The sequence below is a fragment of the Capra hircus genome (assembly GCF_001704415.2).
Source record: "Capra hircus breed San Clemente chromosome X unlocalized genomic scaffold, ASM170441v1, whole genome shotgun sequence".
NCBI classification, from domain to species: domain Eukaryota; kingdom Metazoa; phylum Chordata; class Mammalia; order Artiodactyla; family Bovidae; genus Capra; species Capra hircus.
Window position 1 is genome coordinate 24,271,928 of NW_017189516.1, and position 72,089 is coordinate 24,344,016.

The 72,089-nt window shown below is 40.3% G+C and overlaps 1 protein-coding gene across 1 annotated transcript; it reads left to right on the plus strand.

Moving 5' to 3' along the window:
* The first annotated feature begins 37,347 nt into the window (after positions 1–37,347).
* On the plus strand, positions 37,348–38,460 carry LOC102183950 (nuclease-sensitive element-binding protein 1-like). The gene has a single exon (XM_018043677.1). The coding sequence runs from the start codon at positions 37,348–37,350 to the stop codon at positions 38,458–38,460; it is 1,113 nt and encodes a 370-aa protein (XP_017899166.1).
* Positions 38,461–72,089: the final 33,629 nt, after the last annotated feature.

A 72,089-nucleotide genomic window follows, 5' to 3' on the forward strand; every position in this document is an offset into this window, starting at 1 on the left:
GTTAGCACCAACTACGTACGAAGGGCCATATAGATCTTGAGATGTATAAGCTAGATCAATGAACTATCTGAAAATGAACTGACCCCACACTGTCCACAACACCACCAGAGAAAGTCCTAGATATATTTTTACTATTATAATTATTTAAATTAAAAAAAACTTTTTAAATTTTAAATCCTTTATTACTCTTTTAATTTTCTTTTTTATAACCTACTATTAAGTAAGTAAGTGTTATTTGTTCAGTTGTGCCTGACCCTTTGTGACCCCATGGACTGTAGTCCTCTGTCCATGAGATTTTGCAAGCAAGGATACTGGAGTGGGTTGCCATTTCCTTCTCCAGGGGATCTTCCCAACCCAGGAATCGAACCCGGGTCTCCTGCACTGCAGGCAGATTCTTTACCAATAACCTACTATTACTTTGCAAAAAAAAATTTAAAAAAAACACAATTTTTCTAAAGCAAACTTCATGTTTCATATATTTTATAATTTTTGTGATTTTGTTTTTTTTTCTTTAATATTGTATTTTTGAGAATCCAACCTCTACTCTAGATTTTTAATCTTTGATTTTCGGTATTTGTTATCAACTTAGTACTTTTAAGAAGCCAATCTTCAGTAAGCATTTTTCATTGGGAGAGAGATTACTGGCTGGATTGCTCTCTCCCCCTTTAGACTCTCCTTTTTCTCCACCAGGTCGCCTATATCTCCTCCGTCCCCCTTCTCTTCTAGACCCAACTCTGTGAAACTCTTTGTGTGTTCTGGACAGTGGAGAACTCTTAGGGAAATGATTACAGGCTGGATCTGTCTCTCTCCTTTTGATTCCCCCCTTTATCCTCTTGGCCACCTCTGTCTCCTTCCTCCCTCTTCTCTTCTCTGTATAACTCTGTGAACATCTCTGAGCATTCCAGACTATGGAGAGAACATAAGGAAGTGATTCCTGGCTAGCTTGCTGTCCCTTCCTTTGCTGTCTCCTCTTTTGATTCCACCTCTTCTTCTCCTGGTCACCTGTATCATCCTTCTCCCTCTTATCTTCTCCATGTAACTCTGTGAACCTCTCTGGGTGTCCCTCACTGTGGAGACACTTTTCATCTTTAACCTAGATGTTTATAATTGGTGCTGTATAGATGGAGAAGTCTTGAGGCTACTGAAAGAATAAGACTGAAAACCAGAGGCAGGAGGCTTAAGTCCAAGTCCTGAGAATACCAGAACACTTCTGACTCCAGGGAACATTAATCAATAGGAGCTCATCAAACTCTTCCATACCTACACTGAAACCAAGCACCACACAAGGGCCAACAAGTTCCAGAGCAAGACATACCAAGCACATTCTCTAGCAACACAGGAACATAACCCTGAACTTCAATATATAGGCTGCCCAAAGTCACACCAAACCGACTGACATCTCATAACTCATTACTGTACACTTCATTGCACTCTAGAGAGGAGAAATCAAGCTCCACCTACCAGAACACCGACACAAGCTTCCCTAACCAGGAAGCCTTGACAAGCCACCTGTACAACCCAACCCACAGTGAGGAAACTCCACAAGAAAGAGAACACCATAAACTGCCAAAGTACAGAAAGGCCACCCAAAACACAGAAATATAAACAAGATGAAAAGGCAGAGAAATACCCAACAGGTAAAAGAACAGGATAAATGTCCACCAAACCAAACAAAAGAGGAAGAGATAGGGAATCGACCTGATAAAGAATTCCAAGTAATAATAGTGAAAATGATCCAAAATCTTGAAAACAAAATGGAGTTAAAGATAAATAGCCTGGAGACAAGGATTGAGATGAAGCAAGAAAGGTTTAACAAGGACTGAGAAGAAATTTAAAAAGAGTCAATCTATAAAGAATAATGCAATAAATGAGATAAAAAACACTCTGGAGGGATCCAACAGTAGAATAACTGAGGCAGAAGATAGGATAAGTGAGGTAGAAGATAGAATGGTAGAAATAAAAGAAACAGAGAGAAAAAAAATTAAAAGAAATGAGAGAAATGAGGACAATCTCAGAGACCTCTGGTACAATGTTAAATGCCACAACATTCAAATCAGAGGAGTCCCAGAAGAAGAAGAAAAAAAGAAAGACCATGAGAAAATACTTGAGGAGATAATAGTTGAAAACTTTCCTAAAATGGGGGAGGAAAAAATCACCCAAGTCCAAGAAACCCAGAGAGTCCCAAACAGTGCAAACCCAAGGTGAAACACCCCAAGACACATATTAATCAAATCAACAAAAATCAAACACAAAGAACAAATATTAAAAGCAGCAAGGGGAAAACAACAAATAACACACAAGGGGATTCCCATAAGGATAACAGCTGATCTTTCAATAGAAACTCTTCAGGCCAGGAGTGAATGGGAAGACATACTTAAAGTGATGAAAGAAAATAACCTACAGCCCAGAATACTGTACCCAGCAAGAATCTCATTCAACTATGAAGGAGAAATCAAAAGCTTTCCAGACAAGCAAAAGCTGAGACAATTCAGCACCACCAAACCAGCTCTCCAACAAATTCTAAAGGATATTATCTAAACAGGAAACAAAAAGGGTGTATAAACTCGAACCCAAAATAATAAAGTAAATGGAAATAGGATCATACTTATCAATAATTACCTTAAACATACATGGGTTGAATGCCCCAACCAAAAGACAAAGACTGGCTGAATGGATACAAAAACAAGACCCCCTATATATGTTGTCTACAAGAGACCCACCACCAAACAGGTAACACATACAGACTGAAAGTGAAGGGCTGGAAAAAGTTATTCCATGCAAATAGAGACCAAAAGAAAGCAGGAGTAGCAACACTCATATCAGATAAAATAGACTTTAAAACAAAGGCTGCGAAAAGAGACAAAGAAAGACACTACACAATGATGAAAGGATCAATCCAAGAAGAAGATATAACTATTATAAATATATATGCACCCAATATAGGAGCACCGCAATATGTAAGACAAATGCTAACAAGTATGAAAGGGGAAATTAACAATAACACAATAATAGTGAGAGACTTTAATACCCCACTCACATCTATGGACAGATGAACTGAACAGAAAATTAACAAAGAAACACAAAACTTTAAATGATACAATAGACCAGTTAGAACTAATTGATATGTATAGGACATTTCACCCCCAAACAATGAATTTCACCTTTTTCTCAAGCGCACACGGAATCTTTTCCAGGATAGATCACATCCTGGGCCATAAATCTAGCCTTGGTAAATTAAAAAAATTTGAAATCATTCCAAGCATCTTTTCTGACCACAATGCTGTAAGAGTAGATCTCAATTAGAGGAGAAACACTATTAAAAATTCCAACATATGGAGGCTGAACAACACGCTGCTGAATAACCAACAAATCACAGAATAAATCAAAAAAGAAATCAAAATATGCATAGAAAGGAATGAAAACGAAAACACAGCAACCCAAAACTGGTGAGACACTGTAAAAGCAGTGCTAAGAGGAAAGTTCATAGCAATACAGGCATACCTCAAGAAACAAGAAAAAAGTCAAATAAATAACCTAACTCTACACCTAAAGCAACTAGAAAAGGAAGAAATGGCGAACCCCTGGGTTAGTAGAAGGAAAGAAATCTTAAAAATTAGGGCAGAAATAAATGGAAAAGAAACAAAAGAGACCATAGCAAAAATCAAAAAAGCCAAAAGCTTAAAAAAAAAAAAAAGCCAAAAGCTGGTTCTTTGAAGGGATAAATAAAATTGACAAACCATTAGCCAGATTCATCAAGAAACAAAGGGAGAAAAATCAAATCAATAAAATTAGAAATGAAAATGGAGGCAGTCCTAAGATGGTGGAGGAATAGGATGGGGAGACCAATTTCTCCCTGACAAATTCATCAAAAGAACATTTCAACGCTGAGTAAATTCTACAAAACAACTTCTGAATGCTGGCAGAGAACATCAGGCACCCAGAAAAGCAGATCATCGTCTTCAAAAATAGGTAGGAAAAATATAAAAGATGAAAAAAGAGACAAAGGAGGTAGGGAGGGAGCTCCGTCCTGGGAAGGAAGTCCCATCCCGGGAAGAGAGTCTTAAAAAGAGAGGTTTCCAAACACCAGGAAACACTCTCGCTGCCGAGTCTGAGGTGAGCCTTGGAAGCACAGAGGGCAGTATAACAGGGAGGAAAAATAAATAAATAATTAAAACCAACAGATTACGAGCCCAACAGTAACTCCCCCAGTGGAGAAGCAGCACAGATGCTTGCATGCACCACTAGCAAGTGGGGGCTGGGCAAGGAGGCGCGGGCTGCAGTGCTTTTTAAGAATCGGGCTGGAATACCCTGAGTGTAACCAGAGCAAACTAACTTGGGCTAGCATACCAGACTGTGGGATAGCTACCATACGAAAAGCTCTAACATAAGACACTGCCAGGACCGCGCACAGAACAAAGGATGGAACAGAAATAGCCAGCTGCATACCATCCCCCTCCAGTGACAGGAAACCAGAGCCATAAGGGCTGGAAAGGGGCAATTGCAGCCGTGGAGAGACTTCACCTACCAAACTGCAAGCAGGCTTCTTTGCTAAGACTTCTTGGGGTCCTCAACAGTCACCATCCAGCTCACAAGGGATGCCAGTGGTACACCCAGAAAACTGAGCAGAAGGGACAGGAAAGGTAATAAGTCACAGCAACTGCATTCGCCAAACACCTGAGCTACTCGGTCCTGGGAAGGGCACAAAACGCAGGCCCAACTGAATCTGCACCTCTGAGGGCTACCTGAGAGCTGAGCCTGAGCAGCTTAGACCGGGGAGGTGCATGCAGCCTAGGGCCGGCCTCAGACGGTTTCTGGCAGAGCAACATAGAGCCTGAGTGGAGTGCGCCATGTGCAGGGGCATGCCCAGCATGGCTGAGACACCGATAGTACACGCCAGTGTTATTTATTTGCAACATCCCTCCCTCCCCACAGAGTGACTGAACAAGTGAGCCTAAAAAAAAAAAAAAAAATTGTCCACCACAGCCCACCTTGTGTCAGGGCGGAAATCAGACACTGAAGAGACCAGCATACAGAAGAAGCTAAACAGAGGGAACTGCCTTGGAAGTGACCTCACACTGCCCACAACACTAGAGAAAGTTACAGAAATATCTTTACTATTTTTACGACAATTTCCTTTTTTTGTTGTTGTTGATATTGTTGATTGTTTTTTCTTTTTTCTTCTTTTTTTTAACTTTTTTAAAATTTTAAGTCCTCTGTTTCTCCTTTAATTTTAATTTTTATAACTTACTATTACTTTTCAAAAAAAAGACCCTATTTTTAAAGCAAATGCTGTATATATATATATATATATATATATATATATATATATATAGTGTGGTTGTTGTTGTTTTCAAATAATTCTAGTGACTTTGTTTTCTTCTTCTTCTTCTTCTTCTTCTTCTTCTTCTTTTCTTTAATATTGTATTTTTGAAAATCTAACCTCTACTTTAGATTTTTAATCTTTGCTTTTTGGTATTTGTTGTCAATTTGTACATTTTAAAACCCAATCTTCAATAGCCAATTTTACCTGAGAGCAAGATTACTGGCTTGACCACTCTCTCCTCCTTTGGACTCTCCTTTTTCTCCACCAGGTTGTCTCTGCCTCCTCCCTCCCCCTTCTCTTCTCTACCCAACTCTGTGAATCTCTGTGTGTTCCAGATGGTGGAGAACACTTAGGGAACTTGTTACTGCCTGGACCTGTCTCTCTCCTTTTCATTTCCCTCTTTTATCCTCCTGGCCACCTCTGTCTACTTCCTCCCTCTCTTCTTCCCTGTATAACTCCGTGAACATCTCTGAGCGGTCCAGACTTTGGAGCACACATAAGGAAGTGATTACTGGCTAGATTGCCTTCTCCTCTTTTGATCCCACCTCATCTCATTCCAGTCACCTCTAACTACCCCCTGCCTCTTCTCTTCTCCATGTAACTCAGTGAACCTCTCTGGGTGTCACTCAATGTGGAGAAATTTTTCATCTTGAACCTAGATGTTTTATGATTGGTACTGAATAGATGGAGAAGTCTTGAGGCTACTGTAAAAATAAAACTGAAAACCAGAAGCAGGAGACTTAAGTTCAAATCCTGAGAACATCAGAGAACTCCTGATTCCAGGAAACATTAATCAATAGGAGCTCATCAAACACCTCCATACCTACACTGAAACCAAGCAACACCCAAGGGCCAACAAGTTCCAGAGCAAGACATACCATGCAAATTCTCCAGCAACACAGGAACACACCCCAGAGCTTCAATATACAGGCAGCTCAAAGTTACTCCAAAACCATAGAGATCTCATAAATCATTATTGGACACTTCATTTCACCCCAGAGAGAAGAAATCCGGCTCCACCCACCAGAACTCTGACACAAGCTTCCCTAACCAAGAAACCTTGACAAGTCACTGATACAGCCACACCCACAGTAAGGAAGCTCCATAATAAAGAGAACTCCACAAATTCCCAGAATACAGAAAGGCCACCCCAAATGCAACAATATAACCAAGATGAACAGACAGAGGAATGCCCAGCAGGTAAAGGAACAGGAGAAATGCCCACCAAACCAAACAAAAGAGGAAGAGATAGGGAATCTACCTGAGAAAGAATTCCGAATATTGATAGTGAAAAAGATCCAAAATCTTGAAATCAAAATGGAATCACAGATAAATAGCCTGGAGAAGATGCAAGAAAGGTTTAACAAGGACCTAGAAGAAATAAAAAAGAGTCAATATATAATAAGTAATGCAATAAATGAGATCAGAAACACTCTGGAGGCAACAAATAGTAGAATAACGGAGGCAGAAGATAGGATTAGTGAAACAGAAGATAGAATGTTATAATTAAATGAATCAGAGAGGAAAAAAGAAAAATGAATTAAAAGAAATGAGAACATTCTCAGAGACCTCCAGGACAATATGAAACACTCCAACATTCGAATTACAGGAGTCCCAGAAGAAGAAGACAAAAAGAAAGACCATGAGAAAATACTTGAGGAGATAACAGTTGAAATGTTCCCTAAAATGGGGAGGGAAATAATCACCCAAGCCCAAGAAACCCAGAGAGTTCCAAGCAAGATAAACCCAAGGCGAAACACCCCAAGACACATATTAATCAATTTCACAAAGATCAAATACAAAGAACAAATATTAAAAGCAGCAAGGGGAAAACAACAAATAACACACAAGGGGATTCCCATAAGGATAACAGCTGATCTTTCAATAGAAACTCTTCAGGCCAGGAGGGAATGGCAAGACATACTTAAAGTGATGAAAGACAATAACCTACAGCCCAGATGACTGTACCCAGCAAGGATCTCATTCAAATATGAAGGAGAAATCAAAAACTTTCCAGACTAGCAAAAGCTGAGAGGATTCAGCACCACCAAACCAGCTCTCCAACAAATGCTAAAGGATCTTCTCTAGACAGGAAACACAAAAAGGGCATATAAATATGAACCCAAAACAACAAAGTAAATGGCAACGGGATCACACTTATCAATAATTACCTTAAACATACATGGGTTGAATGCCCCAACCAAAAGACAAAGACTGGCTGAATGGATACAAACACAAGATACCTATATATGGTGCCTACAAGAGACCCACCTCAAAACAAGGGACACATACAGACTGAAAGTGAAGAGTGGAAAAAGATATTCCACGCAAATAGAGACCAAAAGAAAGCAGGAGTAGCAATACTCATATCAGATAAAATAGACTTTAAAACAAAAGCTGTGAAAAGAGACAAAGAAGGCCTCTACATAATGACGAAAGGATCAATCCAAGAAGATATAACAATTATAAATATATATGCACCCAACATAGGAGCACCGCAATATATAAGATAAATGCTAACTGGTATGAAAGGGGAAATTAACAATAACACAATAATAGTGGGAGACTTTAATACCCCACTCACATCTATGGACAGATGAACTAAACAGAAAATTAACAAAGAAACACAAACTTTAAATGATACAATAGACCAGTTAGACCTAATTGATATCTATAGGACATTTCACCCAAAACAATGAATTTCACCTTTTTCTCAAGTGCTCACAGAACCTTCTCTAGGATAGATCACATCCTGGGCCATAAATCTAACCTTGGTAAATTCAAAAAAATAGAAATCATTCCAAGCATCTTTTCTGATCATAATGCATTAAGATTAGATCTCAATTAGAGGAGAAAAACTATTAAAAATTCCAACATATGGAGGCTGAACAAGACACTTCTGAATAACCAACAAATCACAGAAGAAATCAAAGAAGAAATCAAAATATGCATAGAAGTGAATGAAAATGAAAACACAACAACCCCAAACCTGTGGGACACTATAAAAGCAGTGCTAAGAGGAAAGTTCATAGCAATGCAGGCATACCTCAAGAAACAAGAAAAAAGTCAAATAAATAACCTAACTCTACACCTAAAGCAACTAGAAAAGGAAGAATTGGAGAACCCCAGAGTTAGTAGAAGGAAAGAAATCTTAAAAATTAGGGCAGAAATAATTGGAAAAGAAACAAAAGAGACCATAGTAAAAATCAACAAAGCCAAAAGCTGGTTTTTTGAAAAGATTAATAAAATTGAGAAACCATTAGCCAGACTCATCAAGAAACAAAGGGAGAAAAATCAAATCAATAAATTAGAAATGAAAATGGAGAGACCACAACAGACAACAGAGAAATACAAAGGATCATAAGAGACTACTATCAGCAATTATATGCCAATAAAATGGACAATGTGGAAGAAATGGACAAATTCTTAGAAATATACAAATTCCCAAAACTGAACCAGTCAGAAATAGAAAATCTTAACAGACCCATCACAAGCATGGAAATTGAAACTGTAATCACAAATCTTCCAGCAAACCAAAACCCAGGTCCAGACAGCTTCACAGCTGAATTCTACCAAAAATTTAGAGAAGAGCTAACACCTATCCTACTTAAACTCTTCCAGAAATTTGCAGAGGAAAGTAAACTTCCAAACTCATTCTATGAGGCCACCATCACTTTAATATAAAAACCTAACAAAGATGGCACAAAAAAAAGAAAACTACAGGCCAATATCACTGATGAACATAGAGGCAAAAATACTTAACAAAATTCTAGGAATCAGAATCTAACAACACATTAAAAGATCATACACCATGACCAAGTGAGCTTTATACCAGGGATGCAAGGATTCTTCAATATCTGCAAATCAATCAGTGTAATTCACATTTACAAATTGAAAAATAAAAGCCATATGATTATCTCAATAGATGCAGAAAAGCCTTTGACAAAATTCAACATCCATTTATGATAAAAACTGTCCAGAAAGCAGGAACAGAAGGAACATACCTCAACATAATAAAAAGCTATATATGACAAACCCACAGCAAACATTATCCTCAATGGTAAAAAAATGAAAGCATTTCCCCTAAAGTCAGGAACAAGACAAGGGTGCCCACTTTCACCACTACTATTCAACATAGTTTTGGAAGTTTTGGCAACAGCAATCAAAGCAGAAAATGAAATAAAAGGAATCCAAATTGGAAAAGAAGAAGTAAAACTCTCACTGTTTGCAGATGACATGATCCTCTACATAGAAAACCCTAAAAACTCCACCAGAAAATTACTAGAGCTAATCAATGAATATAGTAAAGTTTCAGGATATAAAATCAACAGACAGAAATCTCTTGCATTCCTATACACTAATAATGAAAAAATAGAAAAAGAAATTAAGGAAACAATTCCATTCACCATTGCAACAAAAATAATAAAATACTTAGAAATATATCTACCTGAAGAAACTAAAGACCTATATATAGAAGACTAGAAAACATTGGTGAAAGAAATCAAAGAGGACACTAATAATTGGAGAAATATACCATGTTCATGGATTAGAAGAATCAATGTAGTGTAAATGAGTATACTACTCAAAGCAATCTACAGATTCAATGCAATCCCTATCAATCTACCAGGGGTATTTTTCCCAGAGCTAGAACAAATAATTTCACAATTTGTATGGAAATACAAAAAACCTCGAATAGTCAAAGCAATCTTGAGAAAGAAGAATGGAACTGGAGGAATCAATCTGCTTGACTTCAGGCTCTACAACAAAGCAACAGTCATCAAGACAGTATGGTACTGGCATAAAGACAGAAATATAGATCAATGGAACAAAATAGAAAGCCCAGAGATAAATCCACACACCTATGGACACCTTATCTTTGACAAAGGAGGCAAGAATATGCAATGGATTAAAGACAATCTCTTTAACAAGTAGTGCTGGGATACCTGGTCACCCACTTGTAAAAGAATGAAACTAGAACACTTTCTAACACCATACACAAAAATAAACTCAAAAGTGATTAAAGATCTAAATGTAAGACCAGAAACTATAAAACTCCTAGAGGAGAACATAGGCAAAACACTCTCCGACATAAATCACAGCAGGATCCTCTATATTTCACCTCCTAGAATACTGGAAAGAAAAGCAAAAATAAACAAATGGGATCTAATTAAAATTTAAAGCTTCTGCACAACAAAGGAAACTATAAGCAAGGTGAAAAGACAGCCTTCTGAGTGGGAGAAAATAATAGCAAATGAAGCAACTGACAAACAACTAATCTCAAAAATATACAAGCAACTTATGCAGCTCAATTCCAGAAAAATAAACGACCCAATCAAAAAATGGGCCAAGGAACTAAACAGACATTTCTCCAAAGAAGACATACAGATGGCTAAGAAACACATGAGAAGATGCTCAACATCACTCATCATCAGAGAAATGCAAATCAAGACCACAATGAGGTACCATTTCACACCAGTCAGAATGGCTGCGATCCAAAAGTCTACAAGCAATAAATGCTGGAGAGGGTGTGGAGAAAAGGGAACCCTCTTACACTATTTGTGGGAATGCAAATTAGTACAGCCACTATGGAGAACAGTGTGGAGATTCCTTAAAAAGCTGGAAATTGAACTGCCTTATGACCCAGCAATCCCACTGCTAGGCATACACACCGAGGAAACCAGAATTGAAAGAGACACATGTACCCCAATGTTCAACGCAGCACTGTTCATAATAGCCAGGACATGGAAGCAACCTAGATGTCCATCAGCAGACGAATGGATAAGACCGCTGTGATACATATACACAATGCAGTATTACTCAGTCATTAAAAAGAATACATTTGAATCAGTTCTAATGAGGTGGATAAAACTGGAGCCGATTATACAGAGTGAAGTAAACCAGAAAGAAAAACACCAAATAAGTATACTAACACATATATATGGAATTTAGGATGATGGTAATGATAAACCTGTATGTGAAACAGCTAAAGAGACACATATGTAGAACAGACTTTTGGACTCTGTGGGAGAGGAAGAGGTGAGATGATTTGGGAGAGTGGCATTGAAACATGTATACTATCATGTAAGAAATGAATTGCCAGTCTAGGTTCGATACAGGAAACAGGATGCTTGGGGCTGGTGCACTATGATGACCCAGAGAGATGATATGAGGAGAGAGGTGGGAGGGGGTTCGGGATTGGGAACTCATGTACACCCGTGGAGGATTCATGTCAATGTAAGGCAAAACCAATACAATATTGTAAAGTAAAATTAAAAAAAAAAAATAGGAAGTGAAAGAGGAGAGTGAAAAAGTTGTCTTAAAGCTCAACATTCGGAAAACTAAGATCATGGCATTTGGTCCCATCACTTCATGGGAAACAGATGGGGAAACAGTGTCAGACTTTTTCTTTTTGGGCTCCAAAATCACTGCAGATGGTGATTGCAGCCATTAAATTAAAGGACGCTTATTCCTTGGAAGAAAAGTTATCACCAACCTAGATAGCATATTCAAAAGCAGGGACATTACTTTGCCAACAAAGGTCCGCCTAGTCAAGCCTATGGTTTTTGCAGTAGTCATGTATGGATATGACAGTTGGACTGTGAAGAATGCTGAGTGCCAAAGTATTGATGCTTTTGAACTGTGGCATTGGAGAAGACTCTTGAGAGTCCCTTGGACTGCAAGGAGATCCAACCAGTCCATTCTAAAGGAGATCAGTCCTGGGATTTCTTTGGAAGGAATGATGCTGAAGCTGAAACTCCAGTACTTTGGCCACCTTATGCGAAGAGTTGACTCATTGGAAAAGACTCTGATGCTAGGAGGAATTGGGGGCAGGAGGAGAAGGGGAAGACAGAGGATGAGATGGCTGGATGGCATCACTGACTTGATGGATGTGAGTTTGAGTGAACTCCGGAAGTTGGTGATGGACGGGAGGCCTGGCGTGCTGCACTTCATGGGGTCACAAAGAATCGGACACAACTGAGCGACTGAACTGAAGTGAACAACACTTTGGTTATAATTTTAGTTTTCTAAAATAAAAAGGATGTTTCCAACATCTATAGGGAATTCATCTGACAGTACAGTTTCATCTAATCAGAGTAGCAACAGATATGGCAGCCAACATTCACAGAACACTCTCCCCTGACCTCTCTTCTCATGAAATGGTACAGTGTTTCCTAGGTGTGTCTTTAGAAAGCTCTGAAAATGCAGGAAAACATGTATCTGTGAACCCAGGAAATGGATCTTATATCAAAAGAAGTATTTTCTCACAGTGAAAGCTGGTTAGTTACAGGCTCAAAGTTGCCAGAAAAAAACATACTGGTTCATACTGGTTCATTAACACAACAGCTTTGGTCAAAGTTTTGGGTATTTTAAAATCAACAGGTCACTTGCCATTTCGTACTGGAAAGTCATATGATAGTAGCATCACCTAATCAGTGTAACAACCAGTATTGGTAGTCAACACTCACAGAACACTGTCTCCTGAAGTCTCTTCTTATGAATAGGTACAACATATAGTAGGAGTTTCTTTACATAACTCTGAAATTTTTGTGAACCTGGAAATTGGAGCCCGATTGCAAAAGAAGTTGTTTCCCCTGTGAAAGCTGGAGAGTTTCGGCCTCAAACCTGCCAGAAAGACACACTAGCTTATTTTTCTCTGCATTACAACATCTTTGGTTAAGTTTTTGATTATTTTGAATTCAATGGGCTGCTTGCCACTTCTTTCTGAGAAGTCATTTGACAGTACAGTTTCACCTATTCAGGGTAAAACTGTATGGTAGTCAATACTCACAGAACACTCTATGCTGACATCTTTTCTCATGGAATGGTACATGATATTGAAGAGGGAAAGTTAAAATTTTACATAACCTCCTTCTCCTGCTGCTGCTGTCACTCAGCTTGCCCCTTGCAAAGTCTAGATCACATAAGTCATACAGTCTCAGAAAGTGGGGACTTGCAATACTAGGAACTGGAGTTTATCTCACTCACCCTTGTCTTGCTCTTTGTAAACCTGCTTAATCATGCCTGTCTAAGCCAGGCACCCCCTCCCCATCTTGACTGCCGTTCCCATGTGCACAAAACCCCTTAGTTTAAACCAGCCTATTAACAGCTAGTGCTGCCTACTGTAGTCTGTCTATAAAAACTCTGTAATCCCTTTGTTCAGGGCTCAGAGCTTGGAGTGTTAACTCCTCTTGTCCTGCTGGCATAATAAACCTGAGTTCTCCAACTATTCAAGTGTAGTGCTGGGTTTCTCAAGTATTTGTTTCTGCAACAGTATTATAGGAGTATCTTTACACAGCTCTGAAACTGTAGTGAAACGTGTTTTTGAGAACTGAGGAATTGGGGCCTGATTGCAAAAAAAGTATTTTCCAACTCTGAAAGCTAGATTGTTACAGCTTCACACCTCCCAGAAAAACATACTGATTCATCATTCTTTTCATTACAACAACGACTTTGGTCACGATATTTAATTTTCTGAATAAAAGTATGTATCTGACTTCTTGTTGGGAAGTCATCTGGCAGTTTCACCTAGTCAGAATAACAACACATATGGCAGTCAACACTCACAGAACTCTCACTTGATATCTTTTCAAATGATATGGTACAGTGTGGCCTACATGCATCTTTATACAACTCTGAAACAGCCAGGAAGCATGCTTTTGTGAAGTTGGAAATTGGGCACTTATGGTAAGTTTATATTTTCCACCTGTGAAAACTGGATAATTGCAGTCTCCAACCTGCCAAAAAAACAGACTGGTTCATTTTTCTCTTAATTACAGCAGCAGCTGTTGATAGCTTATAGTGAACAAAGTCAGATTAATAATCTCTGAAGAAGAAGATTTAGCTTTGGGACCAGGGACCAGGCATGATTACCTTAGAGGTTTTGTGTAGCAGAGTTTTATTAAAGTATAAAAAGAGACAGAGAACATAGACATATGTCTATATCTTCTGACATAGACATCAGAAGGGGGACAGAGACTGCCCCCTTGCTAGTCTTTAGACGGATGTTTTATATCTGTTATAAAGCTATTAACCAGATAGAGACACATCAAAGCTGACAGTGTTTCACCAGGCCCCTCTCCCACAAATGCATTTTTGATATAGGATAGCACAAGGTGTGTCATCCCCCAGACATAAAACAATTGATATGAATACTGATTTGTTAAGCTATTATCAGCCCAAGGTTTGAGAAAAGAAAAAAAGTTAGTCTTAGGTGGAACCATTTTGAAGAAAGGCAAATTCCAAAGCAAATACATAGTTTCATTAACATAGCTTAAGTAAAACATTTCCATAAGAAAAACATATTGGTTAGCTCAAAGTTTGAGAAAATTTAAGTTCCAATGAAACCAGGTGTTGCCATGCAACACAGAATTTTAAGAGATATTTGTAGCCTATGTCCTCCATTTGGAGACCCCTGGCCTTCCTGCCTCTTACCCTCTCACTTTCGTCAATGTTTCAGTTTTCTAAAGAAACAGGTTGCTTTCCACTTCTTCCTCTTCAGAAGTCACCTGACAATACCATTTCACACAATCTGGGTAAGAACAGGCATGGCTGTCAACACTGAAAGAATACTCTTTCCTGACCTCTTTTCTCATGGAATGGTACATTGTTTCCTAGATATGTCTTTACAAAGCTCTGAAAATGCAGGGAAATTTGTTTGTGTGAACCTGGTAAGTAGGGCCTGATTGAAAAGGAAGTATTTTCCCATTGTGAATGCTGTATAGTTGCAGCCTGAAACCTACCAGAAAAAAAAAAAAAAAACACCGTGTTTCATTTTTCTCTTCATTACAACAGCAGCTTTGGCCAAGTTTTTGAGTTATCTGAAAGCAACAGGCTGCTTGCCACTTCTTCTGGGAAGTCATCTAACAGTACAATTTCACCTATTCAGAGTAACAACTGGTATAGTAGTCAACATTGACAGAACACACTCTTCTGACATGTTTTCTCATGGAATGGTTCAAATGTCCTAGGAGTGTCTTTACACAGTCTGAAACTGCAGGTAAACATATTTTTGTGAACCTGGGAATTGGGGCCTGATGGTAAAAGAAGTATTTTCCCCCGGTGAAACCTGAATACTCGCAGCATTAAACTTTCCAGAAAAACACACTGGTTCCTTTTTCTCTTCATTTCAATAACAGCTTTGGTCAAATTTCTGTGTTTTCGAAAGAAACAGGCTTCTTGTCACTTCTTACTGGGAAATCACCTGATAGTACCATTTCACCAGTTCAGAAAACAACAGTTATGGCAGTCAGCACTCAAATAACACGTACCCTAACCTCTTTTCACATTGAATTGTACTGTATTTTCTAGGTATATCTTTACAAAGCTCTGAAATTGCAGGGAAACTTGGCTTTTGTGAACCAGGAAATTGGGGCCTGATGCTAAAACAGGTATTTCCCAACTGATGTTTTTCATTACAACAGCATCTTTTGATAATCACAGCCTAAAACTTGCCAGAAAAAAAAAAGCCCTGGTTCATTTTCCTTTTCATTACAACAGCTTTGGTCACATTTTTGAGTTTTTTGAAAGAAACAGACTGCTTGCCATTTCTTCCTGGGAAGTCATCAGACAGTACATTTTTACTTAATCATGGTATCTAGAGGTATGGCAGTAAAGACTCACAGAACATTATCACCCGACTAATTTTTTCATAAAATGGTATAGTGTGTCCGAGGTGTGTCTTTACACAGCTGTGAAACTGCTGGGAAGAATGTTTTTGTGAACCTGTGAATTGGGGCCTGTTGGGAAAAAAAGTATTTCTCCCCAGTGAAACCTGAATAGTTGCAAACTAAAACTTGCCAGAAAAACACACTGGCTCATTTTTCTCTTCATTACAACAGCAGCTTTGGTAATGATTTTGAGCATTTTGAAATAAAAAGGATGTTTTTGACTTCATGCTGGGAAGCCAACTGACAGTACTGATTCACCTAATCAGTGTAAAAACAGGTATAGCAGTCAACACTCACAGAATATGCTCCTGACACTTTTCCTCATGGAATGGTATAGTGTGTTGAAGATGTGTCTTCACACATTTCTTAAACAGCCAGGAAACATGCCTTTTTGAACTTGCAAATTGGGCCCTTTTTGTAAAACCTATATTTTCCACCTGTGGAAGCTGGATAATTATAGCTTCATACTTGTAAGAAAAAAGCCACTGGTTCATTTTACTCTTCATTACCACAGCTTTGGTCAAGTTTTTGAGTTTTCTGAAAGAAACAGGCTGTTTGCCATTTCTTATTGGAAAGCCATCTGGCACTACAGTTTCACCAAATCAGGGTAACTAAAGATACGGCAGTCAACAGTCACAGAGCACTCTTCCCTGACCAGTTTTCTCATAAAATGGTACAGTGTATCCTAGGTGTGTCTTTGTACAACTCTGTGGCAGCCAGGAAACATGCTTTTGTGAACATGGGAATTGGGACCTTATGGTAAAAGCAGTATTTTCCACCTTTGGAAGCTCGATAATTGCAGCCTCAGACCTGCCAGAAAAACACACAAATTCATTTCTCTCTTCATTACAACAACAGTTTTGGTCAAGTTTTCAAGTTTTCTGAAAGAAACTGGCTGCTTGCTACTTCTTGCTGGGAAGTAATCTGAGAATACAAAATCATTTAATCAGGTAAACAACAGGTATGGCAGTCAACACTCAAAGAACACATTCTCCTGACTTCTTTTCTCATGGAATGGTACATTGTGTCCCAGGATTGTGTTTACACAGCTCTAAAACTGCACAGAAACTTGCTGGGAAATCATACAACTGTACATTTTCACCTAATTAGAGTAGCTAGAGGTATGGCAGTCAATACTCACAAAACACCCTCTCCTGATTTCTTTTCTCATTAAATGGTACAGTGTGTCCTGGGTGTGTCTTTACACAGCTGTAAACCTGCTGGGAAACATGTTTTTGTGTACCTGAGGATTGGTGCCTGATGGCAAAAAAATTATATTCTCCCAGTGAAAACTGGATAGTTGCAGCCTTAAATTTGCCAAAAGATCACACTGGTTCATTTCTCTCTGCATTACAGCAATAGCTTTGGTCTAGTTTTTGAGTGTTCTGGAAGAAACAGGCTTCTGCCACTTCTTACTGGAAAGTCATCAGATGGTACAGACTCACTTATCAAGGTAACCAGAGGGGTATCAGTCAACACTCCCAGAACAGTGTCTCCTGACATATTTTTTCATGGAATGGCACATTATGTCCAAGGAGTATCTTTACACAGCTCTGAAACTGCAGGGAAACATGGTTTTATGAACCTGGGAATTGGGGTCTCTTGTGAAAGGATGTGTTTTCCACTAGTGTAATATTTGCAGACTTACACTTGCCAGGAAAACACACTGGATCATTTCTCTCTGTATTAAAACAAATGATTTGATCATGATATTGAGTTTTCTGAAATAAAAAGTATGCATCTGACTTCAGGCTGGGAAGTCATCTGGCAGTACAACTTCACCTAATCATAGTGAAAACAGGTATGGCAGTCAGCACTCACAGAGCACTCTCCCCTGACATCTTTTCTCATGGAATGTTACAATCTATCATAGATATGTCTTTTTTAAAAGTTTATTTATTGTTTAATTAAAGGATGATTGCTTTAGAGAATTTTGTTGTTTTCTGTCAAACATCAAGATTCAGCCATAGGTAATCCCATGTCCCCTCTCTCCTGAACTTCACTCCATCTTGCTCCCCATCCCACTCTTCTAGATTGTTACAGAGCCTCTGTTTGATTTCCCTAAATCATACTGCAAAGTCTCATTGGCTATCTATTTTACATATAGTACTGTAAGCTTTCATGTTACTCTCTCCATACATTTCACTCTCCCCTGCCCCCTTTCTCCCCATGTCCATAGGCCTGTTTACTCTGTTTCACTATTGCTGCCCTGTAAATAAATTCAGTACCATCTATCTATATTCCATATATGTGTGTTAGTACATGATTTTTTGTTTTCACTTTCTGATTTCCTTCACTCTGTAAAATAGGCTCTAAATTTGTCAACCTCATTAGAACAGACTCAAGTGTGTTCCTTTTATGGCTAAATAACACTCCAGACCACCTGACATGCCTCCTGAGAAATCTGTATGCAACTCAAGAAACAACAATTAAAACCAGACATGAAAAAACAGACTGGTTCCAAATTGGAAAAGGAGTACATCAAGGCTGTATGTTGTCACTGTGGTTATTTAAATTATATGCTTATTTAACTTAAATGAGAAACACTGGGCTGGATGAAGCACAAGCTGGAATCAAGATTACCAGGAGAAATATCAATAACTTCAGATATACAAATGACACTACCCTCATGGCAGAAAGTGAAGAGGAACTAAAAAATCCCCTTTATGATGGTGAAAGAGGAGAGTGAAAACGTTGGCTTAAAACTGAACATTCAGAAAACAAAGACCATGGCATCTGGTCCCAATACTTCATGCAAATAAATGGGGAAACAGTGAGAGACTTAATTTTGAGTTCAGTTCAGTTCAGTTGCTCAGTCGTGTCTGACTCTTTGCGACCCCATGAATCGCAGCACGCCAGGACTCCCTGTCCATCACCAACTCCCGGAGTTCACTCAAACACATGTCCATCGAGTTGGTGATGCCATCCAGCCATCTCATCCTCTGTCGTCCCCTTCTCCTCCCTTCCCCAATCCCTCCTAGCATCAGAGTCTTTTCCAATTAGTCAAATATTCCATGAGGTGGCCAAAGTACTGGAGTTTCAGCTTTAGCATCAGTCCTTCCAATGAACACCCAGGACTAATCTCCTTTAGAATGGATTGATTGAATCTCCTTGCAATCCAAGAGACTCTCAAGAGTCTTCTCCAACACGACAGTTCAAAAGCATCAATTCTTCGGTGCTCAGCTTTCTTTACAGTTCAACTCTCACATCCATACATGACCACTGGAAAAACCATTGGGGGACTCCAAAATCACTGCAGATGATGACTGCAGCCATGAAATTAAAAGACACTTGCTCCTTGAAAGATAAGTTATGACCAACCTAGACAGCATATTCAAAAGCAGAGACATTACATTGCCAACAAAGGTCTGTCTAGTCAAAGCTACGGTTTTTCCACTAGTTATGTATGGATGTGAGAGCTGGACTGAGCACTGAAGTATTGATGCTTTTGAACTGTGGTATTGGAGAAGACTCTTGAGAGTCCCTTGGACTTCAAGGAGCTCAAACCAGTCCATCCTAAAGGAAGCTAGTCCTGAATATTCATTGGAAAGACTGATGCTGAAGCTGAAACTTTGGCTTCCTGATGCGAAGAACTGACTCATTCGAAAAGACCCTGATACTGGGAAAGATTGAAGGCAGGAGGAGAAGGGGATGAAACATGATGAGATGGTTGGATGACATCACTTACTCAATGGACATGAGTTTGAGTAAGCTCTGGGAGTTGTTGATGGACAGGGAAGCCTGGTGTGCTGCAGTCCATGGGATCACAAAGAATTGGGCAAGACAGAGGGACTGAACTGAACTGAATACTCCACTGTATACATGTGCCACAGCTTCTTTATTCATTCTTCCATCAGTGGGCATCTAAGTTGCTTCCATGTTCTGGCTATTGGAAATAGCACTGCAATGATCAGTGAGGTACATGTGTCTTTCTCAGTTTTAGCTTCCTTAGGGTATGTGCCTAGTAGTGGGATTGCTGGGCCATATGGAGATTTAATTCCAAGCTTTTTAAGGAATCACCATACCATCTACCATAATGGCTGTATCAATTTAAATTCCCATGAGCAATGTAAGAGGATTCCGTTTTCTCCACACCCTCTCCAGCATTTATTCTTTCTGGAGTTTTTGTTGATGGCCATTCTGATTATTGTGAGGTGCTTTCTAACCGTAGTTTTGATTTGCATTTCTCTAGTAATGAGTGATGTTGAGCATCTTTTCATGTATTTGTTAGTCTTCTGTATGTCTTCTTTAAAGAAATGTCTATTTAGTTCTTTTTCACACTTTTTCATTGGGTTGTTTGTTTTTCTGGTATTGAGTTGTATGAGCTGCTTGTATATTTTGGAAATTACTTCTTTGCCAGTTGTTTGCTATTATTTTCTCCCTTTCTGAGGGATGTATTTTCACCTTGTTTGTATTCCTTTTTTGTGCAGAAGCTTTTAAGTTTAATTAGGTCCCACTTGTTTATTTTGTTTTCATTTCCATTACTCTTGGAGGTGAGTAATAGAGGATCTTGCTTCGATGCCATCGAGCGTTCTGCCTATGTTTTCTTCTAATGTTTTATAGTTTCTGGTCTCACATTTAGGTCTTTAATCCAGTTTGAGTTTATGTATGGCACTAATAAGTGTTCTAATTTCATTATTTTACATGTAGCTGTCCAGTTTTTGCAGCACCATTTATTGAAGAGGCTATCTTTACCCCATTGTATATTCTTGCATCCTTTGTCAAAAATAATGTACCCATAGGTGCTTGGGTTTATCTCTGGCCTCTCCATATTGTTCCATTGTTCTATATTTCTGTTTTTGTGTCAGTACCATACTGTCATGATGACTGTAGCTTTGTATTATAGTCTGAAATCAGGAAGGTTGATTTTTCCAGCTCCACTTTTCTTTCTCAAGCCAACTTTGGCTATTTGGGGTCTTTTGTGTTTCCATTTGAATTGTGACATTATTGTTTTAGATCTGTGAAAATGCCATTGGTAATTTGATAGGGATCACATTGAATCTGTAGATTGCCTTTGGTAGTACAGTCATTTTCACAATATGGATTCTTCTACCCAGGAACATGGGATATCTCTCCATCTGTTTATGTCATTTTGGATTTCTTTCATCAGTGTCTTATAATTTTCTGTATACAGTTCTTTTGTCTCCTTAGTTTGGTTTATTCCTTGGTATTTTTTTTTCTTTGTTGCAATGGTGAATGGGATTGATTCCTTAATTTCTCTTTCTGATTTTTATTGTTAGTATATAGGAATGCAAGTGATTTCTGTGTATTGACCTTGTATCCTGCAACCTTGATAAATTCACTGATTGGCTTTAGTAATGTTCTGATAGTTTCTTTTTGGTTTTCTAGGTATAGTATCATGTCATCTGCAAACAGTGAATTTTACCCCTTCTTTTTGGATCTGAATTCCTTTTATTTATTTTTCTACTCTGATTGTAATAGTGAGGACTTCCAAAACTATGCTGGATAGTAGTGGTTAAACTGGACACCCTTGTCTTATTTCTGATATTAGAGTGAATGCTTTTGGTTTTTCACCATTGAGAATAATGTTTGCTGTGGACTTATCATATATGGTCTTAACTATGTTGAGGTAGGTTCCTTCTATGCCCATTTTTGAAGCACTTTTATGGGTGCTGAATTTTGTCAAAGACTTTTTCTGCATCTATTGGGATGATCATATGCTTTTTATCATTCAATTTGTTAATTGGGTGTATCATATTGATTTATTTGTATATATTGTAGAATCCTTGCATCCCTGTAATAAACTTGACTTGATCATTGGGAAAGGTTGTTGTTGACCCATGAAAAGGCACTCAGATTCTTGGCCTCTGGAGGAGAAGAATTCAATCTGGAGCCAGAGACGAGGCTTGATCACTCAAAGCTTTTGCGTAATAAAGTTTTATTAAAGTATAAAGGAGATATAGAAAGCTTCTTACATATGCATCAGAAGGAGGCAGAAAGAGTAACCCCCTGCTAGTCTTCAGCTGGGTGTTATATAGTCACTAGCAGTCTGATAATGAAAGAAAGGAATGTCTTAAAACTCAGAATGGCACCAGGCCCATCATCCATTAGATGTATTTTGGGATAATCTCAGCACCAGACGATTCAACCCAGGCCATAAAACAATTGACTTGAATCTTGTAGAAGGGCAGATTACCATACAAGTAGTTTCTTTTACATAGATTAGGGGAACAATATCTGAGTATAACATAATGGTTGGTCAAGTAGGTTCTGAGCCATTAGGTGGAACCGACTTGAAGACAGAGTCTGGGATAAATGCACAGAAAACTAACATAGCTTCAGGCAAACATTTCCATAAGAAAAATGCATTGGTTAGCTCAAGGTTTGGGAATAGTTAACTTCAGATGAGACCAGATGTCATTATGGCAACACAGTATTTTAAGGGAAACCTTCTTTTAAATTTGTATAGAGAAGAAAAAAAATATTGCTAGTTTGTTTCCTCCTGCCACTTAAGAGAGATAAAGATGCCTAACACGTGCAGCCTATTTCCTCCGTTTGGAGACCCCTGGCCTTCCTGCCTGTTACCCTCTCAATTGTGTGAGCTTTCTAATGTGTTGTTGAATTCTGCTTGCTAGAACTTCGTTGAGGATTTTTGCATCTAAGTTCATCATTGATATTGGTTGTAATTATCTTTTTATTTTTTTTTGAGGGGGGGTGGATTTCCTTGCCTGGTTTTGGTATCAGAGTGATCATGGCCTCATACAATTAGTTTGGAAGTGTTATTTCTTCTGCATTTTTTTCAAGAGTCTCAAAATAATAGGCAACCTCCTCTCTAAACATTTGATAGAATTCCCCTGTGAAGCCATCCGACCCTGGCTTTTTGTTTTTTGGAAGATTTTTGATCACAGTTTCAATGTCAGTTTTTGTAATTAGCTTGTTCATAATTTATATTCCTTCCTGGTTCAGTCTTGGAGATTGAACTTTTCTAAGCCTCTGTCCATTTCCACTAGGTTGTCCATTTTATTAGCATATAATTGCCCCTAATAATCTCCTATGATCCTTTGTATTTCTGTGTTGTCTGCTGTTCAGTTAAATTCAGTCACTCAGTAGTGTACAACTCTTTGCAACCCCCTGAACTGGAGCACAACAGACCTCCCTGTCCATCACCAGCTCCTGGAGTTTACTCAAACTTATGTCCATTGAGTTGGTGATGTCATCCAACCATCTCATCCTCTGTTGTCCCCTTCTCCTCTTGCTTTCAAACTTTCCCAGCATTAGGGTCTTTTCAAATGAGTCAGTTCTTCATATCAGGTGGCCAAAGTATTGGAGTATCATCTTCAACATCAGTCCTTCCAATGAATATTCAGGACTGGTTTCCTTTAGGATGGTCTTGTTGGATCTCCTTGCAGTCCAAGGAACTCTCAAGTGCCTGATGAACTATGGATGGAGGTTTGTGACATTGTACAAGAGAAGGGGATCAAGATCATCCCCAACAAAAAGAAATGGAAAAAGGCAAAATGGTTTTCTGAGGAGGCCTTACAAATAGCTGAGAAAAGAAGAGAAGCTAAAGGTAAAGGAGAAAAAGAAAGAAATATTCATCTGAATGCAGAGTTCCAAAGAAGAGCAAGGAGAGATAAGAAAGCCTTCCTCAGTGATCAGTGCAAAGAAATAGAGAAAAACAATCAAATGGGAAAAACTAGAGAACTCTTTAAGAAAATTAGAGATACCAAAGGAAATTTTCATGCAAAGATGGGCTCAATAAAGGACAGAAATGATATCGACCTAACAGAATCAGAATATATTAAGAAGATATGTCAAGAATACACAGAAGAACTATACAAAATAGATCTTCATGACCCAGATAATTACGATGATGTGATCACTCACCTAGAGCAAGATCTCCTGGAATTCGAAGTCAAGTCGGCCTTAGGAAGCATCACTACTAATAAAGCAAGTGGAGGTGATGGAATTCCAGTTGAGCTATTTCAAATCCTAAAAGATAATGCTGTGAAAGTGCTGCACTCAATGTGCCAGCAAATTAGGAAAAGTCAGCAGTGGCCACAGGACTGGAAAATGTCAGTTTTCATTCGAATCCCAAAGAAAGGCAATGCCAAAGTTATGTTATAACCACTCTTCTTTTTTTTTTTTTTTTGGATTTTGTTGGTTTGATTTTTCTCCTTTTTTCTTAATGAGTTTGGCTAGTGATTTACCAATTTTGTTTATCATCTCAAATAACCAACTTTTAGTTTTATTAATGTTTGTTGTTGTTTCCTTCATTTCTTTTTCATTTATTTCTGCCCTGATCTTTAAGATCTCCTTCCTTCTGCTAACTTTCGGGGTTTTTTTTTGTTGTCATTCTTCTTTTTATAGCTAATTTATATGTAGAGTTTGGTTGTCTATTTTAAGCTTTTCTTGTTTCCTCTTGTTAACTCAATTAAGATTGTATTGCTATAAACTTCCCTCTGAGAACTGCTTTTGCTGAATCCTATAGGTTTCTGGGTTGTGTTTTCATTGTCATTTTTTTCTAAGAATCTTTTGAATGCCCTTTTTATTTCTTGAATAACCCCTTCATTATTTAGTAATACATTGATATATTGTTTAATTTCCATGAGTTTATGTTTTTTGCAGGTATTTTCTTTCTTTCTTTCTTTTTTTTTTTTTTTTTCCTGTAGTTGATATCTAGTCTCATAGCATTGTGGTCAGAGAAGATACTTGATATGATTTCAATTTTCTTAAAGTTACTGAGGCTTGATTTGTGGGCCAAGATGTGGTCTATCTTGGAGAATGTCCCACGTGCACTTGAGAAGAAAGTATATTCTTCTGCATTTGGATGGAAAGTCCTGAAGATATCAAACAGGTCCATTTGGTCTAATGTTTCATTTAATGTTTGTGTTTCCTTGTTGATTCTCTTTTGATGATCTGTCCATTAGTGTAAGTGAGGTGTTAAAGTCCCCTACTGTTATTGTGTTACTGTCAGCTTCCCCTCTTATGCCTGTTAGTGTTTGCCTTCTATACTGTGGTGTTCCTATGTTTGGTGCATAAATATTTACAACTGTTATGCTTTTTTCTTGGATTGATCCTTTGGTCATTATGTAATGTCCTTCTATATCTCTTATAATAATTTTTATTTTAAAGTCTACATTGTCTGAAATAAGGTTTGCCACTCTGGCTTTATTTTGGTTTCCATTCTCATCTAATATCTTTTTCTGTCCTTTTACTATCATTCTCTATGTGTCTCTAGCTCTGAAGTTGGTGGGTCTTTTGTAGGCAGCATATACATGATTTTATATCTGTATTCATTCAGTCAGTCTGTGTCTTTCAGTTGGTGCAATTAATAAGTTTAAATTTAAGCAATTATTGATATATATTCCCACTGGCATGTTCTTGGGTTTTTGTTTTCTTTTTAGGTCTTTCTTTTCTCTTGTGTTTACTGGTATTTTAAGTCCTTTTAACATTTGTTGTAAGGCTGATTTCGTGATGCTAAATACTCTTAACTTTTGCTTGTCTGTAAATCTTTTGATTTCTTCATCAATTTTGAATAAGATCTTTGCAGGATATAGTAATCTTGTTTGTAGTTTTTGTTTTTTTTTCTTCCAGTACTTTACATATATCCTGCCATTCCCTTCTGTCCTGCAGAGTTACTGCTGAAAGATCCGCTGTTAATTGTATAGGTTTTCCTTTGTATGTTTCTTGTTGCTTTTCGCCTGCTGCTCTTAGTATACTTTCTTTATGTTTAATCTGTTAGCTTGATTAATATGTATCTTGATGTGTTACCCCCTGGGTTTATCCTGTAAGGGACTCTCTTTCCTTCTTGAACTTGATTGACTAGTTTCCTTCCCATGTTGGGGAAGTTTTCTGCTGTAATTTCTTCAAAAATTTTCTCAGAGCCTTTCTTTTTTTCTTCTTTCTCTGAGATCCCTATAACTCGAATGTTGGTGCGTTTAATATTGTCCCAAAGGTCTCCAAGACTATTCTCAATTTTTCTCATTCTTTTTCCTTTATCCTACTCTTCTGCAGTCGTTACCACCATTCTTTCTTCCAGCTCACTTATCTGTTCTTCAGTTTCAGTTATTCTGCTAGTGGTTCCTGCCTAGAGAGTTTTTAATTTCAGTAATTGTATTATTCATCTCTATTTGTTTATTATTTATTTCTTCTATGTCCTTGGTGACTGTATGAACTGTGTTAATTGTTTTTTAGATTTTCTCCATCTTATTTTCAAGTCTTCAGAGCATTTTCACTATCATTCTTCTGAATTCTCTTTCAGGTTGATTGCTTATTTCTTCTCCATTTATTTGATCTCATGAGTCTCCACCTTGTTCTTTCATTTGTGCTGTATTTCTCTGTCTTTTCATTTTTTTTTTCCTGTCTTGCTCCACTTGAGGTCTCCTTTTTCCATGCTTTAGGGCTGTAGTCCTCCTTTTGGTTTTTGCCCTTGTACAGAAATGTTGGTTGAGTAGTTTGTTTTGACTTCTTGTTTGTGATGACTTGTGCCTGTGTTCTAGTGGAAGGAGATCAAGCAAATCAAGCAGGTAATTACAGAAATAATGTGACATATTTACACACTTCCACAGTCATAACCAAAGTGATCTAAATAAAAGAGTAGCAGGGAGGGAGGAATGAGTAGGGTTCAGAATGGGGAACACGTGTATACCTGTGTATGGCAAAACAAACACAATATTGTAAAGTAATTAACCTCCAATTAAAATAAATAAATTTATATTTAAAAAAACTTAAAAAAAGAGTACAGAAGATTGACTTGGTGAACAAGGGAAAGCAAAAGTCATATCAATCAATTAAAAGCAGAGTTAACTAATGCTCATTTTGGAAATCTGATCCTGAGCAGAGTGCCAACTGGGGAATATTGCAAAGACAGCACAACAATTTAGCTTATATGGTGAAAAAAGAAAGAATGAAGGAAAAAAAGGTGAAGATAAAGATAAAGGAGGAGAATGGAGAGCAGAGAAAGAGAAGAAGTAGAACAGATGGTAAAGAAACAAAGAAAAGAAAAAATAGAAAAGAGAAGCTAAATACACATATGTGAAAAAGATTTATGTATATTCAGGAATAGCTACAGCTTGTAAAGAACTATAAGAAAAGCTGTCAAATATATCAGAAACAACATCAGAAAAATTACGCAAAAGTTCTCAAAGAAGTAGTTCTTCTTGGTTTTGGTATCTGCCCCTGTGGATGGGGTTGGATCAGTGTCCTGTGATGTTTTCCTGGTTGGGGGAACTTGTGCCTGTGTTCTAATCCATGGAACTGGATCTCATCTTTCTGAAGGGCAGTGCAGTGTTCAGTAGTAGGTTTTGGGGTCTCTATGGGTTCAATATGTCTTTGGGCAGTCCTTCTGGCTTTGTCAGTGTTAGACACATCTATTTCCATAGCCGTGTCAAAGTGGCCCTATCAGCATATCTTCACTGCCACCAGCCCCCTACTTGTCCCTGGAATCTTTGCTGGTACTTCTGTTTCCAGGTTGCACACTGCACTGCCAGCTGAAGCTTGCTAGTTAGTGGCTTGTGTGGTCTTTTCTCAGCTCCCTAACTGTGCCCTCTGCATCATAAACACTTGTGTGGGCTTCCCTCAGCCCCCTGAGCTTGGCCTCTATGCCATAGGGCTTATGCACACTTGCTTCAGTTCACTGGGCCTGCCTTCCATCTCACAGGGCTTGTGTGAACTTGCCTTGGCTCTCTAAGCCTGCCCTCTGCAACACAGGTCTTGTCTGCACTTGTCTTGTCTCCCCGGGCCCACCCTCTATGTCTGTGGCTTATGTGCACTTGTCTTGGTTCTCTGGACCCAGTCTCTGTGCCATGAGGTTTGTGTGCACTGCAGAGGTTTGTATGCCTCACCTCTCAGGGCTCACCTGGGCCTGCCCTCTGTACCACGAGATTTGAGTGCACTTGAGAAATTTGTATGCTGTGCCACTCTTGGCTACCTGGGTCCACCCTCTGTGATGCGAGGATTATGTTTATTGCAGAGGTTTGCATGCTGCCCTTCTCACAGCAGCCGGGCCCATCCTCTGCACCTCTGGCTTCTGTGGGCTTCTCTCGGTTCCTTGACCCAGCTGTCTGGTCTGGGCCACAGTCCATGAGTTTTTATGGGTTGGGAAGTGCAACTTTCTGTTTTCTTCCCTCTAAATCCCTGCTTTGTCCAGCTTCTGAGATTCTTCAGCTCCCTCTTTGTGCCCCTCTGTGAGGGAGCTTCCCAGTGCACAGGAACTCTTCCTGCTTCATGACTCCCACCTTCCCTCAGGTCATAATCTCCCTTCCAAAAGTTCTCCATCTTTTCCCTTTTTATGTCTTCATTCTCTCCCCTACTTTATTACAGGGAGCTTAGTCTGCCCCATGAAGGCTTGGGGTATTCTGGTGTCACCTAAAGTTTGCTTTGTAAGAGTTATTCCATATCATGATGAGTTTTTGATGTATTTGTGGGGAGGCAGGCTTGGCAATCTCCCTGTCTTACTGTTCTGCCTTCTTCTGCAGACTTCTTTTCTCATGAAATGGTATCGTATTTCCTAGGTATGTTTTTCTAAAGTTCTAAAAATAGAAAACAAACAAACAAAAACACACCAAAGATGTTTTTGTGAACCTGGGAACTTGGGCATGATGGCAAAAAATGTATTGTCCAATTGTGAAAGCTCAATAGTTGCAGCCTCAACCCTGCCAGAAAATCACACTGGTTAATTTCTCTCTTTATTACAACAGCTGTGGTCTAGTTTTTTAGTTTACTGAATGAAACAGGCTGTTTGCTTCTTCTTTCTGGCAAGTCATCTGACAGTACAGATTCACTAATCAGGGTAAAAACAGAGATGGCAGTCAACAACATGGAACAGTTCTTCCTGACTTCATTTTTCATGGAATGATACTTTGAGTCCAAGTAGTGTCTTTACACAGCTCTGAAACTGCAGAGAAACATGTTTTTGTGAACCTGGACATTGGGACCTGATAGCAAAAGAAGTATTTTCCCCTAGTGAAATCTAGATAGTTGCAGCCTTACACTTGCCAGAAAAACACACGAACTCATTTTTCTCTGAATTACAAAAACACCTTCCATCATGATGCTGAGTTTTCTGAAATGAAAAGAATGCTTCCCGCTGCAAACCAGGAAGCCATCTGGCAGTACAGTTTCACCCAATCAGGGTAACAATGACTTAGGCAGTCAACCCTCACAGAACACTCTCCCCTGAAAATTTTTGCAGCCTTAAACCTGTCAGAAAAACACGTTGGGTCATTTTTCTCTTCATTGAAACAACAGATCTGGTCTAGATTTTGAGTTTTCTGAAAGATAGGGGAGGCTTGATATTTCTTCCTGGTAAGTCATCTGACAGTACAATTTCAGCTAATCAGAGTAACAACAGGTATGGCAGTCAACAGTCACAGAACACTCTCCCTGATATCTTTTTTCATGTAATGGTACACTATGTCCTATGAATATCTACACAGATCTAAAATTGCAGTGAAACATGTTTTTGTGAACTTGGGAATTGGGGCCTGATGGCAAAAGAAGAACTTATCCACTATAAAATCTGGTAGTTGTAGCCCCAAGCAATCCAGAAAAACACACTCATTCATTTTTCTATTCATTACAACAGCTTTGGTCGATTTTTTGAGTTTTCTGAAAGAAACAGGCTTTACTTTGGGCCCTTAAGTTAAAAGCAATATTTTCCAAATGTGGAATCTGGGTATTTGTAACCTAAAATCCGCATTAAAAAAACAGTTTCATTTTTCTCTTCATTAAAACAACAGCTTTGGTCTAGTTTTGGAATTTTCTGAATGAAACAGTCTGCTAAGCACTTCTTTCTGGGAAGTCATCTTTCAAAACAGTTTCACCTAATCGGTATAACAGGTATGGCAGTCAACACCCACAGAATACTCTCTCCTGATCTCTTTTGTCATTCTCATGGAATGGTACATTGTGTCTTACGAGTGTCTTTACACAGCCCTGAAACTGCAGGGAAACATGCTTTGTGAACCTGAGATTTGGGGCCTGATGGCAAAAGACATATTTCCCCCCAGTGAAAATTGGATAGTTGTAGTCTTAAGCTTGCCAGAAAAACACACTGCTTCTTTTTTTTTCTTTTTTTCATTAATACAACAACTTTGGTCTTCTTTTGGAGTTTTCTGAAAGAAACAGGATGCTTGCCACTTCATGCTAGGAAGTCATTTATCAATTTGTTTCACCTAATAAGGGTAACAGAAGGTATGACAGTCAACACTCACAGAACACCTTCCCCTCACCTCTTTTCTAATGGAATGGTACATTGTGTTTTAACAGTGTCTTTACTCAGCTTTGAAACTGTGGGAAATCAGTTTCTGTGATCCAGGGATTTGGGTCCTGATGGCAAAAGAATTATTTTCCCCCAGTGAAGCTGGGTAGTTGCAGCCCTAAACATGCCCTAAACACTGGTTCATTTCTCTCTTCATTATAACAACAGCGTTTCTCATTGTTTTGTTTCTGAAATAAAAAGCATGCCTCTGAATTCTGGCTGGGAAATCACTTGACAGTACAGTTTCACCTAATCACAGTAACTACTGGTATAGTAGTCAACACTAACAGAACACTCTCACCTGACATCTTTTCTCATAGATTCATACAGTGTATCCCAGAAATGTCTTTACACAGCTCTGAAACTGCAGGGAAACATGTTTTTGTGAACCTGGGAATTGGGGCCTGATGGCAAAGACGTATCTTCTCCTAGTGAATGCTGGAGAGTTACAGCCTTAAACTTGCCAGAAAAACACTGGTTCAATTTTAATTTCATTGAAACAGCAGCTTTGGTCATGATTTTGAGTTTTCTGAAATAAAAAGGATTTTTCCAACTTCTTGTGGGAAGTCATCTGACATTTCAGTTTCACCTAATAAGAGCAACAATAGATACAGCAGTGAATATTCACAGAACACTTTCCCCTGCAAATTTTCTCATGGAATGATACAGCATGTCATAAAGGTATCTTTGCACAACTCTGAAATGGTCAGCCTTGTTAATCTGGGAATAGGGCCTGTATGGTAAAAGCTATATTTCCCATCTTTGGAAAGTGGATAACTGCAGCCTCAAACCTTCCAGAAAAACACACTGGTTCTTTTATCTCTTCATTACAACAACAGTTTTGGTCACGTTTTTAAGTTTTCTGAGAAAAAAAAAAAAAAAAAAAAAAAAAAAAAACAGGCTGCTTCTCACTTATTGCTGGGAAGTCACCAGGCAGTACTGTTTCACCTAATCAGGGTAACTAGAGGTATGACAGTCAACACTCAAAAACACTCTCCTCTGACATCTTTTCTCGATAAATGGTACAGTATTTCCTAGATGTGTCTTTACAAAGCTCTGAAAATACAGGGAAACTTTTTTGTGAACATGGGAATTGGGGAATCTGGGCAAAAGAAATATTTTCCCACTGTGAAACCTGAATAGTTTCAGCATGAAACCTGAAATAAAGGACAATGGTTAATTTTTTCCTTCATTACAACAACAGCTATGGACAAGTTTTTGTGTTTTATGAAAGAAACAGGATGCGTCCACTTCTTGATGGGAAGTCATCAGGGAGTACAAAATCACCTAATTAGGATAACAAGAAATATGGCAGTCAACACTAAAAAAACACACTCCCCTGGGCTCATTTCTCATGGAATAGTATCTGATCATACAGTTTCATCTAATTAGAGTAACAATGAGTATGGCAGTCAACACTTACGAAACATTCTCCCTTGACATCTTTTCTCATGAAATAGTACAATGTGTCCTAAAGTGTCTTGCACAGCTCTGAAAACTGAAAGATGCTTGCTCCTTGGAAGAAAAACTATGACCAAACTACACAACATATTAAAAAGTAGAGACATTACTTTGCCAAAAAGGACCCGTCTAAGTCATAGCTACGGTTTTTCCAGTGGTCAAGTGTGCATGTAGAAACTGGACCATAAAGAAAGCTGAGCACCAAAGAACTGATGCTTTTGAACTGTGGTGTTGGAGAACACTCTTGGGAGTCCATTGGACTGCACGGAGAACCAAACAGTCAATCCTAAAGGAAATCAGTGCTGACATTCACTGGAAGGACTGATGCTATCCCTGCAATATTTTGGCCACCTGATGCCAAAAGCCAGCTCAACAGAAAACCCTCAGATGCTGGAAAAGCAGGAAGGCAGGAGGAGAAGAGGATGGCAGAGGATGAGATGGTTGGATGGCATTATTGACTCAATTGACATGAGTTTGAGCAAACTCTGGGAGACAGTGAAGGACAGGGAAGCCTAGCATGCCACAGTCCAAGGGATCAAAAAAGAGATGGACCCGACTGAGCGACTGAGCAAACATCAGGATTTAGGCACTGCTGTTGTTCAATCACTCATTCTGATTAACTTCCTGTAATGCAGTTCCTGTTCTGGCTGCTGTGGGATTATGGTTCTCCTTGCTTCTTCGGTCTTCCCTTGGGTGGATGAGTCTAAGAGGCTTGTGTAAGCTTCCTGATGGAAGGGACTGGTTGTGTGAAAACGTCATTCTCGCTCTGGTGGGTAGGGCTGTGCTCAGTAAAACTCGAACTATCTGCTGATGAGTGGGGCTGTGCTTCCTCCCTGTTAGATGTTTGGCCTAAGGCGACCCAACCCTGGGGCTCTTTGGGTTCTATGGTAGAGTTAATGGCAACCTCCAGTACTCTTGCCTGGAAAATCCCATGGATGGAGGAGCTTGGTAGGCTGTAGTCCATGGGGTTGCTAAGAGTCGGACACGACTGAGTGACTTCCCTTTCACTTTTCACTTTCATGCATTGGAGAAGGAAATGGCAACCCACTCCAGTGTTCTTGCCTGGAGAATACAGGGATGGAGGAGCCTGGTGGGCTTCCATCTATGGAGTCACACAGAGTCAGACATGACTGAAGCAACTTAGCAGCAGCAGCAAGAGAGCTCATGCCAAAGGGAAGCTTCCAGGACTGCTGTTGCCAGTGCCCCTGTCCCTGCAGTGAGCCACTGCCAACTCACATCTGCAACACTAGTGAGTAAATCTGTCTGTTTCAGTCTCTTGTGCTGTCACTGCTCCTTTCCCATGAGCCTTGGGGCAGGCACGGTTTTGTCTGTGCCCTCCAAGAGTGGCATCTCTGTTTCCCCCAGTGCTCTGGAAAGCTTGTAATCAAATCCCACTGGAGGTCAATGGCAGATTCCCTGGGGATTATAGTCCTTGTGCCAGATTCCCAGACCAGGAAACCTGATGTGGGTCTCTGAACCGTCACACCAGTGGGAGAACGTCTTTGGAATTATTCTTCTCCAGTTTGTGGTATCTGCTCCTGGCCGGTATGGGATTTGACTTTCCCAAGTTTTGATTTTCCTGTCTCGTTGCAGTTTCTTCTTTGTCTTTGAACAAGAGGTACCTGTTTTTGGTGAGCTCCAGCATCCTCCTGTCAATGGTCGTTCAACACCTAGTTGCAGTTTTGGTGCTCTCTCAGGAGGAGAGAAGCACATGTCCTTCTCCACCATCTCGAAAGAGAAGCATGAGCTCTCTGTTCTTACCCAGGCTTGGGAGGAGGGCATGGCAACCCACTCCAGTGTTCTTGCCTGGAGAATCCTGTGGGCAGAGGAGCCTGGAGGGCTACAGTCTATGGGGTCCCAAAGAGTCAGACATGACTGAAGCAACGTAGCAGGCACACAGGCTTGAACTTTCTGCTCTGTTCAGCAGCTAGGTCGTGTCTGCATCATTGCAGCCCCATGGACTACAGCACACCAGGCTTCCCTATCTTTCACTATCACTCAGAGTTTGCTCAGTTTCATGTCCATTGAGTCACTGATGCTATCTAACCGTCTCATCCTCTGCCAGCCCCTTCTCCTTTTGTCTTCCATCTTTCCCAGCATCAGGGGCCTTTCACATCAGGTGGCCAAAGTACTGGAGCTTCAGCTTCAGCATCAATCCTTCCCATGAATATTCAGGGTGGATTTTCTTTAAGACTGATTGACTTGATCTCCTTGTAGCCCAAGCGACTCTCAAGAGTCTTCTCAAGAGCAAAACTAACAATATTTGAATTTATAGTAGATACGCTTTCACAGTAGCTCATGGCTTTGGAATGGTGTAGAAGCAACACGACTTCCTAATTGCCAGTGGAAGCAAAATTTAAGATGGCTTTTGTTCAGGGATTAGTGGATGCAAACTTTACCGAGACAGTCTAAACTTGATGCTCTGTAACTTATGGCAAATCAAATCGCCTTGCTGATACTTCCCCAAGGAATGCTGCTCTTAAAGTAACCGACAGTAGCCAAAACTCTGTATTGGTGCACAGGGATATTTCCCCAAATTATAACTTGGCAAAACTGGCTAGAGGGGCCTGACACTTAGCCTCAGAGAAGGTAGAGCAAGACTGGAGGGTTAAACAATTATTGGTTAGATTAAAAGGGAAAGATCCGAGTCAGACCAAATAGCAGCACAGCTTTACTGGAGACTAGAATTCCCCCTCAGAGCCACTGTAACGTGCATTAAACTACTATCAACTGATGGAATGATAGCATCTGTGAATCCCTATTGGTGGGGAAACACTCACAAGGGGCCAAAAAGTGCCACTTCAATGGATCTCAAAGTGTGAGGTCTGCTCAGCTTTGGAAAATATTGACAATATCTTTCTCGAGAGGCAGCAAATGCATTCTTTCAGCAATGAGTTAAAGTTGGTGTTGTTTCCCAGCCTCCAGTATTTGGTGTTTGCATTTGGGGGAGGGGAGAGGGAGGGAGCAGTTCTAATAGGTTTGTGTTCTTGTTGCTGAGTCGCTGAATCATGTCCGACTCTTTGTGACCACATGGACTGCAGCATGCCAGGCTTCCCTGTCCTTCACTATCTCCCAGAGCTTGCTCAGATTCCTGTCCACTGAGTCAGTCATGCTATCGACCCATCTCATCCTCTGTCGCCCTCTTCTCCTGTTGCCTTCAATATTTCCCAGCATCAGGGTCTTTTCCAACAGGTGTGTGGTGCTATCCTATTCTTTTCATCTATAGTTCCCTTATGGTGTATGATGTGTATCATGCTTGTGTCAGCTTAGCTATTATTAGCTGTATATCATCTTTGAAACCACGTGGCCCACTTCTCCAAAATGCACCACAGAGAAGACTGGCTGCACTCCTCCTGGACAGTTTAAATGGCCTCAGTGGAGCATTCAGGCACTGGAAGTGGGATTCCTTACAACCTCCCCTGCCCTGTGGATGTGTTTAAGTCACAGTCGGTATGTTTTTATATTGGACCTTATTCTTTCCTTACATACAGGCTACTGCCTCTTTTGTGGCTAAAGTACTTTAGGAAAAGATTATCCCTATCTGGGTAACTCCTCTCAAACTTCAGAATGATCTAGGTCCCCATTTTACTGGTTAGTTACTTCCACAAGTTTGCAACTGGCCCCCAATTTACTGCTTAGTTACTTCCACAAGTCTGCACAAGTCTGCACAATTTGGCTAGTTTTACAACACTTTCTCAGCACTGACCTGACCTCCTCTGGTTTAGTCTGGTTTAATGGCATAATTAAGACTCAGTTGGCTAGATTTGTGGAGGCCCTCCAATTACCTTGGCTAAAAGAATTGCCGTTTGGTCCTTCTGAATCACAGATCCATTCTGTTTGGAACACATAAACTCTTACCCTTTGAGACAGTTATAGATAGTCACTTGGCTCCTCCCTCTTTTGACTCACCACTGAGAAGAGGAGAGGTCCTCTGATATTTCAACACACCTTGCAACAGGGATGTTACATCTACTGGCAGAAACACTTCTGGAACGACTCACCTCTACCTTGCTGGAAAGGCCTCTATCAGGTACTGCTAGCCAACCCTTGGGCCACCAAGCTCCAGGGAATAGACACCTGGACTCACATGACACACTTAAAGAAAGCACCACTCCTGACGGGACCTGCACAGTACCTAGTGATCTGAGAGTCAAGGTTTTCTGAAGTGGAAGCAGACATGATATCTGATAAGACAGCCTTCCCAGGATATTCTGAGTATGTCTCTCGAAAGGTTGTCTACCAAAACTGTGATGGGGGCATGATGCTTCAGGTGATCTCCAGTGTCTATAATCTTGAAAACATGAACTTTAGAGAAAAAGTGCCTGAGAGTTCTCCTGGCCCCTCCGTCTTGCTCTAAAGTGACTTCAAAATGCTTTCAAACTCTGCACTTTCAGTCTAACATGGGATGCTATGCACAGGAGAGATCTTTTCTGGCATGAGGGCTTGGGGGTAGGAGGGGAAGGAGGGTGGGCAGGGATTGGCAGAAAGCTGCTGAAACTGGAAAAATCTAACTCTTGATCAGTGATGCTTTCAGAGAAAGATTTTGATCAAAGGGGAGATGGGTAAAAATTAATAAAAAGACACTTCCATTAAGATAGAGTTGGGAGGCCAGAAGGGAGGGCTCTCAGACAAGACAGCAGAGCCCAGCACGAAGAAGAAACCCTTCCTCTTCTTGTGTGCTAAGAACTCAGCCAAATAGAGACTGTCAGGACTCAGTGAATGAAGAGCCACCATACTTCAAAGCCTCAGTCTCCCATGGACACTTTGCTTAGTGCAGCCTTCCTAACCTCCCCATTCTTTCAAAGAATTATCTTCTCCCTGTTAGGGAAGCTTGTATGTAGCTCAGCATGGTTGTAGACCCTGAATTGCAATTCTCTGTTTATCTAGAGTAAACTCATTTTTGGTGGAGCAATCCCTGGCAGTCTATTAGTTTTAGGTCAACACAATCATAACACTTGTCTAGATAAACATGCGCTACATTAGTGTCCTCTTAGCACTAGCCTTCTAGGCCTGGCAGCCTTCAGAAGGGAAACAAAAACAAAACAGACAAAACCCATAGCAGGTTTTTTTGATTGGTCTTCAAATCACGCGGCTGTCTTCTTGCCTCAAGTGACACAACATGTCTGACCCACACAATGGGCTCCACAGGGGTCTGAAGAGGATCAGAGATTTGTGAGAATATTGAGTGAGTGCCCTTAGAAGGCTGTGAATCCCCTCAAGCAAGGAAGAGGAGTGGAAAGTAGGTCCTCTCCTCACATCCATTCAGGCAAGCAAGAGGGTGCTAAGGTCCTTTCCTAGAGCTTCAAGTGTGCCTCCTTCTCTGTCATGAAACAGGAGTACTATGATGTGGTGGCGGGAGGCTGGGGCAAAGTATATTTTCCCCACCCTGCCTTCCCCCTAGCTCAAGCTACTTCAAGGCCCCACCCCAGCCCTACCCCTTGAGAGCTCACCAGCACTATGGCACCCATTATTTGGTCCACGTCCTGGTTGTCCCAGGAGATGCCATAGGCCTCTCCAAAACTCTTGGACTAAATCCAGACAGCCCTTTGCCCTAACCCACAAACCTCCCAGAGAGAGGTTCCTGCCTCTATCCCGAGCCCCCCCCCCCCTTCCAACCACAGAAGGACAAATTTCCCCCTGATTCTTGGAGAAAGGAGAGCAAGGATGACCTGATGAGTGAGGCGGGAGAGGCCACCCTCACGGATGTGGCCACTTCCTTCTGTCCTCATGCCGCGTGGAAACCCCTAGCATCCTTGAGAGGCAGAGACCAGAACCTCGCCCTAGACACAGGCCACCTCAGCGGGGATGGGATCCCCAAGGCCACCATCAGAGGAGCCAAGGGAAAGGTGCCTAAGAATGGCATCACTAAGAGGGTCCTAGGCTCTGTCGTGTGGTTTAAGGAGAAGAAAGGGTACGGCTTCATCAGCAGGCATGATACCCAGGAAGATGTGTTTGTTCACCATATGGTCATCACTGGGAAAAACCTCTGCAAGTACCAAGGCAGCGTAGATGATGGCGAGACGTTGGAGTTTGACGTGGTGCAGGGCGAGCGGGGCACCAAGGCCACTAACGTGACCGGGCCAGCGGGCGGGCCACTGAAAGGAAGCTGCTACACTGCCCACTGCACCAGCATCCACTGGGGCCTCAGCATCCACAGCCATGCGCTGCCACCGCGAGGTCCCAAGAGCAAGAAAGGTGATCCTGATGAACACGAGTGCAGCGGTGAAGGCTTCACGGAGGCCCAGGGCCTCAGACGCCCTCTGCCTGGCCACTCCCAAGACCAACGACTGAGGTGTTTCCCGCCCCTCCCGCAGGGCCCCATCTCTGACCCGCCACCCATCGATCCTGGCTACCACCAGCGGCCCCCGGTCAGACCGGCAGCCTGGGTCCGCCCCACCGCAAGGCAAGAGGGGCATCCTCGGCGGGGTCTGGGCCCCAGCTACCTGCTGAGTCGCCCTAGGGACCGAGGCACCACTCCTGGTCCAAGATGCTCACCCGGCATCTCGCAGGAGCTGGAGGCAGAGCACAGCGAGAGCAGGCACGAACCCAGCAGCAATCCGCCACAGAGGCCCCCTCCACGCTATGGATCCTGTAGTGCCAAAAACCCGTGCTGCCACCCGCAGCAAGTGCCTGGCGCCCAGGGACAGGATTCCGATGGAGGAGAGGGCAAGATCAGGAAGAGCTCCACTGAAACACCTGCTTCTGTCTCTGTTGCCAAGAAGAATGACGCCCCTGAGGAGGAGAACCCCTCGGTCATGGATGCGCCCTCTGCCGCCCAGGCCTAGTCACAGCTTGGCTCGCTCCCCAGGGACTCCCTGCCCTGGGCTACAGACGATATCCCTTTGAGGAGCTCAGTCCAAACATGCACACAGATGATTAGATTTGGGCCATGAAAAAGATACTTGCCCTTTACCCAAGGTTAGAAGATAAATTACAAGATCTATATAATTCAGATTTCTTCATACCATCTGCCTTGGTAGTTTCCCTACACAGACACAGACACAGACACAGACACAGACACAGACACAGACACACACACACAGACACACACACACACACACACACACGCACGCACACACAGAAACATACACTTCTGAATCTATATCTTTAATGGTCTGACCAGGACCACACCTATTATTCTGCATCCCCAAGTGAATTTCGTGAAGTAACTTTAAAAAACTGTGTTTTATTTTTAACCAATAAAAAATCAAAGATTATCTGAAACTGGAGATGATGTCACATTGCTCACCTGGCTGGTATTTTCACAATAAAACATTTCATGTTGCCTTTATCTCTTATCACCGTTCTCTGAATTTTTTAAAGTGTCCTAGCTCAAAAACTGTATTCACAGTCCTCAGTCTTTATTTATTTATTTATTTATTTACTTTCAGCATGAGTTTTAGCAAAGGTCATACATATTGATCTCTTCCCAAGTCACAAATTTAAGACTAATGCTAGATTTAACAAGATAAATGTCTGAGGGTGTTCTAAAGGGGAACAATGCATGAAGTAAGATATATCCTGATCTCTTTCATTTCCATTCTCTTCCCCTGCCCTGGTATTAGAGCAATAAGTTGGGAGTGTGGTGCCCAACTACCCACACTTACTCCTTGCACTGGTATTCTTTATTTTGTTCAGTCATCACCATGACCAGTAAAACTGTGGCTCTCTGGAAGCAACATTTCCCCCTTTCAAATTGTGTTTTTCTTTAAGTGACTTGATCTAATACCATTAAACTATAAAAACAAAAATGGGCATGAAGGGTTTGGGGGTGGTGGACAATGCGGTGATGCTCATCCAAGGATACAAACTTTAAGTTGTAAGATGAGTAAGTTATGAGGACCTAAGGTATAGCATGGAGATTATGGTGCATAATACTCTCTTGTATACTTGAAAGTTGCTAGGAGAGTAGATCATTAATGTTCTCACCATGACAACAACAAGAAAATGCTAATTATGTGAGGGGAAGGAGGTGTGTCTTTATCTTATTGTGGGAAAGGTTTTACAACATACACCTGTATGAAAATTATCACATTGTACATCTTAAACTTAGACAATATCTCCATAAATCTGTTGGGGTGAAACTAAAGGAAGCAAGTGTAATTTTTTTATTGTGAGTAAGGAATGTTCCCTGGAGCTAATGAGAAACATATAATCCATAGCCTTTGTCTGTGCCTCCTCATTCAGTTCTTCAGTTGTCCTGTGGAGGATTTCTTTAATGCTGAGCAGGTGCAGTTCCCTGCTCAATCCCTTGAAACAGAGAAGCTCTGATTGGAAGTGTCATTCCTAACCTGTTCTTTATTTCAACATGTTGTGGAGTTGATTGATGAGGGATGATATTTGGGTTTGGAGATGGGGGAAATGAGCCATAGATACTTGTAACCAAAAGAGGTCTTTAAAACCTCATGTTGCAGATTAAGCAAATTGGATTGCAAGTAGCAAGATCCAAATACTTTTCTCATATACATGCTGAGGCATTTTACACCACATTAAAAGCTAGCCAAATGCATTTGGAGAGGTAGGATTCAATCTTTCATTATGGCTATATATCCAAATCCATTCACACCGAAACAGGAGAGATCCTTCATTCAGAGAATATTTGAGTGCCCACATATCCAGACACTCTGCCAGGCAATACTAACTGCATCATAAGAAAGAAGATGGCCCCTTTTTTCAAGGTGCACAAAACATAATGGAGACTGAGAAAACACTGACAGTGGCTACACTATGGATTGAGTGCTCTGAGGGAGTTAGCATAGGATGAGAGAGGAAATACAGCTGAGGAAGATGATGGCAGATTTAGTTCCAGGCTAAAAGAACCACTCCCTGGACACTTGAATTAAAATTCTACCTAGCAATTGGTGCATAGTTCAGATTTAATAATGTCATGTCAACACAGAGCTAGAAGTTATCCACCCAGACTCCTAGCCCAGTGCACTTCCCAATATACCAACTGACTTATTCAGAGACTAAGAGGGCACCTAAAATCACTTAGCATACATATTTTGATGCACAGAACCAAATGAGAATAGGAGAAGATGTGAGTGAGAGTAAATCTGCTCTGATTAGGAAAGAACTCAGGTCCCTCCAGGATGCTTCTTTATGCCAAACAACAGACAGGGATATGGGGCAGGGAAATGTTGTCTGTATATACAAGCTTGGCTTCATAGGCTTCTCCCTGCTGTGTGAGGTGTATGCATCAGGAGGTAGTGGATAAGTCAACTTGCCTGTGGAGGCCTCACTTTGGGGGAACAGGGGACTTAAAGGGCCAGACTAAGGAATCTTGAATTTTCTCTGCTCAACAAGTTGTGCGATAGGACCCATTAACATACGTTCACCTGGTGATTGCTGAGTAAGCATGAAGCAGGGGAGAACTGAAGGATACAGTGGCTAATCACAGAAGTATCAATACAAATGTAGGAGTGACTATATTTAAGTGGCAGCAGGAACATTCTGATGATTCCCAACTGCTCCAGTATTGGAAAAAATAATTCAGGAAAATCTCTGCTTCTTATTCATTGACTATACAAAAGCCTTTGACTGTGTGGATCACACCAAACTGTGGAAAATTCTTAAAGGGACAGGAATAGCACACCAGTTCACCTGCCTCTTGAGAGACCTGTATGCAGGTCAAAAAGCAGCAGTTAGAACCAGACATGGAGGAACAGACTGGCTCAACATTGGGAAAGGAGTACTTCAGTGCTGTGTGTTATCACCTTGCTTTTTTAACTTCTATGCAGGTTATACCATGCAAAATGCTGTGCTGGATGCAGTGTAAGCTGGGCTCAATATTCCTGGGTGAGATATCCATAACTGCTGATATTCAGATAATACCGCCCTGATGGCAGAAAGCAAAGAGGATCCAAAGAGCCTCTTGATGAAGGTGAAAGAGGAGGGTGAAGAAGCTGGCATAAACTCAGTATTCTAAAAACTAAGATCATGACATCTGGCCTCTTCACTTTATGACAAATGTTGGAGAAACAAGGGAAACAGTTACAGCCTTTTTTTCCTGGTCTCCAAATTCTCTGTAGGCAGTGACTGCAGCCATGAAATTGAAAGATGCTTGCTCCTTGGAAAAAAGCTTTGACAAACTTAGACAGCGTAGTAAAAAGCAGAGACATCACTTTGTGAACAAAAGTTCATATAGTCAAAGCTATAAATTTTTCAGCAGTCATGTTCAGATGTGTGTGTGTCCATAAGGAAGGCTGAGCAGGAAAGAACTGATGTTTTCAACTGTGGTGTTGGAAAAGACCCTTGAGAGTCCACTTGACCGCAAGGAGATCGAACTAGTCAATGTTAAAAGACATCATCCCTAAATATTCACTGGAACGGCTGATACTGAGGCTGCAATATTTTGGCCAACTGTATGCCAAAATCTGACTCCTTGGGAAACACTCTGATACTGGGAAAGATGGAAGACAGGAGAAGGGGACAGCAGAGGATGAAATGGTTGGATGGCATCACCGACTCAATGGACATGAGTTTGAGCAAACTCTGGGAGACAGTGAAGGACAGGAAAGCCTAGTGTGCTTCAGTCCATGGAATCGTAGAAATTCGCACATGACTGAGCCCCTGAACAACAACAAGGAGTTAGGCATTGTTGTCTTTGTGACTCCATGGACTGCAGCACACCAGGCTTTCCTATCCTTCACTATTTCCCAGAGTTTTTTCCATTGTGTCGATGATGCCATCCAATCATCTCATCCTTTGTATTTCCCTTTTCCTCCTGCCCACAATCTTTGCCAGCATCAGGGTCTTTTCCACTGAGTCAGCTCTTAGCATCATGTGGCCAAAATACTGGAGCTTCAGCCGCAGCCTCAGTCTTTCCAATGGATATTCAGGGCTGATTTCCTTTAGGATTAACTGGTTTGATCTCCCTTGCTGTCCAAGGGACTCTCAGTAGTCTTCTCCAGCACCACTGTTGGAAAGCATCCATTCTTTGGTGCTCAGCCTTCTTTATAGTTCAACTCTCACATCCATCAGAATAGTACAAGATGTTTATCAGTTTTCACAATCAATAGTTAGACAAAAAATAAAAATAAATATAATGGAAACCCATGATAGAAGCACGATTAAATTAAAAATCAGGGATTATATTGTCAGCTGACTGATTGTTAGGTTAATCCTGTTTCCATGGGGGCTGCAATAGGGCTCAGACAGTAAGGCAGTGGCTGAAAGGAGCTACCCCATGTCCAAGGTAAGGAGGGGCAGCTGCATTTTGCTGGAGCAACCGTGAAGAGATACCCCACATCCAAGGTAACAGAAACCCAAGTAAGACGGTAGGCACTGAGAGAGGGCATCAGAGGGCAGAAAGACTGAAGCCACAAGCACAGCAACAGGCCAATCTGATCACACAGACCACAGCCTTGTCTAACTCAATGAAACTAAGCCATGCCGTGTGGGGCCACCCAAGACAGATGGGTCATGATGGAGAGGTCTGACAGAATCTGGTCCACTGGAGAAGGGAATGGCAAACCACTTCAGTATTCTTGCTTTGAGAACCCCATGAACAGTAGGAAAAGGAAAAAAGATAGGGCACTGAAAGAGGAACTCCCCAGGTCTGTAGGTGCCCAATATGCTACTGGAGAAATAACTCCAGGAAGAATGAAGAGATGGAGCCAAAGCAAAAACAACACTCAGTTGTGGATGGGACTGGTGATAGAAGCAAGGTTCGATGCTGTAAAGAGCAATACTGCATAGGAACCTGGAATGTCAGGTCCATGAATCAAGGCAAATTGGAAGTGGTCAAACAGGAGATGGCAAGAGTGAACATCAACATTCTAGGAATCAGCGAACTAAGATGGACCGGAATGGGTGAATTTAACTCAGATGACCATTATATCTACTACAATGGGAAAAAAAAAAAAAAAAAAAAAAACCCTTAGAAGAAATTGAGTAGCCATCATAGTCAACAAAAAAGTCTGAAATGCAGTACTTGGATGCAATCCCAAAGACAGAATGATCTCTGTTCATTTCCAAGGCAAACCATTCAATATCACGGTAATCCAAGTTTATGCCCCAACAAGTAATGCTGAAGAAGCTGAAGCTGAACAGTTCTATGAAGACCAAAAAGATCTTCTAGAACTAACACCCCAAAAAAGATATCCTTTTCATTAGAGGAGACTGGAATGCAAAAGTAGGAAGTCAAGAAACACCTGGAGTAACAGGCAAATTTGGCCTTGGAGTACAGAATGAAGCAGGGTAAAGGCTAATAGAGTTCTGCCAAGAGAGCGCACTGGTCATAGCAAACACCCTCTTCCAACAACACAAGAAAATATTCTACACATGGACATCACCAGATGGTCAACACCGAAATAATACTGATTTATATTTTGCAGCCAAAGATGGAGAACCTCTATACAGTCAGGAAAAACAAGACCAGGAGCTGGCTGTGGCTCAGATCGTGAACTCCTTATTACCATATTCAGACTTAAATTGAAGAAAGTAGGGAAAACCGCTAGACCATTCAGGTATGACCTAAATCAAATTCCTTATGATTATACAGTGGAAGTGAGAAATAGATTTAAGGGCCTAGATCTGATAGATAGTGTGCCTGATTAACTATGGAATGAGGTTCGTGACATTGTACAGAAGACAGGGATCAGGATCATCCCAATGGAAAAGAAATGCAAAAAAGCAAAATGGCTGTCTGGGGAGGCCTTAAAAATATCTGTGAAAAGAAGGGAAGCAAAAAGCAAAGGAGAAAAGGAAAGATATACCCATCTGTATGCAGAGTTCCAAGGAATAGCAAGGAGAGATAAGAAAGCCTTCCTCAGTGATCAATGCAAAGAAACAGAGGAAAACGATAGAAAGACAGGAAAGACTAGAGATCTCCTCAAGAAAATGAGAGATACCAAGGGAACATTTCATGCAAAGATGGGCTCAATAAAAGAAATGGTATAGACCTAACAGAAGCAGAAGATATTAAGAAGAAGTGGCAAGAATACACAGAAGAACTATACAAAAAAGATCTTCATGACTCAAATAATCACGATGGTGTGATCACTCACCTAGAGCCAGCCATCCTGGAATGTGACGTCAAGTGGGCCTTAGAAAGCATCACTATGAACAAACCTAGTGGAGGTGATGGAATTCCAGTTGAGCTATTTCAAATCCTGAAAGATGATGCTGTGAAAGTGCTGCACTCAGGATGCCAGAAAATTTGGAAAACTCAGCAGTGGCCACAGGACTGGAAAAGGTCAGTTTTTATTCCAATCCCAAAGAAAGGCAATGCCAAATAATGTTCTAACTACCTCACACTTGCACTCATCTCACAAGCTAGTAAAGTGATGCTTAAAATTCTCCAAGCCAGGCTTTAGCAATACATGAACCGTGAACTTCCAGATGTTCAAGCTGGTTTTAGAAAAGGCAGAGGAACCAGAGATCAAATTGCCAACATCCGCTGGATCATGGGGAAAAAAAAAAAAAAAACAAGAGAATTCCAGAAAAACATCTATTTCTGCCTTATTGACTATGCCAAAGACTTTAACTGTGTGGATCACAATAAACTGCGGAAAATTCTGAAAGAGATGGGAATACCAGATCACCTGACCTGCCTCTTGAGAAACCTGTATACGGGTCAGGAAGTAACAGTTAGAACTGGACATGGAAAAACAGACTGGCTCCAAATAGAAAAAGGAGTACGTCAAGGCTCTATATTGTCACCCTGCTTATTTAACTTCTATGCAGAGTACATCATGAGAAACGTGGGGGTGGAGGAAGCACCTGCTGGAATCAAGATTGCTGGGAGAAATATCAATAACCTCAGATATGCAGATGACACCACCCTTATGGCAGAAAGTGAAGAAGAACTGAAGAGCCTCTTGATCAAAGTGGAAGAGGAGAGTGAAAATTTGGCTTAAAGCTCAACATTCAGAAAATTAAGATCATGTCATCTGGTCCCATCACTTCATGGCAAATAGATGGGGAAACAGTGGCTGACTTTATTTTGGGGGCTTCAAAATCACTGCAGATGGTGATTACAGCCAAGAAATTAAAAGACACTTGCTCCTTGGAGGGAAAGTATGACCAACCAAACAGCATATTCAAAAGCAGTGACATTACTTTGTCAACAAATGTCCATCTAGTCAAGCCTATGGTTTTTGCAGTTGTCATGTATGGATGTGAGAGTTGAACTATAAAGAAAGCTTAGCACTGAATAGTTAATGCTTTTGAACTGTGCTTTTGGAAAAGACTCTTGAGAGTCCCTTGGAATGCAAAGAGATCCCAAAGAAAATCAGTCTTGAATATTCACTGGAATGACTGATGCTGAAACTGAAACTCCAATACTTTGGCCACCTGATGCAAAAAAAACTGACTCATTTGAATATACCCTGATGCTGGGAAAGATTGAAGGCAGGAGGAGAAGGAAATGACAGAGGATGAGATGGTGGGATGGCATCACCGACTCAAGGGTCGTGAGTTTGAGTAAACCCCGGTAGTTGGTGATGGACAGGGAGGCCTGAACATGCTGCAGTCCATGGGGTTGCAAAGAGTCGGTCACGACTGAGCAACTGAACTGAACTAATAACCAAATTAAGACTAATTAGTTTGCAAAATAAGTCAGGTCTCAAAAATTTGGCTTGTAGATTTATATAACTATGCTTGATTGGAGACTTTTTGATTTGCTGAGACTTTTAAAACGTGTCTCAGACTGAACTTGTAAAAGATCTCTCAGGGCTAGGAAAGTCACGCCAGTGGCTTATCATACATTTTGTTTTCCAAGGATGGTAACCTTCCTAATTTATCCAGTAAACTTGCTTGGCACCTAAGAGTTTTGAAGCTCTGGAAAGAGCAAGTAGAGAGAAAAGATAAATGTTTCAATTCTGGTTGCTGCTAAGTCACTTCAGTCGTGTCCAACTCTGTGCGACCCCATAGGACCCGTGGGATTCTCCAGGCAAGAACACTGGAGTGGGTTGCCATTTCCTTCTCCAATGCATGAAAGTGAAAAGTGAAAAGGAAGTCGTTCAGTCGTGTCTGACCCTTAGCATGGACTGCAGCCTACCAGGCTCCTCCATCCATGGGATTTTCCAGGCAAGAGTACTGGAGTGGGGTGCCATTACCTTCTCTGTCAATTCTGTTTACAAACATATGATTTTCCTAATTACCATCATAATTAGTTTGAAAGGAAATTTTTCCTTGCACCTGGACAACACAGATTCTAAATAGTAATGACTTACTTTCCAAATATAAAATATAAAAAGTACAACCATATTTACCAGTTTACCCAGTCTTATGTAACTAATCCTTTTTGCTAACCGCTTTATGAAGTCATCAGTTTTCTCATCAGAATGTTTATATTTTTTTACTCAGTTCAGTATTATGTTTGAAAGTCAGACACTTGTATTTATCCAAAAATCTCCTTGAAGAGGAGGCATTTTTGCAAAGGTATTACAGTGAAACTGTGTCAAGAAGGCATGTTTAAAATCTGATTACACTACAACTGACAAAGTTACTTGGTTACTGTTGTGACAGACAACAATTTTTAAGATAATGACTAGAATTATGACTGATAACATTTTATCAGGACATGTCAGAACTTTAAGAATTCCATATAATTTCTATAATATCTACATTAGTAATATTTACCATGCAATATAACCTAACCTGGGCTTCCCTGGTGGCTAAGATGGTAAAAAATCTGCCCACAATGTGGGAGATCCAGGTTCAGCCCCTGGGTTGGGAAGATCCTCTGGCGAAGGGAATGGCAACCCACTCTGATGTTCTTGCCTAGAGTATTCCATGGACAGTGGAACCTGGTGGGCTACAGTCCATGGAATTACAAATAGTCAGGCATGACTGAGCGACTGATCCTTTCCTTCATAAGCTAACCTGAAAAGATTTATTACTCATTTGACAAAACTTCCCATTTAATTCAACATTCAAATGAACCTAAATCTCAAAGTTAGCTAGAGGTCAAAGGACTTTATTAAATATGATTTAGGAAGTTTTGCCAATAAATAAAGGGCTTAGAACACTCAGTCAGATATATCATAGGTCACTATGACACAATAGTTATTCACTTAGCCAAAATAACAATAAAATATTTCAAAAGGAAAAAAGAGCAGATCACTTAGAAGGCAAAGAACTTGAAATCTGTTAGCAAAGGCATTTCAGCATCAAGAAAACTCACTGTCTTAACAGAGATAAAAGCCACATTTAAGTATCATACTCAGTTATTTATAGAAATTTACTCAACTAAAATTTTATTTTTTTAAGTTTTTTTAATTTTTATTTTTACTTTATTTTACTTTGCAATACTGTATTGGTTTTGCCATACATTGACATGAATTTTAAACATAGTCACTCCTGACCATGCACAAAGCTCTTTTCTTGGGGCCCACTATCCATGAACCTTTCATCACTTTCTGTACTACCACTTTATTACTATTTTCCCAATAAGAATCATCTGTAAGTCAGACCTACTTTCTTTTCCCTCAGTAAAATGCAATCCATTCCTCATGACATCCTTACTGAAAACTTTTGTGCTACTTTCCTATGGTTTGCTGAAATTTTTGTATCATTTCTACTGGCTATAATCTATTAGCTTAAATTAGAATCCTTGCCTCTTAAAGCCTTAATTTCTTGTGAGAACGAAGAAGCAAGCAATCATAAATTCTCCTCTACTTTATTATTGTGTAGATTGCTAAACATGAATACCAGTGATAATTTCTTAAAAAAAAAAAGTTTTACTTTCTGATTGACAACATCTCAGAATGGCACCAAACGTATGCATTAATAGTTCTAAATATTTTTGCTTTCTCTTTGAGAGGAGGTCAATGTTCAGTAATCAATGTTTTAATATCTTATTTTATTTGAGAATGACCCACCTGTTCAATAATCTTCCTTCACTTAATTTAGTGCAACTCTAGAATTTCAAGTTACCAAAACCTGGAGAGACTATTTCAGACAGATATTTCTAAAGCATCAGTTCAGTTCAGTTGCTCAGTCGTGTCCGACTCTTTGTGACCCCATGAATCTCAGCACGCCAGGCCTCCCTGTCCATCACCATCTCCTGGAGTTCACTCAGACTCACGTCCATCGAGTCCGTGATGCCATCCAGCCATTTCATCCTGGGTCGTCCCCTTCTCCTCCCGCCCCCAATCCCTCCCAGCATCAGTCTTTTCCAATGAGTCAACTCTTCGCATGAGGTGGCAAAAGTACTGGAGCTTCAGCTTTAGCATCATTCCTTCCAAAGAAATCCCAGGGTTGATCTCCTTCAGAATGGACTGGTTGGATATCCTTGCTGTCCAAGGGACTCTCAAGAGTCTTTGCCAACACCACAGTTCAAAAGCATCAATTCTTCGGCGCTCAGCCTTCTTCACAGTCCAACTCTCACATCCATACATGACCACAGGAAAAACTATAGCCTTGACTAGACGGACCTAGGTCGGCAAAATAATGTCTCTGCTTTTGAATATACTATCTAGTTTGGTCATAACTTTTCTTCCAAGGAGTAAGCGTCTTTTAATTTCATGGCTGCAGTCACCATCTGCAGTGATTTTGGAGCCACAAAAAATATAGTTTGACACTATTTCTACAGTTTCCCCATCTATTTCCCATGAAGTGATGGGACCGGATGCCATGATCTTAGTTTTCTGAATGTTGAGCTTTAAGCCAACTTTTTTGCTTGCTTCTTTCACTTTCATTAAGAGGCTTTTTAGCTCCTCTTCACTTTCTGCCATAAGGGTGGTGTCATCTGCATATCTGAGGTTATTGATATTTCTCCTGGCAATCTTGATTCCAACTTGTGTTTCTTCTAGTCCAGCATTTCTCATGATGTACTCTGCATATAAGTTAAATAAGCAGGGTGACAATATGCAGCCTTGGCGTACTCCTTTTCCTATTTGGAACCAGTCTGTTGTCCCATGTCCAGTTCTAACTGTTGCTTCCTGACCTGCATACAGATTTCTCAAGAGGCAGGTCAGGTGGTCTGGTATTCCCATCTCTTTCAGAATTTTCCACAGTTTTTGGTGATCCACACAGTCAAAGTCTTTGGCATAGTCAATAAAGCAGAAATAGATGTTTTTCTGGAACTCTTTTGCTTTTTCCATGATCCAGCGGATGTTGGCAAAGTGTATCTAAACACTATCTCATTTGCATTTTCTGTCCTTAAAAGTTTTTTTACATTGAATTGGGCCACCACCTACCCAGTGGTTGGTGTGCCACTTAGCTTGTTGATCTGTTACAAAATGCTTATACTGAGGCTCAAGGATCCGTCCACCGTCTTGGACTTATTTGCTTCTATTCAGCCTATGTAATGTTCTTTGGTTACATCTTCCTTCAAACTTGATGTACTGTCCCTTCCCTCCTGTTTCATTTCCCCCCCTCAGAGATTTTACTCCCATATTCTTATAGGAAGCAGAGGGGTGATGGTCCATCACCTGTAATACCTTCAAGGCTGAGGAAGGGTGTCAACCCTGCCTGTCAGGGAGTGAAAATCTCTGAATATGTGATCTAGGACTCCCAGGGATAGGACGGCTCCTTGTGTTAAGTCCGCATGGGCTGGAATCCTTGCATAGCTGTAATTTTGATGTGAAACTGCTCCCATAGCCTTCCTACAGAATCTCCTTGATAATGAAGCCCTTTTTGTAACAGCATCAGAGTACAAAAGTGTCTATAAATGATAAGACTTAAAGGGCATGGTGAAACATCTGATTAATGGATAAAGAAACTTGGTTACAGTGACTAGAATTCTGAATGATTGCATTTAACATACAAAATAATTCTGGTTAAATATTTCTCTTTAAGACACCTTGGGGAACCTCCAAAGTATCCAAAGTTAGCTGGAAATCCAAAGAATTTTAATCATAATTTGATATTTGGGAAGCTTGTCAAAAAGCTTTAAAACAGTTGATCAAGATTGTCAGTCACTGTGAAATAATATCTATTCCTTACCAAAGTAACCAGAGACCTCAAAAAATGAATGTCACTCAGTCGTGTCCGACTCTTTGAGATCCCATGGACTATACAGTCTCTGGAATTCTCCAGGCCAGAATACTGGAGTGGGTAGACTTTCCCTTCTCCAAGGGATCTTCCCAACCCAGGGATCGAACCCAGGTCTACCACATTGCAGGTGGATTCTTTACCAGCTGAAGCACAAGAGAAGTGGGAAGGTCAAAGATACTGGAATGGGTAGCCTATCCCTTCTCCAGCGGATCTTCCTGACCCAGGAATCGAACTGGGGTCTCCTGCATTGCAGGCAGATTCTCTACCAACTGAACTATGAGGGAAAAGCAAATATTAATATAAATTTTTTACAGGCAAAGAAACTCATATAGACTGTCGCAAAAAAAAAAAAAAGTGTTTCAAGAATACTTGAGGGAGAAGTTAAAACCAGTCTTGTTCTGGCCCATTTCTAACAAAATTCACTTATCCAAACAAATTCAAACCAATCTTAGAGAATCCTGAACATACATAATTAGATCTTTTATTCCTTACACCTACTACTGAAAACACTGTTGACTAAAAAGATGCATAACTTCATAGTTGAGAGTTAAGTTTTATTTGGGGCAAAATGAGGACTGCAGCTGGGGAGACAGCACCTCAGATAGTTCTGAGATACTGTCCCAAAAAGGCAGTCAGGAAAGGCCAATATATAAGATTTTGGTGAAGGGGGAGTCCGATGCAACCAAGCACTTACTTTACAAAAGATTTTCTGCTAGTCACAAGGAACTGATGTCACCATGAAGGAATTTAGTGCTTTTCTAGATATAAAGAGATAGAAAGATTGGGATCATGAAATCAGTTCCTGAAAATATTTAACCATCTAAAGACCTGTTCCACCAGATTCCCTGGAGCACAGAGTGCCTCACTCCACCCTGAACTCCCTTGGGGTGTCTGTGGAGGGGTGTTGAAGGTCAACAGCTGCAGCAGCACAGGGTTCAGTCTCTGCAGAGGCAGATGGCAAATTCTCTTGTTGTTCAGTAGCTGCCAAATCCTCTTGGCAAGTGCCAATGTGTAGTTGACAGGGCCCCCTCATGGTTATAAATTCGACCCTACTTTGAGAGACATTTCATGACTATTTCATCTCACATTGCTAGGAAGGCTCATTCCTAGTTTTGGAGAAGGTTTTCTGATAGACCACTCATTGTGTTATTCCTGGACTAGGTCTTAATAGTCAAAGATATCTGGACACCTGTCTTCTAGCTGTGGTCAAGGGAAATATTCCCTCTTGTTTCATCTTCCCATATCTAATATTACACATTGATTACATATTGAGCTATACATTTGATCAGCTGCTTCAAGTCTAATTATCATTGTTTTTGTTGGAAGCTCAGTCATACACTTGGTAACACAAGAAACAATAATCTTGTAAAACAGGAAAAATACAAATAGTATAGCTAATAACATTAGTGGAATTATAAGTAAATATTTCAGCCATGAGCCTCCCACACCAAACCATTTTTTTTTAAGATCGTCAAGGCTAAGGAATGCATCACTTAAGGCAGAAATTTTATTTTTCATTTAGTTCATCAAGTGTTATATTAGAGGATTCATCTGGTGCGAAAACACAGCATTCAGTTTGAATTATGGCACAGGTGCCTTCCTGAGGTGCTGTAAGCTGTCTAGGGCCTTGCAGTTTTGTAGCAGCATCCTCCTCATAATAAAGGCCTATGAGTTCAATAGAGTAATACCCTGATTAGTATCACTTAAAGTTTGTTGAGTAAAGGTCGTTAAGGTTTCCATATGTCTGATTACATCTTCCAGTCTCACCGAGGCACAAAAGAAAGCTGCTACACGGTCATACCAGTGGAATTCAGATCTCTTGACCTATTGGACTCATACCAGTGGTAGACTGGCTGAGGTTACCACTAATTTATTAACCTGTATGACCTTAAGTTCATGAGAATCCCAGGCTACACCTTCCTATCCATCCCAGTGGAAGACAAGGCCATAAATTAATACCACAAATCTAATGAATTTCATATTAGTCACTGCCTCTAAGGGTAATAATAGGCATAGCTCATGAGGCACACAGCCTAGTTTCATAATATTACGAGGTTGACCATTCTTAGTATGGTTTAATTGTTCCCAACATGGAGGAACATTTAAACAACTTAAATTACCATAGTCTGGTGTCAACCATATAGATCCATCCCATAGTTTCAGGAGTTTTCCTTTTAATAGACAATATATTACAGTTTTTTGATTGAGACTTAGCTCATTGCTCTGATTGAGTTGAGTGACACTAAGAGAAAACTTAAATCTATGGGCAGGATCAGAGCAGGTATAAATAGCTGGCCAGGTGACAGGATCCCATCTAGTAATATGAGTAGACAGAACAGGACTGAACTCTCTCCTAAAATAAATTTCCTAGGAGGTGTCCCATCAGAGCCCTGGAGGGGAGAAATTCACTAAGGTAACACAGAGGTACTAGTCTACAATAATTGCATTGAGGTAATTGTCTACAATAGTTGCATTGAGTCTTAAACTAGCATAGGACTGTGCCAATAATACAAAACATTTGACTTTTTGCAAAGGTCCAAAAAGTCAGGAAAACATTATAAATGATTATAAGAATCAGGTCCAACACTTTGGACAAGCTGTTTACCTCTGATATTGTCTTCTTCTCATCCTAGTGCAGTGCAATTTCCTCTGTTTGAGCATTGTTTTAAGGTGAATTTGAGATCAGCAGCCCTCTCTATAGACCAGTCCAGTGTAGGGGGCTTTGGAAATGGGAATTAATACAAGAGTCAATTTCCCTTCAATTCCACTGTGCATGAGCTAGTTAAGAGTACATGATAAAAAGATCCTTCCATCCAGGTTGGAGACAGCTCTTTAAAGTATATCTTTCTTCCATTCTTGGTTGCAGGTTCTTAGGCATCTGATTTAGCAATACCACTGCTGGGCATACATCCCAAGGAAACTAGAACTGAAAGAGACACATCTACTCCAATGTTCATTGCAGCACTATTTACAATAGCTTCGATCCCTGGGTCGGGAAGATCCTCTGGAGAAGGAAATGGCAGCCCACTCCAGTATTCTTGCCTGGAGAATCCCATGGATGGAGGAGCCTGGTGGGCTACAGTCCATGGGGTCACGAAGAGTCAGACACGACTGAGCGACTTCACTTCAGGACATGGAAGCAACCTAGATGTCCATCGGAAGATGAATGGATAAGGAAGTGTGGTACATATACACAATGGAATATTACTGAGCTATAAAAAAGAATTCATTTGAGTCAATTCTAATGAGGTGGAAATAACTGGAGCCTATTATACGGAGTGAAGTAAGTCAGAAAGATAAACATAAATATTGTGTATTAATGCATATATATGGAATTTAGAAAGACGGTAACAGCAATCCTATATGCAGGGGGCAGCAAAAGAGACACGGATGTAAAGAACAGACTTCTGCACTATGTGGGAGAAGGCGAGGGTGGGATGATTTGAGAGAATAGCATGGAAACATGTACATTACCATGTATAAAACAGATGACCAGCGCAAGTTCAATGCATGAAGTAGGGCACCCAGAGCTGTTGCTCTGGAACAATCCAGAGGGATGGGGTGGGAGAGGAGATCTGAGAGGGGTTCAAGATGGGGGTCACATGTGTACCCATGGCTGATTCATGTTGATATATGGCAAAAACCATCACAATATTGTAACTATCTTCCAATTAATTAGTTAATTTAAAACATTTTAAAAATTCATCTCACAAAGATAGAGTACTAAGATAAGCTTCAGAAACAAACTGAGTGACCTTTAATAACTCAATTAAATTTTACATTAATATACCATAACAGCAAAGAATTATCCAGGGAAAGAATCTTAGTAGATACAGACCTCTATTAACAAACTGGGATTTAACATTCATTGAAATATATTTTTCTCTCTGGAAATCACCCTCATTTTTACCAGATATAACCAAATTAAGACTAATTTGTTTGCAAAATAGGTCTTGTTTCAATAACTTGTCCTGATTATTTATTTTTATAACCATAATTGATCAGAGACTTTTGTTGCTTTGCTTAAACCTAAGAGTGTCAGACAGAACTTTTAAAATAAAGCCTCTCAGGGCTAGGAAAATCATGCCAAAGGGTTCTCACAGATTTTGTGTAACAGATCTAGGTGAACTCCTCCCTTCTCAAGGTCTCCAGAGTTCCTTGAGATTTCTGTGTCTGTTACTGAGATAACCTTTCTAACTTATCTGCTAATTTTACTGGAAATTTAAGAGTTTCCAATTTATGGAGGGATCTGATAGTGATAAAAATTAAATAGCTCAATTTGCTTACAAGAATATAATTTTACCAAACTAGTGTAAGTCATAATTAGCTTGAGGCATAATTAGCTTCATGTGAGGTTTTCCTCACATGTGGAAAACACAAATCCAAATAGGTTGTTTTTCAGATAGAAACCATAAATGTTACAAGCATATTTGCCCGTTCATTCAGTACTTTTGTTAACCTTTGTGAAGTCATCAGTCTTCCCATTAGAATATGAGGACATATCAGAATTTAAGGAACTCCGTATAATTCTAGGATATCTATCTTAGTAACATTTACCATACAATATAACCTGAGATTTATTGCCCATTTGACATTAACCATGAAATTCCATATACCAACTGAACTGATTTACTTTAACATCTCTTTTCAGGATGTTTTAGGGTCCCTCTGAAGCATCCCAAAGTTAGCTAGAAGTCAAAAGTGCTTCATTTGGATATGTAGGAAGTTTTTTCAATAAATATCAAAAAGGTTTAGAACACTCAGTCAGATAGGATCACAGGTCACTCTGAGACAATAGCTATTCATTTAGCAAAAATAACAAAAAAATATTTCAAAGGCAAATATAGAACAGATAATTTAAGTGGTAAAGCGACTGAAATCTGTTATCAAAATCAATTCAACATCTGAAGAAAGCATGTCCTCTTAACAGAGAGAAAAGCCAAATTCAAGTTTTTGCACCAGTTTTCTTTTAAATTCATTTAAAAGTAAACTTAAATTCATTTTAAACTTAGTCCTTACCATACACAAAATTCTTTTCTCAGGGTCCACTTTCCACAAACCTTCTTGTCAATTTCTGCACCCATTACTTTGTTTTCCCACCCTGAAATAGCCACCTGTAAGTCAGACTTACTTCCTTTTCACTTCATAAAATGCAATTCCATTCCTCATACCTTCTTTACTGAAACCACACATCCTACTTTGCTTATGCAACCAAGAATTGACCTTTATTTTATAGATTGCTGAGCATAAATACCAGTGATAATTTCTAAAAACCTTTACTTTCTTATAGAGAACGTCGCAACATGGCACCAAACATATTCAGTAATAGTCCAAAAGCTGTTTAGTTTCTCTGTAAGTTCAGTTCAGTCGCTCAGTTGTGTTCGACTCTTTGAGACCCCATGAACCACAGCACGCCAGGCCTCCTTTTCCATCACCAGCTGCCGGAGTCTACCCAAGCCCATGTCCATTGAGTCGCTGATGCCATCTAACCACCTCATCCTCTGTCGTCCCCTTCACCTTCTTCCCTCAATCTTTCCCAGCATCAGGGACTTTTCAATGAGTCAGCTCTTTGCATTAGCTGACCAAAGTATTGGATTTTCAGCTTCAGCATCAGTTCTTCCAGTGAAAACCCAGGACTGATCTTATTTAGTATGGACTGGTTGGATCTCCTTGCAGGCCAAGGGACACTCGAGTCTTTTCCAACAGCACAGTTCAAAATCATCAATTCTTTGGCACTCAGCTTTCTTTATACTTCAAATCTCACATCCATACATGACAACTGGAAAAACCATAGCCTTGACTAGATGGACATTTGTTGACAAAGTAATGTCAATGCTTTTTAATATGCTGTCTAGGTTGGTAATACTTTCCCTCCAAGGAGCAAGAGTCTTTAAATTTCAGGGCTGCAATCACCATCTGCAGTGATTTTGGAGCCCAGAAAAATAAAGTCAGCCACTGTTTCCACTGTTTCCCCATCTATTTGCCATGAAGTGATGGGACCAGATGCCATGATCTTAATTTTCTGAATGTTGAGCTTTAAGCCAACGTTTTCACTCTCCTCTTTCACTTTCATCAAGAGGCTCTTTAGTTCCTCTTCACTTTCTGCAATAAGGGTGATGTCATCTGCATATCTGAGGTTATTGATATTTCTTCCGGCAATCTTGATTCCAGCTTGTGCTTCTTCCAGACCAGCGTTTCTCATGATGTACTCTGCATATAAGTTAAATAAGCAGGGTGACAATATACAGCCTTGACGCACTCCTTTTCCTATTTGGAACCAGTCTGTTGTTCCATGTCCAGTTCTAACTGTTGCTTCCTGACCTGCATACAGGTTTCTCAAGAGGCAGGTCAGGTGGCCTGGTATTCCCATCTCTTTCAGAACTTGCCACAGTTTATTTTGATCCATACAGTCAAAGGCTTTGGCATAGTCAATAAAGCAGAAGTAGATGTTTTTTCTGGAACTCTCTTGCTTTTTCAATGATCCAGTGGATGTTGGCAATTTGATCTCTGGTTCCTCTGCTTTTTCTAAAACAAGCTTGAATATCTGGAAGTTCATGGTTCATGTATTGCTGAAGCCTGGCTTGGAGAATTTTGAGCATTACTTTACTAGCTTGTGAGATGAATGCAATTGTGGAGTAGTTTGAGCATTCTTTGGCATTGCCTTTCTTTGGGATTGGAAAGAAAAGTGACATTTTCCAGTCCTGCGGCCACTGCTGAGTTTTTCAAATTTGCTGACATATCTAGTGCAGCACTTTCACAGAATCATCTTTGAAGATTTGAATAGCTCAACTGGAAATCCATTACCTCCACTAGCTTTGTTTGTAGTGATGCTTCCTAAGACCCACTTGACTCTCTGTAAGAGGAAGTTAGTTTTCAAGAATCAGTGTTTTACAATCGTATTTTATTTGGAAATGACTTAGAAATAAATGACTCGGAAATAAATTTTCATCACTTAGTTTACCACAACCCTAGAAATTCGGGTTATCAAAATCTAGAGAGACTATTTTAGACAGACATTCCTAAGGCATAATTATTCTTAATAGAGTTTATCCAATAGCTCCTAACTCCTAACTCAAGTTATCTTCCTTGCTGACAAACTTGTAATGGACATATTTAACATATTAAACCTAGGCTCAATAAAATTATTGTGCATAATGTTAATGATTCTTGTAAGATCAACAAACAAAAATAAATGCCAGGTATTAATTTAATGCTGAAAAATTCCCAGTTCATATGAACCTGAAATTCATTTAGGTTAATTTCTCTTGTATTTAGAACTGTATGATTTCTTAAGGGTTTATTTTTCTTGGGGCCAATTAGATTACAAGCTTCTCAGCAATATTGTCCAAAAACAAGGACACATACTGAGACATACATAAGTACAAATAGACACAACAAGAGGTCTCATAGCTTTATTTATGAATCAGATATTGCAAACTTAGTTATGAATCAGATATTGCAGTGTAAACCTCACTAAATGTAAACAGCATTTAGAATAAGAAAATTTTCAAAATTATTTGTTCCTATTTTTTTTTTCTTCTACAGTTTCAGGAGTTAGAGATGATCTAGTAAGTGATCCAGAGAGCTCTGGTCTCAAGGCATCAGTTCAGTTCAGTTCAGTTCAGTCGCTCAGTCATGTCCAACTCTTTGTGACCCCATGAATCACAGCACATCAGGCCTCCCTGTCCATCACCAACTCCTGGAGTTCACTCAGACTCACATCCATCGAGTCAGTGATGCCATCCAGCCATCTCGCCTTTTGTCGACCCCTTCTCCTCCAGCCCCCAATCCCTCCCAGCATCAGAGACTTTTCCAATGAGTCAACTCTTCACATGAGGTGGCCAAAGTACTGGAGTTTCAGCTTTAGCATCAGTCCTTCCAAAGAACACCCAGGACTGACCTCCTTTAGAATGGACTGGTTGGATCTCCTTGCAGTCCAAGGGACTCTCAAGAGTCTTCTCCAACACCACAGTTCAAAAGCATCAATTCTTCGGTGCTCAGCTTTTTTCACAGTCCAGCTCTCACATCCTTACATGACTACTGGAAAAACCATACCCTTGATTAGACGGACCTTTGTTGGCAAAATAATGTCTCTACTTTTCAATATGCTATCTAGGTTGGTCATAACTTTCCTTCCAAGGAGTAAGCATCTTTTAATTTCATGGCTGCAGTCACCATCTGCAGTGATTTTTGAGCCACAAAAAATAAATCTGAAACTGTTTCCACTGTTTCCCCATCTATTTGCCATGAATTGATGAGACCAGATGCAATGATCTTAGTTTTCTGAATGTTGAGCTTTAAGTCAACTTTTTCACTCTCCTCTATCAGATACTTTCATCAAGAGGCTTTTTAGTTTCTTCACTTTCTGCCATAAAGGTGGTATCCTCTGCATATCTGAGGTTATTGATATTTCTCCCAGCAATCTTGATTCCAGCTTGTGCTTCTTCCAGCCCAGTGTTTCTCATGATGTTCTCTGCATATAAGTTAAATAAGTATCAAGGCATAGTAAGAGCTATTTCCTCAGGGCAAGAAATATATATATATATATATATATATATATATAATCAAATTTTCTCTGGATTCTAAAGAATATTGTGACCACACTGTCAAATATCATCTTTATTTTTCTGTGGTCCTAGTTTTATAGCCAAAATGTAGACAAGATAGTGCTCAAATTGGCCCTGATAAAAATGGACGGCAGGTCCTTTTATGCATTGTCCCCCTGGGGAAGTAGAAGTATTAGTTTTATCAGCCCCAGGCTGTTGATTATAGAAAAAAAAAGTCCTGGGAATGAGGGAACTTCAGTCCATTTTCCCATCCTGTGCCAATAAAGATCTGATATTTTTAAGAAACTTTCTTTGTCATTGGATCATAGCTATAGGTTGCCCAGTCATTTGAATTATTATTTTTTTTTTTCTCCAAGGAGTTTCTAGGTGGTGTGTGAAACCTTAGATAAAGCACTTCTAATTTTACCTCAAGCAGTTTGTACCAGGTGTCTGCACACTAAAGCAAAGCAACCAAACCAGAACATCACTAGCCAGGAGTCACATTCCAAATAAAAGAAAAGGCAAAGAGATGTGCAGAAATCAAAAGGCAAGTGACAAGAGCACCTGAAAAAGATGTCAAAATGATGTCTAAAAATCAAAAGCCAAGTGGCATAAATGTCAAATGTGACTTCCCAGCCCTGCTAGACTTGCAGCCTGGCAGAGTCAGTGCTAACAGCATTTTTTTGTTCTGATATATTTTCAAGCAATTTATACCTGGTTTCCTGCAAAGAGGTTATTCTAACATTTTCTCCTTTAGAACCTTCTAGATACCAAAGTAAATATCCCTTTCAGTATATTTGATCTTATGTCTTTTGATCTTATGTACACATGCAAAAATATCAATTTTGGAATATCGAAAGAACTTCAGTTTTGGCCTTTTCATTGAGACCTCATTTAGTATAATTTCCTCAAAGGACTAGGAACTTGCAGGTATGAGCTCCATATGTATTGTACATGAATCTGGCTGGAGTACATGAGAGGCTGGATTTCTGACACTCCTGTTTCTGTTTTTGAGATTCTGTTTCCCATTTTAAGTTTAATTTTTCAGTGACAAAAATCACTAGTGAAATTGTGTGGTGGGCATGTGTCCTGCTGAGGTAGAAATTCTTAGGCAGTTAAATGTAGGAACTCTGAGACTTTGGCTTGTTTCAATAAATATCCCACTCCATTAACCTAAAGCTATACCCTTTGTCCTGAATTCCTAGCTCTCAGAGGAATGTGTCCTTGGTGTAATAAATTTTCAGCACTCAGAATCAGGAAAGGGTAGTAATTTTCTTCTGTTCAGTATGCCTTAAGGAAAAACAACAGGTGATCATTAATCTTTAGCCCATACATCTGGTCCATTGTAAAATGGCCAGGGGTCATGAGAAAAGGTTGCAGAATGGTGACTTAATGCCTAAGAAGACTAAGAATCCAAGGATCAAAGAAAGCCATAAAGATGTCAAGATAAACATTATGACCTTTAAACTGATTGGTTAGACATGACATATGTAAAAAGTAAGAACCAATCAAAAATGTACAAATCAATACTAGTAAGGATATAAAGTGCTGTAGGTCCTGCCTTTTCAGGCACTTCACCTCCTCTCAGTGCCTATGCTGAGAGCTTTGTGCTTTCTTTCTCTCTGAAATAAACTCTGTTTGCTTGCTACTGTGAGTGTTTTGTGTGTTTGCGAAGTTCATACTTTGGCACCAGGAACAAGAACTCTGATTCCCATTTCATTTTTCAGGGGCTTGTCCGGGATCCTTCAATGCCTACTCAAGGTAAGGGCAAAGACTCTAGATCCATTTCTCGTCTCTCACAGCCTAACTATATAGTCTCCTAAGCTATTTTCTTTTCCCATTGCCTGCTTGGGTTTCTATGGTAGACAGAGTCAGTAGACAGTGATCCCAAGTCTTGACACTGACCAGTTGACTTGATGGTACTGAGTGAATGCCCTACAAGTATGCTAAATTAGCAAGAACTGCAGAACATCTGCTGTTTTTCTCTCACAATGTTTCAGTGAAAAGTAAGAGAAAGGGAAATTCTGTTTATGCATGCCAGTCGCTCAAAAATGTAGGAAAGCCCACAACCCTAAGCTCTTGCACCTCTGTCTTAAGGTGGGGAAAAGACAGGGATTAAAGTTCAGGCTATTCTGGTAATGAGAAGTTAAGTCTAGTCTGCCGGTAGCCTGTGTGAGGAATCCCGCCCGTGACAAAGGTCATGAGGAAGGAAGCCTGACAAAACGCAAAGGTGTGATCTGGCTTCAGGGGTTCCCCCTGGGTTTTCCTGAACATCTACCCCCCAAAACCAGAGTCTGCCTGCTTTATTGTACTGTGCTTTCCACTCTTCTGACATTCTCTGGAAAAAAGTTAACTCAGGGCTTCAGTCTCCTGCATATGAAAGGAATGTTTCAGCTCAAACCACTTTGATGGCTCTCTAACTTGCCTGACAGGTTCCCCTGAACTTTTACAATTTGTGAATTGCTTACAGCCCCCCAACTGTGAGAGGCACAATCTTAAAGCATCTTAAAGATACAGAGCCTTTTCTAAAGAGCCAAAAATTATATTAGTGATGGGTTTCACTGTTGAGTCAATGACTGCTGCCAGGCCTCCATATTCTTTATCTTTTAGGCACCTGGAGGATATTAATCAATGTAATTGGAATATAGGAAAAGGAATATAGTAATTTTGATGTTAGCAACACTAGACTTTTGAGTGTTGCTTTTAATTTTCTCTTTGTTATAAATCACTGTACTTCTTTCATTTTTATAAATTGTTGTGTCCTTGCTATGTAAGAATGTAACTTTATTTAGTGCTTTCTGAGAGTGGCACCAGACTTTGGGAAGAACAACACTTTTAAGATAAATAAGTCTTCTGGTTCACAAACCCTTATCAGAGAAGGGCCGTAAAATATTAATTGGCCTTCTGGCCAGAAGATGATGTAAATCACCTAAGACTTGAGTATACAACTAAGTATGCAGAGAGAAAGCCTGGTCTCAATAAGAGTCAGGGCTGCTGATGCTGCATAATTTTGTATTATCCATTGATCTCTATGTACAAGCAAAAAGTATAAAAAACCTGCTGCACAATAGAGGATGGGCCAGTAACTGGACTGGTTTCTCCCATTTATTTTCTATTTTCAGGCTGAATTCCCATCTGGAGTGGGGAGGCTCGCCATGACTACTTACTTGCCCTGGCTTTTAACATCCATGAGAGAGGGAGCCCAAGGTGGGACACCCTCCACTATTCAAATGGGCACCGGTGGCCCAACGAAGATGGTGCAAATCTCTTGTCCTGAGATTTTATTAGCTTTCCCCGTAAACCAAGTTATTCAGCCTCTTCTCCACTAAATTTTCCTACTATACTATTTCTTCTTAATTTATTTTATATTTCTAAATAAATAAGTTTTTCCTTGCCTACTCTGTCTCCCCTTCAAATTACCCTGGATCCACCAGGGCTGGACCCTGGCACTAGTCAACCTAAAAGAATGTTGAGGGAGGCATGTACCACTAATGCTTCTTTGCTCTCGGTCCAAAAAGAGGGGATGCCCTCTTGACAGGAGGAACTAGACAAAAGACAAAAAGTGCTGACGCTGGCTTTATCTCTTTTTCAGATGGGAGCAACTTCATTGAACCTATCAGCCAGCTCAAAGCAGACACCTCTGGCATGTATCCTGAAGAACTGGGAACAACTGGACACTCAAACCCTAAAGAAGAAACATTAGATCTTTTTCTGCACCAAGACATGGCCCCAATATAACTTATCTGATAGTGAAAGATGGACCCCTGAGGGCACACTTAATTACAACACCATCTTACTGTTAGGTCTTTCTTGTAAATGGGAGGGGAAATGGTTTAGAAATCCCTCATGTACAGGCTTTCTTTGCTTTAAGAAAAGACTCCACCTTATGTAAGAATTGTGGGTTTTCTCAATCTGTACTGCTTGTAGTTTCTTCTGAATCTCTAAATCCAAACTGTTACCTTTATCCGGGACTGACTAAATCAAATCCCGCAGAACCTCACCAGTCCCTGTCAACACCACCAGTCATTCCTACTTCAAAGCTATATCCTTCTTTCCTTCCATTACAAGAAGTAGCAAATGGAGAATGGGGGCAAGTATGGGTCCACATTCCTTTCCTTCTCCAGGACCTACAGCAAATTAAAATATGCCTGGTAAATTTCACCAGTAAGCCAGATAAATATATAGAAAATTTCCAGGGTCTTACACAATCCTTTGACCTAGCCTGGAGAGACACTATGTTGCTAGTAAACCAAACCTTCACTGGAGGAGACAAAGAAAAGCTAATTAAAGGTGCTCAAGAATGGAGAGATGAATGGTATGCTATTAATGCATGGGGCAGGTCAAGTGAGCAATTAGCCCAATTTCCCATGGGCTGCCAAGCGGTGCCCATCAATGACCCTAATTGGGCTCCAGATAAGGATGATAGGGGTGGTTGGGATAGAAAGCATTTTATTACCTGCACTATTGAAGGGTTAAAAGGGGCATGAACTGAGCCTTTAAACTACTCAAAGTTATCCAAAGTAAATCAGGAAGGAAAGGAAAGTCCTCTGGCTTTTATGGAAAAACTCAGGAAGGCATTGAGAAAACATACTCCAACGAACCATACTCCAGTGGTCTATGGAGGGCCAAATTCTTCTTTTTTATTTTTTAATTTTTATTTAAATTTCATCTTCATGAAAATTTAATTTGCATTTCATAGGTGTTTGAGGAATGTTCATGATTATTGGTGATTTTAATCTCATTTTCTATGAACTGATATTTCATATCTTCTTCCCATTTTTTAAAATATATTTATTTTATTTGGAGGCTAATTACTTTACAATATTGTAGTGGTTTTTACCGCATGTTGACATGAATCAGCCATAGGTTCCCAATCCTGAAATCCCCTCCCACATCCTTCCCCATCCCATCCCTCTGGGTCATCCCAGGACACCAGCCCTGAACACCCTGTCTCATGCATCGAACCTGGACTGGCGATCTGTTTCACGTATGATAATATACATGTTTCAATGCTATTCTCTCAGATAATCACACCCTCGCCTTCTCTCACAGAGTCTAAAAGACTATTATATACATTGGTGCTTCTTTTGCTGTCTCACATATAGGGTTATCGTTACCATCTTTCTGAATTCCATATATATATCCGTTATTGGTGTTTTTCTTTCTGGCTTACTTCACTCTGTATAATAAGCTCCAGTTTCATCCACCTCATTAGAATTGATTTAAATGTATTCTTTTTTAATGGCTGAGTAATATTCCATTATGTATATGTACCACAGCTTTCTTATCCATTTGTCTGCTGATGGACATCTAGATTGCTTCCATGTTCTAGCTATCGTAAATAGTGCTGTGATGAACATTGGGATACATGTGTCTCCTTCAATTCTGGTTTCCTCGGTGTGGATGCCCAGCAGTGAGATTGCTGGGTCATATGGCAGGTCTACTTCCAGATTTTTAAGGCATCTCCACACTGTTCTCCATAGTGGCTGTACTAGTTTGCATTCCCACCAACAGTGTAAGAGGGTTTGCTTCTCTCCACACCCTCTCCAGCATTTATTGTTTGTAGATTTTTCTATAGCAGCCATTCTGACCAGCGTGATATGGTACCTCATTGTGGTTTTGATTTGCATTTCTCTGATAATGAGGGATGTTGAGCATCTTTTCATGTGTTTGTTAGCCATCTGTATGTCTTCTTTGGAGAAATGTCTGTTTAGTTACTTGGCCCATTTTTTGATGGGGTCATTTATTTTTCTGGAGTTGAGCTGCAGGAGTTGCTTTTATATGTTTGAGATTAATTCTTTGTCAGTTGCTTTGTTTGGTATTATTTTTTTTCCCATTCTGAAGGCTGTCTTCTCACTTTGCTTATAATTTCCTTCTTTGTGCAAAATCTTTTAAGTTTAATTAGGTCCCATTTGTTTATTTTTGCTTTTATTTCCATTACTCTGTCGGAGAGTGTTTTCCCTATGTTTTCCTCTAGGAGTTTTATAGTTTCTGGTCTTACGTTTAGATCTTTAATCCATTTTGAGTTTGTTTTTGTGGATGGTGTTAGAAAGTGTTATTGTTTCATTCTTTTACAAGTGGTTGACCAGTTTTCCCAACACCACTTGTTAAAGAGATTGTCTTTAATTCATTGTATATTGTTGCCTCCTTTGTCAAAGACAAGGTGTCCATATGTGCATGAATTTATCTCTGGGCTTTCTATTTTGTTCCATTGATCTATAATTCTGTCTTTGTGCCAGTATCATACTGTCTTGATGACTGTAGCTCTTTAGTAGAGCCTGAAGTCAGGCAGGTTGATTTCCTCCACTTCCATTCTTCTTTCTCAAGACTGCTTTGGCTATTCGAGGTTTTTTTGTATTTTCATACAAATTGTGAAATTATTTGTTCTAGCTCTGTGAAAAATACCGTTGGTAGCTTGATAAGGATTGCATCAAATCTATAGATTGCTTTGGATAGTATAGTCTTTTTCACAATACTGATTCTTCCAATCCATGAACATGGTATATGTCTCCAACTATTTGTGTCCTCTTTGATTTCTTTCATCAGTGTTTTACACTTTTCTATATATAGTTCTTTTGTTTCTTTAGGTAGACATATTCCTAAGTACTTAATTATTTTCATTGCAATGGTGAATGGAATTGTTTCCTTAATTTCTCTTTCTGTTTTCTCATTGTTAGTGTATAGGATTGCAAGGGATTTCAGTGTGTTAATTTTACTTCCTGCAATTTCACTGTATCCATTGATTAGCTCTAATAATTTTCTGGTACAGTCTTTAGGGGTTCTATGTAGAGGATCATGTCATCTGCAAACAGTGAGAGTTTTACTTCTTCTTTTCTAATCTGAGTTCCTTTTATTTATTTTTTTTATCTGATTGCTGTTGCCAAAACTTCCAGAACTATGTTGAATAGTAGTGGTGAGAGTGCTTGTTCCTACCCTGCATCCGAGGTCAGGGCGGCGGCCGGGAGGAGCCACCTCACGCCGGAGGCCAAGGGCAGTGACCCTGAGGAGCCACCCTTAGCCCGAGGCCAGGGGCGGCAGCTTGGAGGAGCCACCCAAATCCAAGGCCAGGGCCCCCAGCCGGGAGGAGCAAACCAAGGAGTGGTGGCTGTGCAGGCGCAGGAGGGTCTAGAGGAGCTAGAGGAGCCTCCATATGCTGGAATTTTTAAGTTTTCTTTTTTTTTTCTTGTAATTGACATCTAATCTTACTGCCTTGTGGTCCAAAAAGGTGAATTGGAATGATTTCATTTTCTTTGAATTTACCAAGGCTAAATTTATGGCCCAGGATGTGATCTACCCTGGAGAAGGTTCCGTGTGCGCTTGAGAATAATTCATTTTTTGGGGGATGAAATGTCTTTTAGATAACAAATTAGGTCTAACTCGTCCTTTGTGTCATTTAAAGCTTGTGTTTCCTTGTTAATTTAATGTTTAGTTGATCTATCCATAGGTGTAAGTCAGATATTAAAGTCTCCTACTATTAATGTGTTATTGTTAATTTCCCCTTTCATAATTGTTAGCATTTGTCTTACATATTGTGGTGCTCCTATGTTGGGTGCATTTATATTTATAATTGTTATTTCTTCTTCTTGGATTGATCCTTTGATAATTATGTAGTGTCCTTCTTTGTCTCTTTACACAGCCATTATTTTAAAGTCTATTTTATCTGATATGAGTATTGCTACTCCTGCTTTTTTGGTCTCCATTTGTGTGAAATACCTTTTCCCAGCCCTTCACTTTCAGTCTGTTTATGTCCCTTGTTTTGTGGTGGGACTCTTGTAGACAGCATACATAGGGGTCTTGTTTTTGTTTCCATTCAGCCAGTCTTTGCCTTTTGGTTGGGGCATTCAACCCATTTACATTTAAGGTAATTATTGATAAGTATGATCCCATTGCCATTTACTTTGTTGTTTTGGGTTCAGTTTATACACCCTTTCTGTTTCTTGTCTAGAAAAGAACCTTTAGCATTTGTTGAAAAGCTGGTTTGGTGGTGCTGAATTCTCCTAGCTTTTGCTTGTCTGTAAAGGTTTTGATTTCTCCTTCATATTTGAATGAGATCCTTGCTGAGTACAGTAAGCTGGGCTGTAGATTATTTTCTTTCATCACTTTAAGTATGTCCTGCCATTCTCTTCTGGCCTGAAGAGTTTCTGTTGAAAGATCAGCTGTTACCCTTATGAGAATCCCCTTGTGTGTTATTTGTTGGTTTCCCCTTGCTGCTTTTAATATTTGCTCTTTGTGTTTGATCTTTGTTAATTTGATTAATATGTGTCTTAGGGTGTTTTGCCTTGGGTTTATCCTGTTTGGGACTCTCTGGGTTTCTTGGACTTGGGTGATTATTTCCTTCCCCATTTTAGGGACGTTTTCAACTATTATCTCCTCAAGTATTTTCTCATGGCCTTTCTTTTTGTCTTCTTCTGGGACTCCAATGATTCAAATGTTGGGGTGTTTCACATTGTTCTGGAGGTCCCTGAGGTTGTCCTCATTCCTTTTAATTCATTTTTCTTTTTTCCTCTCTTCTTCATTTATTTCTACCATTCTATCTTCTACCTCACTTATCCTATCTTCTGTCTCCGTTATTCTACTATTTATTCCCTCCAGAGTGTTTTTGATCTCGTTTATTGCATTATTCATTATTAATTAACTCGTTTTTATTTCTTCTAGGTCTTTGCTAAACATTTATTGCATCTTTTCAATCCTTGTCTCCAGGCTGTTTATAACTCCATTTGGTTTTCAAGATTTGGATCATTTTTACTATGATTATTCTGAATTCTTTTTCAGGTAGACTCCCTATCTCCTCCTCTGTTTGATTTGGTGGTCATTTATCATGTTCCTTTACCTGCTGAGTATTTCTCTGCCTCTGCCTTTTCATCTTATTAAATTGCTGTTTTGGGGGGTGGCCTTTCTGTATTCTGGCAGTTTGTGGTTCCTCTTTATTGTGGAGGTTGCTCCCTGTGGGTGGGGTTGGACGAGTGGCTTGTCAAGGTTGCCTGGTTAGGGAAGCTTGTGTCGGTGTTCTGGTGGGTGCTGCTGGATTTCTTCTTTCTGGAGTGCAATGAAATGTTCGGTAGTGAGTTTTGAGATGTCTATGGGTTTGGTGTGACTTTAGGCAGCCTGTACATTGAAGCTCAGGGCTATGTTCCTGCATTGCTGGAGAATTTGCATGGTATGTCTTGCTCTGGAACTTATTGGCTCTTGGGTGGTGCTTGGTTTCAATGCAAATACGGAGGCTTTTGGATTCAGTTCAGTTCAGTCACTCAGTCGTGTCCGACTCTTTGCGACCCCATGAATTGCAGCATGCCAGGCCTCCCTGTCCATCACCAGCTCCTGGAGTTCACTCAGACTGACGTCCATCGAGTCAGTGATGCCATCCAGCCATCTCATCCTCTGTCGTCCCCTTGTCCTCCTGCCCCCTTATCAATTAATTTTCCCTGAAGTCAGGAGTTATCTGGTGTTGTCAGATTTTGGGCTTAAGCCTCCTGCTTTTGGTTTTCAGTCTTATTCTTACAGTAGCCTCAAGACTTCTCCATCCACACAGCACTGATGATAAAACTTATATGTTAATGGTGAAAATATTGTCCACAGTGAAGGACACCCAGAGAAGTTTGCAGAGTTACATGGAGAAGATAAGAGGGAGGAGGAGGAGGCAGATAGAAGTGACCAGGAGGTGAATAGGGGCAATCAAAAGGGGAGAGAGCAAGCTAGCCAGTAAACAATTGCCTATGTGCTCTCCACAGTCTGGAACCCTCAGAGAGGTTCATGGAGTAACGTAGAGAAGAGAAGAGGTAGGAAGGAAATAGAGGTGGGCAGGAGGAGTAAAGAAGGGATCAAAAGGAGAGAAAGAGAGATCTAGGCAGTACTTTGTTCCCTAAGTGTTCTCCACAGCCCATAACACACACAGAGATTCAGAGTTGAGTTGAGAACAAAAGGGGAAGTGAGGAGATAGAGTTGACCTGAGGGAGAAAAAAGAAGTGTCAAAAGGGGGAGAGAATAATCAAGCCAGTAATCACACTCCTAAGTTAAAATGTGTACTGAAGATTGGATTCTTAAAAGTACAAAATTTATAACAAATACCATAAAGCAAAGATTAAAAATCTAGAGTAGAGGTTAGACTCTCAAAAATAAAATGTTAAAAAAAAGTCCAAACAAAATCATAAAAAGTATAAGAAATATATATGAAGTTTGCTTTAAAAATAGGGTCTTCCCTTCTTTTTTTTTTGGCAAGGTAATAGTAGGTTATAAAAATGAAAGTTAAAGGAATAATAGAGGATTTTAAAAAAGGAAAAAAATTAAAAACATGATAATAGCAAAAACATATCTAGGAATTTCTCTTGAGCTGTTGCGGGCAGTGTGCAGTCAGTTTAATTTCAGATAGTTTCTTGTTCCAGGTTAAACTTCTCAAGATCTATGGGCCCCTTCCAATGTAGTCAGTGTTAACTACAGAGATTTTTAATCTGTTGTACCTGTCACCTCCAAAGCAGTTTCCTCGGCTTATTTGTTTTTTTCTATTTGCATGTTCTTCAGTGTCTAATTTCCGCCCTGACACAAGGGGGCGGAGGTAGTCTCTTGTTTAGGCTCACTTGTTCAGTTGTGCTGTGGGGAGGGAGGAACACTGCAAACAAATATCATTGGCGTGTGTGGGAAGTGCTCGCAGTGTCTCAGCCACACTGGGTTTCCCCCACTCACGGTGTGTGTACTTTCCTGGTCTACACTGCTCAGGCTTCAGGTTGCTCTGCAGGGAGCAGGCCCTGGGTTGCGTGCACTTCCTAGGTCTTAGCCACTCAGGTTCAGGTTCTCAGGTAGTCCACAAAGGCTCAGACTCTGTTGGGCCTGTGTTTTGTGCCCTTCCCAGGTCCGAGCACCTCAGGTGACCAGGTGCTGGGCGAGCGCACTCTCCCCAGGAGGTCTTATCACCTCCCCGGTCCGAGCTGCTCGGTTTGTGGGGCATGCCCGTCTCCATTGTGTCTCATCTTGGGAGGTGATCTCTGGCTGTGACTCTCTCAGTGGATGTCAACCATCCAGAATCCCAGGAAGTCTTTGGTTAAAAACTGGAAGCCTGTTTACAGTTTGGTAGGGGATGCCCTCTCTGGGGTTGAGGTTGCCCCTTTCCAGATCTGGCTGGATCCTCCTGCCCCCTGCCTCTGGCAGGGGATGCACTGGTCCATAGCCGGCTAGCTCTCCTCTTGTATTTGCTCAGTCCTTTGTTCTGTGAGCAGGCCGGCAGTGCCTTAGGTTAGGGCTTTTTGCGGAATAGTTTCTCTCTCTCTCTCTCTCTCTCTCTCTCTCTCTCTCTCTCTCTCTCTCTCTCTCTCTCTCTCTTTTCCTTCTCTCTGGCTATCCCACAGTTTAGGTTGCTCTCATGTTAGCTCCCTCAGATTGTCCTCAGGGCATTCAGGCCTGGTCCTTATCCTAAGCAATGCAGCCCACTCCTCCCCATTCAGCCCCCACTTGCTGGTGGCAGATGCGAGCATCTGGGGATACTTTTCTGTTAAGAGTTGCCGTTAGGCAGGTAATCTGTGGGTTTTATTTATTTATTTTTCCTCCCTGTTATGTTGCCCTCTGCGATTCCAAAACTTCCCCCAGGCCAGCCGGAGAGACGGTTTCCTGGTGTTTGGAAACTTCTCCTATTTTAAGACTCTCTTCTGAGGATGGATCTCTGTCCCTAACTCTTTTGTCTCTCTTTTTATCTTTCATATTTTGTCCTACCTCCTTTCAAAGACAATGGGCTGCTTTTCTTGGTGCCTGATGTCCTCTGCCAGCATTCAGAAGTTGTTTTGTGGAGTTTGCTCAGCGTTCAAATGCTCTTTCAATGAATTTGTGGGGGAGAAAGTGGTCTCCACGTCCTATTTCTCCACCATCTTAGGACTGCCCCCCAAATTATTCTTAAGTATAAATGTATTACTCAGTTGGCCCCAGACATTAGTAGGAAGCTCCAAAAGTTGGCTTTTGACCCATAAAAAGATCTAGAGAGTCTCCTAAAAACTGCCACGTTTGTGTTTTATAATAGAGATAAAGAGGAGCATGAGGAGGAGGAGAGGAGAGATAAGGAAAAGACTGAAGCTCTCACTATGGCCCTACAGGGAGTTAACTATAGAGTTCCAAAAGCAGGAGGGCAAAAGCTGATACCTGGAGCCCATTTCCACTGTGGCAAGGAGGGACAAAGGGAAAATGCCCCCAGGCTAAGGTACCAGCACCTAAGCCATGTCCCCTTTGTCGAGGTGATCATTAGGGGAGAGACTGCCCTCAGAAACGTGGGTCTCTGGGGTTAGCTCCTCAGACCCAAGATCAAAACTGATGGGGCCCAGGGCTTCCCACTTTGGCTCCCATCTTCATCACAGTACAGGAGCCTTGGGTAACTCTGACTGGAGGAGGCCACTCTGCTAACTTTCTTCTTGATATGGGAGCCACTTTTTTGGCCCTTCTCTCTAATCCAGGACCTCCCTCAAGTAAATCAACCACTATAAGTGGAATTTCTGGGAAGCCTATTACAAAATTCTTTACAGAACCATTGAACTGTGGCTGGGATTCCATTCTCTTTTCCCATGCCTTCCTGATAATACCAGAAAGCCCAACTCCCATCCTGGGAAGAGATATACTATCTAAGATGCAAGCTTTAATCCATATGAAAGTGGAATCCTAGGAAAACTTATTTTCTTTTTAATTTATTTTTAATATAAATGTATTTATTTTAATTGGAGGCTAATTACTTTACAATATTGTAGTGGTTTTGCCATACATTGACATGAAACCACAGAAAACTTTTGTGCACCCCGAACAGAAATAGATATTAACCCTGAGGTTGGGCAACTGGAGGAAAGATAGGAAGAGCAGTCTCTGCTCAGCCAACAGAGATAACTCTTAAAGGTCCTAATAACTTTCCCCATCAAAAACAATATCCCCTAAAACGAGAGGCATGACAGGGACTCATT

Bases quoted from the DNA above. Each gene is read 5' to 3' on its own strand.
- LOC102183950 (XM_018043677.1), top strand. From the start codon at position 37,348: ATGAGTGAGGCGGGAGAGGCCACCCTCACGGATGTGGCCACTTCCTTC.